This window comes from Scyliorhinus torazame, chromosome 4, assembly GCF_047496885.1.
Source record: "Scyliorhinus torazame isolate Kashiwa2021f chromosome 4, sScyTor2.1, whole genome shotgun sequence".
NCBI lineage: Eukaryota > Metazoa > Chordata > Chondrichthyes > Carcharhiniformes > Scyliorhinidae > Scyliorhinus > Scyliorhinus torazame.
In genome coordinates this window covers 28,918,338-28,990,426 of record NC_092710.1, presented here as the reverse complement: position 1 = coordinate 28,990,426, position 72,089 = coordinate 28,918,338, and the positions used below count along the sequence as shown (strand labels likewise).

Genomic DNA, 72,089 nt, shown 5'->3' with positions numbered 1-72,089 from the left:
GTTAATCTGATCAGATATTTGCTGCTTTCTGCAACAGTATGGTTTATTGCATGAAGATTTTGGAGAAACTGGCATGACACACTGTGGAGCCCCTGCGTCACCTTTCTGGGCCCGCAATGACATCACACTTGACCCAATGACGCCAATCAGACTTGATATGGGCCAGGGTTTAGAGAACCCCAAAGTGCATCATGGAGTTCACCTGATCCACAACTTTTAATAGATTGTGGTATGGGAGCGCACAGCCCACTCTACAGGTGTGGTAGAGCAGAAGTGGAAATGTTTTAAAGCAAAATAACGTTTATTCTATGAACTCAAGTTAACCATTTTAAAACGTACAGTGGACATGTTCGCAAACATTAATTCAAATACAACCCCAAACACTACAACACTAAGTAAACCTTTAAGCTTTCCTTTTTAACATCCATACGACTTAAAATCAAAATCTTTATCAGAAGCACATCAGGTTAAAGTCACGACTGAAAACATTTATTATTCTGCATTCACCAAATGATCAAGAGATCGTCTTTTGATGGCACAGAGAACAGCAGTACACCTGGTTGGCCTGGCTTCAGCTCCAACGCTGAAAAGGAAACCCTGCAGACTGCTCAAAAACGAAAATAAAAAGCTGACAGACGGCCCAGCTCCACCCACTCTCTGACATCACTGCAGTAGCATATACCCATTTCCTAAAGGCACTCTCACGACAGATATTTATATACACACCGATTTATAAACACCCATTTCTTACAGGTACTCTCACATGACAGGTTCCCTCAATGACGCAACACACCTTCTGACACTGCAATGCCGCGATCATCAAAAAAGTAACATTTGAACACTGCTTAATTGCTTTTTGCGGATTTTACCACTTTCTGGTATTTATCAGTGCCCTCTTTCAGGGGTTTATCAGTGCCCTCCTTCTGGGGTTTATCAGTGCCCTCTTTCAGGGGTTTATCAGTGCCCTCCTTCTGGGATTTATCAGTGCCCTCCTTCTGGGGTTTATCAGTGCCCTCCTTCTGGGGTTTATCAGTGCCTCCTCGTGGGATTTATCAGTGCCTCATTCAGAGATTTATCAGTGCCCTCCTCCTGCGATTCATCAGTGCCTCCTTCTGGGATTTATCAGTGCCCAATTCTGGGTTTTATCAGTGCCCTCCTCTTGGGAATTATCAGTGCCCTCCTCCTGGGATTTATCAGTGCCTCATTCTGAGATTTATCAGTGCCTCCTTCTGGGACTTATCGGTGCCTCGTTCTGGGATTTGTCAGTGCCTCCTTCTGGGATCTATCAGTGCCCTCCTCCTGGGATTTCTGAGTGCCCACCTCCTGGGATTTATCAGTGCATCCTTCTGGGATTTATCAGTGCCCCATTCTGAGATTTATTACTGCCTTCCTCCTGCGATTTTTCAGTGCCTCATTCTGAGATGGATCAGTGCCCTCCTCCTGCGATTTATCAGTGCCTCCTTCTGGGATTTATCAGTGCCCTCCTCCTGGGGTTTATCAGTGCCCTCCTTCTGGGATTTATCAGTGCCCTCCTCTTGGGGTTTATCAGTGCCCTCCTTGTGGGAGTTATCAGTGCCTCTTTCAAGGGATTTATCAATGCCCTCCTCCTGGGAATGATCAGTGCCTCCTTCTGGGATTTATCAGTGCCCTACTCCTGGGATTCATCAGTGCCTCCTCCTGCGATTTATCAGTGCCTCCTTCTGGGATTTATCAGTGGCCTCCTCCTGGGGTTCATCAGTTCCGTCCTCTTGGGGTTTATCAGTGCCCTCCTTCTAGGAGTTATCAGTGCCTCTTTCTGGGATTTTTCAATGCCCTCCTCCTGGGAATGACCAGTGCCTCCTTCTGGGGTTTATCAGTGCCTTCTTCTGGGATTTACCAGTGCCCTCCTTCTGGGAGTTATCAGTGACTCCTTCTGGGATTTATCAATGCCCTCCTCCTGGGAATCATCAGTGCCTCCTTCTGGGGTCTATCAGTGCCCACCAACTGGAAGTTATCAGTGCCCTTCTCCTCGGATTTATCAGTGCCTCATTTTGAGATTTATCAGTGCCTCCGTCTGGGATTTATCAGTGCCACCTCCTTGGATTCTTCACTGCCCTCCTTCTGGGATTTATCAGTGCCTTCTTCTGTGATTTATTAGTGCCCTCCTCCTGGGCTTTATCAGTGCCCTCCTTCTGGGAGTTATCAGTGCCTCTTTCTGGGATTTATCAATGCCCTCCTCCTGGGAATCATCAGTGACTCCTTCTGGGATTTATCAGTGCCCTCCTCCTGGGATTTATCAGTGCCTCATTCTGAGATGGATCAGTGCCCTCCTCCTGCGATTCATCAGTGCCTCCTTCTGGGATTTATCAGTGCCCTCCTCCTGGGGTTTATCAGTGCCCTCCTTCTGGGATTGATCAGTGCCCTCCTCTTGGGGTTTATCAGTGCCCTCCTTGTTGGAGTTATCAGTGCCTCTTTCAAGGGATTTATCAATGCCCTCCTCCTGGGAATGATCAGTGCCTCCTTCTGGGATTTATCAGTGCCCTACTCCTGGGATTCATCAGTGCCTTACTCCTGGGATTCATCAGTGCCTCCTCCTGCGATTTATCAGTGCCCCCTTCTGGGATTTATAAGTGGCCTCCTCCTGGGGTTTATCATTGCCCTCCTCTTGGGGTTTATCAGTGCCCTCCTTCTAGGAGTTATCAGTGCCTCTTTCTGGGATTTTTTAATGCCCTCCTCCTGGGAATGACCAGTGACCCCTTCTGGGGTTTATCAGTGCCTCCTTCTGGGATTTATCAGTGCCTCCTTCTGGGATTTATCAGTTCCCTCCTCCTGGGGTTTATCAGAGCCTCCTTCTGGGATTTATCAGTGCCCTCCTCCTGGGCTTTATCAGTGCCCTCCTTCTGGGAGTTATCAGTGCCTCTTTCTGGGATTTATCAATGCCATCCTCCTGGGAATCATCAGTGCCTCCTTCTGGGGTCTATCAGTGCCCTCCTCCTGGAATTGATCAGTGCCCTTCTCCTCGGATTCATCAGGGCCTCATTCTGAGATTGATCAGTGCCTCCGTCTGGGATTCATCAGGGACTCCTCCTTGGATTTATCACTGCCCTCCTTCTGGGATTTATCAATGCCCTCCTTCTGGGATTTATCAATGCCCTCCTTCTGGGGTTTATCAATGCCCTCCTTCTGGGATTTTTCGGTGCCTCCTTCTTGGATTTATCAGTTCCTCCTTCTGGGAGTTATCAGTGCCCTCCTCCTGGGATTCATCAGTGCTCTCCTCCAGGGATTTATCAGTGCCTCATTATGAGATTTATCAGTGCCTCCTCCTGGGATTTATCAGTGCCTCCTCCTGGGATTTATCAGTGCCCTCCTGGGATAGATCAGTCCCCTCCTTCTGGGGTTTATCAGTGCCCTCCTTCTGGGATTGATCACTGCCATCATTCTGGAATGGATCAATGCCTCCTTCTGGGGTGTATCAGTGCCCTCCTGGGATAGATTAGTCCCCTCCTTCTGGGGTTTATCAGTGAGCTCCTTCTGATGTTTATCAGTGCCCTCCTTCTGGGATTGATCAGTGCACTCCTTCTGGAGTTTATTAGTGCCCTCCTTCTGGGATTGATCAGTGCCCTCCTTCTGGGATTGATCAGTGCCCTCCTTCTCGGGTTGATCAATGCCTCCTTCTGGGGTTGATCAATGCCTCCTTCTGGGGTTGTTCAGTGCCCTCCTTCTGGGATTGATCAGTGTCCTCCTTCTCGGGTTGATCAATGCCTCCTTCTGTGATTATCAGTGCCCTCCTTCTGGAGTTTATCAGTGCTCTCCTTCTGGGATTTATCAGTGCCCTCCTGGGATTTATCAGTGCCCCTCTGAAATTTATCAGTGACCTTTTTCTGGGGTTTATCAGTGGCTCCTTCTGAAATTTATCAGTGCCCTTTTTCTGTGGTTTATCAGTGCCTTCATTCTGAGATTTATCAGTGCCTCCTTCTGGGGTTTATCAGTGCCCTTCTTCTGGGTTTATCAGTGGCTCCTTCTTTGATTTATCAGTGCCCTCCTTCAGGGATTTATCAGTGCCCTACATCTGGGGTTTATCAGTGGCTCCTTCTCAAATTTATCAGTGCCCTTTTTCTGCGGTTTATCAGTGCCCTCGTTCTGGCCTTTATCAGTGACCTCCTTCTGGCATTCATAAGTGACCTCCTTCTGAGCTTTATCAGTGCCCTTCCGGAATTTATCAGTGCCCTTCTGGGGATTATCAGTGTCCTACTTCAGTGATTTAGCAGTGCCCTACTTCAGAGATTTAGCAGAGCCCTCCATCTGGGATTTATCAGTGCCCTCCTGCTGGGATTTGTCAGTGCCCAATTTCAGGGGTTTATCAGTGCCTTCCTTCTAATATTGATTAGTGCCCTCGTTCTTTGATTTATCAGTGCGCGCTTTCTGGGTTTTATCAGTGGGCTCCTACAGCGATTTAACAGTGCCTTCCTTCTGGGATTTACCAGTGCCTCCTTCTGGGGTTTATCAGTGCCCACCTTGTGGGGTTTATCTGTTCCCTCGTTCTTGGATTTAGCAGTGCCCTCCTTATGTGTTTGATAAGTGCATTCCTTCTTGGATTCATCAGTGCACCTCCTGGGGATTATCACTGAACTCCTGGGGATTCTCAGTGCCCTGCTTCTGGGGACTATTAGTGCCGTCCTACTGGGGATTATCAGTACCCTTCCACTGGGAATGATCAGTTCCCTCCTACTGGGATTTCTCAGTGCCCTCTTTTTGGTTTTTCTCAGTGCCCTACTTCTGGAGTTGATCAGTACCCTCCTTCTGGGATTTGTCAGTGCCCCTCCTTGCCTCCAATGTCTATCAAGAGTGGATAGTCAGAGACTTTTTCCCGGGGTAGAGGGGTCCATTTTTTCCCGGTCTTGGTGCAAGGTGAGAGGGCAAGGTTTAACGGAGATGTAGCAGGCAAATCTTTTACACAGAGGGTCGTGGGTGCCTGAAACTCGTTGCCGGGGGAGGTGGTGGAAGCAGGGACGATAGTGATAATTAAGGGGCATCTTGATAAATACCTGAATAGGATGGGGATAGAGGGTTACGGACCCGGGAAGTGTAGAAGATTTTAGTTTAGACTGGCATCATGGTCGGCGCAGGCTTGGAGGGTCGAAGGGCCTGTTCCTGTGCTGTACTTTTCTTTGTTCCTCGTTCCTTGAAACATGTCTTCCGCATTTGCCACGCTCAGCGTTGCCCACTCGCCAGCATTACCCTTCTCTCCGGCATTGTCCATTCGAAATTTGCTCCCTCTCTCCCAATTTTATCCCGTCCTCTCCCAGATTTATATCAATCCTAGCTTTTCTCACTCTTCCAGACTTTTCCCATCTCTCAACTTTACCCGCTCTCGTCATACCTTCTCACTGCCAGTTTTACTTCCTAACTGTCAGTTTTCCCCTCCAACAGTTTCATCCCCGTTGCAAATTTTCCCGAGGCGAGCTTTGCCCTATCAGTTACATCCCCGTTTTTCGATCCCTCTCGCAGTCTTACCCGTCCAGTTTAACCTCCTCCAAGGTTTGCCCCTCCCAGTTTTGCCCCAGCTCCAGTTTTGTACCGCCTTGCACCTCATCTCGACTTCCTTGCCATTATGTTGACTGTCTGTCTATGGCCTTCCCAGCCCTGGCCTGGTGTTAGAATGGAATCTGCTCCCTCGACGGCCTCAGACCGATGCTGTCACAGGCTGCCAGATTCTGGCGTCATCTGTGCACCATCGTCAGTGCTGACCTGCAGGTAGAGTTGCCCTGCTGTCTCCCCTTGACGAGCAGTGCGTCGCACATCCCCTTGCTCAACGTCGTCGCCTCGCTTCTGCCTGATGGCTATGGCCTGTCGTCCTCAGCTCATCTGAATGCTTATTCCTTTATGAGAGAAGAGAAAATTAACTTTGCACACAGCGGACGATTCGGTTCTCGAAATGCACTGCCAGAAAGCATGGTGCAGATCAGTTCAATCGAGGCATTTAAAAGGACATTAGATGATGACTTGAATATAAACAATGTGCGCAGGCTACGGGGAAAAGGCACTCAGGCATAATGCTCCTTTGGAAAGACTGTGCCGGCAGGATGGGTCGAATGACCTGCTTCTGTACCGTAACGATTCTGTGAATCATATGAAAGATTCATTGACCACATTCTGATACCAGTTTGCTCTAGCTTCCGCCATCACAAACTGGGCCATTAAGGCCCTTACAATTGCAATTCAGTCTTTCTAGTGCATGGAGGCCCAGGTGCGGAATGTTAAGTGCGGGTTTATTGAGTTATTTTGAGTTGTTGTGAATTTCTTTTCGTTAAGATGTCTAAAAGCGAACTCTGCTTGAATTGCTGCTCCTAACACCTTTGGCAAACACGTTTGAATGCAGAACGGTGCATTAATGCGTCGCCAAGAGGCACACTAATGATGTTCAACGTCCAAATATGCGATTGATATAATTAACTTGTTTCTTCCTGCAACACGTTATGTTTCAAAATTTGGTTTATTCGGATTAAGTCAATAGTATTCACACAATGTTAGGAATTTCCCCCGTGAATTCCCATAGTGCCACTTTGTTATTACTGATGATATCTTCAAGTACACTATCATTAGCATACTGAAGGATCAATGTGTGATCCCGCTTTGATGGACAGTCAATGCTTCATAGAATTTACAGTGCAGAAGGCGGCCATTCGGCCCATCGAGTCTGCACCGGACCTTGGAAAGGGCACACTCCTGAAGACCACGCCTCTACCCTATCCCAGTGACTCAGGAACCCCACCTAAATTTTGGGCACTATGGGACAATTTGCATTGGCCAATGCACCGAAATTTGGACTGTGGGAGGAAATCAGAGAACGCGGGAGAAACCCTCGCAGTCATGGGGAGAAACTACAAATTCCAATCAGTTACCCCAGGCCGGAATTGAATCCAGGTCCCGGGAGCTGTAGGGCAGCAGTGTTAGCCACTGTGCTGCCGTGACGCCGTTAGAATATGGGGAATGAAGGAACAGTATGCACGGAAAAGGGGCTTCCGAAAGGTTAATGAGAAAGGAGCTGCCAACTAAAGAGCACACTGCTTTAAAGAACTGCCAAGTATTTGAACTGTGCCGTCTGTTTTCCGTGTAGTCACTCGGCTGAATTGTTTTGTTCAGTGTCCGTTTATAACAGGACACGAGATTCTTCAAACTAACAATGTGAAGTCTATTGCAAGATCAAATTTTCCGTGAATTTATCGTGATCGAACCATCTTGAAAATTCCTTGAATCCTTTCACAACATAACCGGGATTCCCAGGAAACAAATGAGCGTCATTGCTTACGTCCTGCGTAAAACACTGCCATTTTCTGCATACCTTCCCATTACCTTCTGGGTTAATTTGTTCTACTACCAGTGTACAGCTTGCTCCTGTTCACATCTTTCCCAATCTGAATTTCCGTTTCCACTGTGACTTTAGATCCAGTTTGTCCTCGTCTCCAACACTGCTGTGTGGGGAGTTGTGGTGCTTTTCTCCGTTGGGGCTTTCCCTGCGCACATGTTCCCTGAACATATCTCTGCGCTGTTTCTTGTAACTCTTCCCAATCAGGGCCGTCTTCCTGGACTAACTTTTCCCCAAAGGTTTCCTGAAATCCTTTCTGAACAGAAAGCAGCGATTGCAGCTCTGCAATCTGCTTCCGGCACTTTGCATGATCTATGGTGCTCTGTCTTTGTTCTGTGGTGGCAGCGTGGAGTGCTCTTAAGGCTGCCTTGAGATCACTACACTGTTTCTGTAGCCTCTCTACCTGTTTTTCTGTCTCTTTTCTTCCCAGGACTGCACGTTGCGTGTCCTGATAGGCCTTTACAAACTGTGACTGGAAACTGCTTAAATGCGCCAGACAAGACTGGTGACCCCGTTTGGCGTCAGCCACCTCTTCATCCTTTGCTGCCAATTTCCTCCTTAATTCTAAATTCTCTTTCTCAACTTCGCTTACATCGACTTTACTCATCCAATGTATGCCCTCAACTTCTTTGCGGAGCGTCTTGACGACCTCCTCTGTGCCTCGCAATTGTGCCAAACAGGACACGAATGCCATTGGCTTGCGAGCTTTTCCCAAGCTCTTTTTGTGTATCTCGCTCAGGTTCTCCCACAAAGTATGCCCTATACCTCCGGGACCTGATTCCTCATTATCGCAGAAATCATTCCACAGGGGCCATCCTTTGCCCTTGAGATATTTCCGGATTTCCTCCTCCCAAATGGGACACTGTTCCACTCTACTACTGCTGGTCGCTGCGACCGCAAATTCCTCATTGTTCATGAGGTGCTGCATTGCCTGCATGGCCATCGTTCCTATCCGACTGCTTCTTCTAAATTTGGAGCAGCGGGCTAAGGCGGTGTTGTAGATGCGGGTACGGCTTTCGCTATTTTCCAAAAATACAGACTTCTGACAGTTTTAACGCAACAAAAATCTATAAGTTTTACCTTATAGCCCTGTTAGTTATGCATGCATACACACACTTCCGAATTATGACTATTGATCGGAACCGCTTGAACACTTGTGGTTTTCTGTTTCCAATTGGGTTTCTAATTCGAATTTCTTGGATTCTCCTGGAGGGGTTTTCCACTTCTAGATCGGGTCCCGTCAGGATGTCGCCAAAATGTTGCTCGTTTTAGCCTTAGTTTAATTGCTCTTATTCTGCCACCTTTGCTCTTGAGTCGCCAGGTATCTTTCTGATATCGCCACGTGGTTCAAGTCCGAGTAATGATTAATAATCCAACACACTGCTTAGTAAGAGTTAAATCAACGCTCATTTATTATATACAGCAATTAATACTTATACATTAATTCTACTTCTAAGCTACTTCCTACAACTAACAGGCCAATACTTAACTTTGTAAATGGCCCACCAGGTCAGGGAAACGAATGGACTTTCGAGTGGCTTCTGAGCCTGCGGGATTCAAAAGCTGGTACAGGTCGTTAGTCAGGAGTGCCTATCCCGTAGCGACCGTTGGAGTAAAACTTACGTTCTCTTGCGGCTGTTGTAGAGGGTCTCGAAGGGTGCAGCCGGGAGAAGAAGGGAAGAAGGGTCGATTTGAACTTGGCCCCTATTCTTATAGTCCCCAGGGGCTTTCCGCCTCTCGGGGCGGACCTTGCACCTGGTTCAAAGTGATTGGACATGGTCCCAATCCCTTGGTTCGATATTCTCCAATGCTGGAGCGATTCCTTGATCGAGGGGTGGTCGTTTACCTCTCTTTGTGTCAGCTCCTGCTGGCGCCGAAAGGTCTGGGTCGGCTTTGTGTTACTAATTTGTAGCATATTGTTCCCGGGATTGCTACTTTATACGCAGATGGCTGGGGTGTTGTTATGTTGATGGCTACAGGTATTGATTCGTTCTGGCTTCCCCAGATGCGAATACACTGTTTTACCTGCAGCTGTCTGTTTGAGTCCTGTTGGCTGATTTTCCCATCAGCCTCTTCCGTTCACCATTTTAAATCGGGGTTTGGCCATACGAATCGGGAGTTAGCCATTTTAAGCGGCTACACAATGGCTTGTCAGAACGTAGTGTGTTGCAGTATGACGAAAACAAGGGATCACGTCGTTGTCATTGTGCTACTTCCGGGTATTTTTTTCGTGCAACATTATGGAACTGCATGCCTGAACTATGAAAGCAGCATACGGGCTGTCGATAAACAAAAACCTGGATACAGAGGTCGTTTCATTGGAGGAAACTAGTTTGATATGTTCAGGTATCAATTCCAAGATAATTGAGACGAAGAGGTAATGACACTGCCAGCAGAGTGATGTAATTTAACACATTCAGATCTGAGTCGTGAAATGTGCAAATGTCTATTTTGTTATCCTGGAAACTATGTAATTACAGCACATTTAGCTCCTCCCTGCTCCCAAGTGAAACGGGATTTATCCATGTTTTCTGTCCATGGCCCATGCCATATATATCGAACCACACCACACCATTTGGAAGATGGTCTCGTGTCTTTGATATATCTTTATATGACGTAAAGCAGATTATCAGACCATTATCGCTATTTGTGTGAGCTTGCTGTGTGCAAATTGACAGCTGCGATGTCGACATCATTACAGGAGGTTCATTTCAAAATCATGCACTTACTTGCAAAGCACTTGGGATATGGTAAATTGTGAAACGGGCTTTACAAATGCAAGTCTTCAGTTGTTCTTTAAAGGATTATTGGGGGAAGATGAAGTAAATCTTGTACAATGATGTAGAATTGAATGCATGTTTGAAAGGACGGTGGCGATGTGGATAGATCTTTGGGAGGTAATTGCTGAGATTTCGTCCTCACCCGTGTTGGAGTGAATGAAATCAGTGAGGCTCATGATGTCATAACAAAATAAACGTAGACATATTCGTGTGTGGTAATGTTGGTGATGCCTTGGGACATCATGGATTTCTGCATATGATGGATTTAAATAACTAGTTGTTACAAACATTTTTAATGCCCAGGCATTGCGTCAGGAGAGTCAATGTTAGCGTCGAGAACACTGGCGTTGTCCCAAGTCCAGTAAAGCCAACTGACATTGACGTTTTCACTCAATGTGCACTTTAAAGCCAAGTCATCATAGCTACTGTTTCAAAACATCAGATTACCCGCAACCTTGGAAGATAAATAATTAAAATGTTATGCAATAGATTTGGGATGAAAGTACTTGCCATGGAGGTGTTAAATAGAATTAAACGAGTTTTAATCAGTCCTCTCACATTTGCTTTACATAATGTAAATTTTGCGTTCGAACCCACTCCAGTAAACATTATCTTTGGTCAAATAATTGACAAAATAAATGTACAGGTTTAAATTTGAAGTACATCTTGCCCTGGTGTGGGATTTTTCTTATACTCCGAAATAAAAAGTTCTAGATTAAAATCCTATGCCTCAAAGGGATATTATGATTTGTAGTATGTTTATCAGGCGTAAATTTGTAGTTGAGAAATTTTCCTTTTTATGCCTTGAACCTAAATATGCAACAATCATATTTTCAACGTACGAAGTATTAATAACTATCTAAATATTTTTCACTTACAAATACTTTCCTCTGGACGCCCCACTCCCCATCCCCGTCTGATTATGGATCTGGACACCCCCAGCACTATTCGGCGCCCGCTCTGCATTCTGTTAGGATAGTGTCTGTCTCTCGTATATTCCCTTTTTAATCAATCTTTGTCCTGCTGCCTGTTTGGATGGATAATCAAGTTTAAATTGGAGTCTTTGGACACTGCGACCAACCTCCTTTCAGATGGGCTGGTCCGAAACATACCCTTCAGGTTCTGTGCCAGATCCGGTGATGCTGTTTAATAGACATGGCAAGTAGCCACTCAGTGCATACAAAATATTAAACTTTCTCCTCCTGCGGCCAATGGTTGCTGAAGCCAGTAAGTCACTGTCAGGGACGATATCGGGTCTTGTGGAGAGTGCCATCTTTTGTTCACTTTTGTTAATCAGCCAGCGAAGCAAGGACACAGAAGTCTCACTCTCGCTTTCTGCCTCTCTCTATCTCTGCACTGGACGATTTTAAGGAGCTTTGTATCCAAATCTGGAAGACATTTCTGTGTTAAACGAGCACAAACAACAACAGGTCTGGGAACGAGATCTTCAGTGTGAGAGTACATTTTTTCCCCAACAAGCAGTAACCTTTGTATTGTGTGTGTCAGGGGCTGGGAAGAACTGAAGAATTGAAGGTTAAGATGGAGCCTTTATGATAAATCCATCAGTGTTGTACAGTAATCTGGCTCGTTAAATCAGCAAAAGTCCAGGTTCAGAGTTTCTTGTTCTCACATGAAAGGAAAAGCTCCATCAGGTGGTAGAAAGGCAGAAGTGCTCCGATCTGAGGAGATTGTGCCTCGCACCATCTGGTGGCCATCAACCGGAACTGCAATACAGTGAAATTCTTCGGTGAAATCCCATCTGGTCGCCAAGGGAAGCAATTGTGCGTACCTGAACCTGTCGTGTAAAAATCTTTCGCAGAGACTCAATCACAGAGTGAAGAATCATCTCATGCCTACCCCTTAAATCCCTGTTCATATTGATGCTCGCCGAACTTTACCTGGTGTGTGTCTGGCCAGAGGAAGGGATAGAGTGTTCAGATTAGGTAATCTGGCAGACGGTCATCCTGTTTTCCTTATATATTCATCTGTTTTTCGTTTTTATAAATACATAGTCTGTTAATGTTCGCCTTACAAATCTGGTGTCTGTAACCCATTGGAACCGACAGGCGTCAAGATGCTCAGAAAATACGAATTGTTAGTTACTTCACTTATTTTGGGACTCTGTGGTCTGTGGGGCTGGAATTGACCGCGCACTCGCCCAGGCTGTTGTAACAATTTGTTTCCGAGGTCCTCTCTTCCCATTAGTCTTATGTCCACACGATGTTTCAAATTATATGCATTGTCTTACCAATTTTACACTGGGAGACAACGGGGCAGAGGAAGACTAGGAAGGCAGTGCAGGGGTCCCCCGCGGTCATCTCCCTCCAAAACAGGTATACAATTTTGAATACTGTTGCTTGACATGGCTCACCATGGGAAGCCAGTAGTTGCCAGGTTTATGGCAGCGTGGCAGGCTCTGCTGCGCATGGGGCAGGAAAAAGAGTGGTAGAGCTATAGTCATAGGCGACTCGATTGTAAGGGGAGTAGACAGGCGTTTCTCTGGACTTGAATAAGATTCCGTGAAGGTACGTTGCCTCCTTGGTGCAAGGGTCTAGAATACCTCAGGGTGGCTGCAGTGCATTCCAACGGCGGGAGGGTGAACAGCCAGCTGCCGTGGTGCATACAGGAAACACCGATACAGGTGAAAAACGGGATGAGGTCCTATATGCTGTTTTTAGGGAGTTGGACACTAACCTAAATGTAGGAACTCAACGATAGAAATCTCTGGATTGCTCCCAGTACCACGTGTTAGTCAGAGGAGGAATGCGAGGAAAGACAGGGTGAATCTGTGGCTTGAGAGATGGTGCAGGAGGAAGGGATTCAGATTTTTGGGATAATGGAACCGGTTAGGGGAGAGGAGTGACCATTACAAATCGGACGGTCCACACCTGGGCAGAAGTGGAACCAATATCTTAGGGGGCTGTTTTCTAGCACTATTTGGGAGGGTTTAACCTGAAATGCCAGAGGGTGGGGGGACTTGGGACTATGTAAGGAGTCACAGAAAGAGGGAGCAAGGACAAAAACAAAAGGTTGAAAAGGAAACAAGGAAAGTGACAGGCGGAGAAACCAAGGCAACATTCAAAAAGGTGAAAATAGAAAAATATTGGAGCAAGATAGACATTGTGAAAAAGACAAATTAAAGTTTATGTGCCTTAATGCATGGAGCATTTGCAACAAAGTGGATGAGCTAATTACGCAGATAGATATAAATGACTATGATATAATTGAGATTACGGAGACATGACTGCAGAGTGACTAGGGGAGGAATTGAATGTTCAAGGGTATTCAGTATTTAGGAAGGACAGACATAAAAGGAATGGTGGTGGGGTGGATAAAGAGGAAATTACACCAGAGAGAAAGGATATTAGCTCTGACAATGTGGATTCTGTATGGGTAGAGTTGGGGCAACAAATATTAGTGGGGGTCATGTACAGAGGTCCAAACTGCAGTGATGATGTTGGGAATGGCATTAAACACGCAATTGGAGATGCATGTTATAAGGGAAGATTGGTGATCATGTGTGATTTTAACCTGCACATATTTGGCAATCAAATTACCACAATACCGTAGAGGAAGAGATCCTGGAGTGTATACATAAGAACATAAGAACTAGGAGCAGGAGTAGGCCATCTGGCCCCTCGAGCCTTCTCCAACATTCAATGAGACCAGGGCTGATCTTTTGTAGACTCAGCTCCACTTTCCGGCACGAACACCATAAACCTTAATCCCTTAATTCTTCAAAAAACTATCTATCTTTATCTTAAAAACATTTAATGAAGGAGCCTCTACTGCTTCACTGGGCAAGGAATTCCATCGAGTCACAACCCTTTGGGTGAAGAAGTTCCTCCTAAACTCAGCCCTAAATTTACTTCCCGTTATTTTGAGGCTATGCCCCCCTAGTTCTGCTTTCACTCGCCAGTGCACACAACCGGCTCGCATCTCTCCTATCTATTCCCTTAATAATCTGACATATTTCTATAAGATCCCCCCCCTCATCCTTCTAAATTCCAACGAGTACAGTCCCAGTCTACTCAACCACTCCTCGAAATCCAACCCCTTCAGCTCTAGGATTAACCTAATGTATCTGCTCTGCACACCCTCCAGTGCCACTACGTCATTTCTCAAGTAAGGAGACCAAAACTGAACACAATACTCCAGGTGTGGCCTCACTAACACCTTATACAATTGCAGCAAATCCTCCCTAGTCGTAAACCCCATCCCACTCGCAATGAAGGACAAAATTCCATTTGCCTTCTTAATCACCTGTTGCACCTGTAAACCAACTTTTTGCGACTCATGCACTAGCAGACCCAGGTCTCTCTGCACAGCAGCATGTTTTAATATTTTATCATTTAAATAATAATCCCTTTTGCTGTTATTCCTACCAAAATGGATAACCTCACATTTGTCAACATTGTATTCCATCTGCCAGACCCTAGCCCATTCACTTAGCCTATCTAAATCCCTCTGCAGACTTCCAGTATCCTCTGCACTTTTTGCTTTACCACTTATCTTAGTGCCGTCTGCAAACCTGGATACATTGCCCTTGGTCCCCAACTCCAAATCTTCTATGTAAATTGTGAACAGTTGTGGGCCCAACACTGATCCCTGAGGGACACCACTAGCTACTGATTGCCAACCAGAGAAACACCCATTTATCCCCACTCTTTGCTTTTTATTAATTAACCAATCCTCTATCCATGCTACTACTTTACCCTTAATGCCATGCATCTTTATCTTATGCAGCAACCTTTTGTGTGGCACCTTGTCAAAGGCTTTCTGGAAATCCAGATATACCACATCCATTGGCTCCCCGTTATCTACCGCACTGTTAATGTCCTCAAAAAATTCTACTAATTTAGTTAGGCACGACGTGCCCTTTATGAACCCATGCTGCGTCTGCCCAATCGGACAATTTCCATCCAGATGCCTCGCTATTTCTTCCTTGATGATAGATTCCAGCATCTTCCCGACTACCGAAGTTAAGCTCACTGGTCTATAATTACCCGCTTTCTGCCTACCTCCTTTTTTAAACAGTGGTGTCACGTTTGCTAATTTCCAATCCGCCGGGACCACCCCAGAGTCTAGTGAATTTTGGTAAATTATCACTAGTGCATTTGCAATTTCCCTAGCCATCTCTTTAACACTCTGGGATGCATTCCATGAGGTCCAGGAGACTTGTCTACCTTTAGCCCCATTAGCTTGCCAATCACTACCTCCTTGGTGATCACAATATACGGGATGGTTTTCTTCACCAAAATGTGGAGGAAGCAATCAGACAGCAGGTCATCTTAGAGTGGGTGCTGGGTGATAAGAAGCAAGTCATTGTCAATCTGGCTGTGCGATCCCCCCTTGGGGGATGAGCGACCATACCATGATAGAATTGTTTACCAAGAATGAATGTGAATTAGTTGATCAGCATCACTAGCGTGCTGAATTGCAATAAAGGCAATTATGAAGACTTGATGCGTGAGTTGGCCTTATAGATTGGGGAGAGTCCGTTTAGGGACTATAGTGCATAGGCAATGGAAAACATTAAAGGAACGCAAGGGGAACTGCAGCAACTGTTCAGTCCTGTCTGGCGCAAAGACAAAATGGGTAATAGGGCCAATTTATGGCTTACAAATAAAATTAGAAATAGTATCCGATCAAAGGACGTCGCATCCACATTGGCCAAGAAAAATAATAGGTCTGAGGATTGGGAGCAGTTTTGAATTCAGCAATGAAGGGAGAAGGGATTGATTAAGAGGGGGAAAATGCAGTACGAAAACGTAAGCTTGCAGTGAAGATAAAGATTGACACTAAGAGTTTCTCGAGATATGTGAAGAGAAAGAAATTGTAAAGACAAATGTAGGCCTCTTATAGACAGAAACAAGGGAATATATAATAAGGGACAAATAAATGTTTGAGTAATTGAATACATACTTTGGTTCCTTCTTCACAAAATAATACACAAATAAGATACCTCAAATGTTGGAGAATGAATGATTTCGTGAGAGGGATAAACACAGGGAGATCAATATTAGTCGAGACAAGGTGCTCGGAAAATTTATTGGATTGAAGGCGGATAAATCTCCAATGCATGACAATCTGCATCCCAGAGTGCTCAAGGTTGTGGATCTGGAAATAATGCAAGCATTGGTGGACATCTTCCGGGATTCTACAGACGCTGGAACAGACCCCCAGATTGGAAGGTAGTTAATCTCACTCAAGTGTTCAAAATGGGAGACAGAGAGAAAACAGGGAATGAAACACCAATGAAACAAACATCGGTAGTGAGGAAAATTCCTGAATTTATTATCAAGGACTTTATCACGGAACAGTTAGAAAAAATTGGCAGAATCAGTCAGAGGCAGAATTGTTTTCTGAAGGGAAAATTATGCTTGATAAATCTATTTGAATTATTTGAAGATGTAACTACGACAGATGACCAGGCAGAGCCTGGACTTTCAGAAGGCGTTTGACGAAGTCCGACATAAGAGATTGTTGTGCATGTTTAAAGCGCGTGGGATTGGGGGAAATGTATTGAGGTTAATAGAAAACTAGTTGGTAGAGAGGAAACAGAGTAGGAATTAATTTCTCCTTTTCTAATTGCCAGGCAGTAACTACTGGGATGCCACACGGCCCGGTGCTGGAACCCCAGCTATTCACAATATATATTAACGATTTGGGTGAGGGAACAAAATATAGCATCTCAAAGTCTGCAGATGATACCAATTTTGGTGGAAGGGTGAACTGTGACGAGGATGCTGAGATCCTACAGCATGATCTGGACAGGGTGGGCGAGAGGGCAAATCAATGGCAGATGCATTTGGATTAGCGTGAGGTCATTCACTTTGGAAGCAATAACGGGAAGGCAGATTACCAGCTGAACAGTTGTAAATTGGGAGAGGGAAGTGTGCAGCGAGACCTGGGTGTCCTTGTGCACAAGTGGCTGGAGGTTTGCAGGCAGTAAAGACGCCTAATGGTATGTTGGCCTTCATTACGAGAGGTTTCTCGTACAGGAGCAGGGATTATGTCGTCGCAATTATACAGTAAGAAGCCTTACAACACCTGGTTAAAGTCCAACAGGTTTGTTTCGAATCGCTGGCTTCGGAGCACAGCTCCTTCATCAGGTGAATGAAGAGGTGGGTTCCACAAAGACATACATAGACAAAATCAATGATGAAAGGTCAGACTTTGAATGTGAATCTTTGCAGGTAATTCAGTCTTTAAAGGTCCAGACGGTGCGACTGGAGAGAGGATTAATTACAGATTAAAGAAGAGTGAGTTGTCACAAGCTTGCACAGTGATAGAAGATATTGACATCTGATAACTCGACCATCGTCTGCAATTCCTATTCCAAGAGACACACACTATCTTCTCTTGGAACGATATTTACGATTTCTTACTGTTGTTGGTTGGAAGTACTGGAACTACCTTAGTTTGCTTATAAATTTAGTGTACGCAATTATTATTTTCATTCCAATTAAGGGGCAATATAGCACAGCTAATCCACCAAACCTGTACAACTTTGGGTTGTGGGGGTGAGACCCACGGGGAGAATGTGCAAGCTCAACACGGACAGTGACCCAGGGCCGGGACTCGAACCCGAGTTCTCAGCGCTGTAGTCACAGTGCAAACCACTGCGCCACGTGCCATGCTTTGGGACCTCCTTCCTAATAACACCATCGGGACACCTACATCACATCGACTGCAGAGATCCATCATCCGACACCATGCCGCCTTGCCAAGGGAATTCGACGAGAGCTTATGTTTCGTGCTGGTTTGTTGCTGCTGCTGGATATTACGGATTCACGGGCATATGATACATTTAATTAACGAAACATGAATACACATTCTCAAATTCCAGGCAGCGCTTAAAGGAGAAAACGTTTGTCGAATTAATCTGATGGAATGTTTCGAGGAGGTGACTAGGTGTGTAGATGCGGGCAATGAGTTGATACAGTCCACATGGACTTGAATGAGGCTTTGACAATGTTCGGCATTGCAGACTGATCAAGAAAGTAAGAACCCGCGGGATCACTGTTAGTTTGGCAAATTGGATCCAAAATGAGCTTCGTGACAGCAGTTAGAATGTAAAGCTTGAAGGTGTTTTTTGTGACTGGAAGCCTGTGTCCAGTCGTGTAGCACAAGATCCGGGATGGTAAAATGCGCAGAAGTGACAAATGGAATACCACCCTGCAAAGTGGGAGGTGAAGCATTTTCGGAGGACTAAGAAGACAAGGGGAAACACAATGCACGGTTGGACACTTGGAAATACAGACGACAAGTCAGAACTGAGGTTCGTGCCTAATGATCCCTGAAGGCAGAAAGACAGGTCGATAAAGCAGTTAAGAAGGCATATGGGATAATGGACTTTCTTAGCCGATGGATAGATTTTAAGAGCAGGGAAATTGGGCTGAAGATGTGTAAAACCATCCGTCGGTCACAACTAGACAAAATGGCAGAATTTGTTCGCCACGCTACCGGAACGATTTCACTAGAAAGGGTGCAAGACACGAGTCACCAGAATGTCGCCCGGGGTGGAGCTTTTCAACTATGAAGAGCTACTTGTCGGCTGGGGCTGGTTTCCTTTCAGTTTTTCTTTCTCCTTAGTGTTGGAGTCAATGACCGATGAGAAGGGAATTAAAGAGGTGTGAATTAAAGGAAGGGGCGGAAGCTGCAGAGAGGATTTGAGCAAAACCTTATCAGCAAGTGGATGATTGGAACTCATTGCTGGAAATTGTGAGAGACCACTCAGAACTTTTAAGAGGTAGTTCGATGAGCAGATGAAACGACATAAAATGCATGGTAATGAACAAAATGCTGGGTAATGGGTTTAGAGTGGATTATTTTTGTTTCATGAACGACGCAGAGACGAAGACCGAAGGGCCTCTTACTGTGCTACAAAACGCTATGACTCTCCAACAGCCGCGTAAATCCCCGTCAAGGTGGGAGATTATTTTATGGAATATGTGTAGCTGGTGTCAAGTTCATAGATGGCATAGGCAGCACGGCGGCGCAGTGGTTACCATTGCTGCCTCACGGGTCTGCGTCACTGTCCGTGTGGAGTTTGCACATTCTCCCCGCGTTTGCATGGGTTTCGCCCACACAACTCATAGGATGTGCAGGGCAGATGGATTTGCCACGCTAATGTGCCTCTTCATTGGAAAACATTAATTGGATACTAAAAATGTTTTTAAGTTCAGAGACGGCAGAGTACATAGTTGTGCGAGAAGTGCATTTGAACAGTAAAGTCTCGATGTAAGACAATTATTTATGTGTCCTCAAGGAGCTGATGGGTGAGGTAAATGGGATATAGAGTCGTGCATTGGAGGTGGAGATATGCGGTCTTAGTGATGGTGCAGATATAGGGTGCAACAACCCTAGAAACGGGGTTATGTTTAGCATTATTTTACGGGATGTGGGCGACGTTCGCTAGTCTATGATCTACTGGGCATCCTTGATTGTCCTTGAGACGGTTGTGGTGAGACTCCTTCTTGTCCATCTCTTTCCCATGTGTAGCACATAGTGATTTTAGGGAGGGTATTCCAGTATTAAGCCCAGAGACAATGAAGGAAAGGCAATCTAGTTCCACGTAATGATTGGGAGTGACTTGGAGAGGATCATTGAGGTGGTACTATTCGGAGGATGCTTCTGCCCTTGTACTTCTGGGCGGAGTCTGCATTTGTTGAGGAAGGTGTATTTGCCTTAGCCAGTTCCTATAGCGAATCCTGTAGATCCTGCACTGGACTACCAATTCCCCTCGGAAGTGGAGGGAGTGAAGCTTGAAGATGGGGTATCACTCAAATGGATGCATTTTCCAGGATTGCTTCGAGTTTCTTGAATGTTGTTGCAGCTGGATCCACGGTTTATTCATCACCACTTCCCCTCTGCAAGCAGACAGCCGCGGGGTCAAGCGTCATTGGAATCCCTGTCATTTTTTGTCAAATTATTGCCAATTTAAAACAAATCCAGATGTCTATGAAGGGCAGGTAGCGATCGCAATGCACTCTGAATGAATGTTCCTACTAGCCAATTTATTGTATGTGTATCTTTCTCCTAACAGTAGACATTTAACAATGATACATTACTATCATTAGTAGATCACAAGTTCTCGTTTAAGGGTATTCTGGCGATATACGTCAGTAAGGAAAGATTAAATTTAAACTTAGATCATCGGATATATTGCATTATGTAGGAATGTTCATGTGATACATTGTCCTAAAAAGGAAATGGATGGGGGAGGGTCTGGGTTGTGGGAGGTGAGTGCGGGAAAGGGAGTGCCGACCAAGCGATACATTAAGGAAAATTAATCAAAAATAAATGTCAGCATCTTTAATTTACCAGTGGTCTCTATAGTACAGCCAATTAAAATAGAACGGCAAAAATAATTTAGGTTGACAAATACATTAAAAAGGACCTGTATGGAAAAATAGAATGGAACTTTGCTGGGAATCAACGGAAAATGATAAAAAGCAACATTCAAATCATCTGCGACTATCTATGTTTGATATATCTGCAACGTTTCCAGAAGTCACAAAACTGAAACTTGGAGTTATCAGTGACATCCTAAAGATATGGACACGTTGGAGAAATGGGCAGCCAGATGTCCTTTGTAACAACATGAGTAATAACACATTTATGAGAGATGCATTGTGAACAGAACAATAGAGAAATAGGCAATTTTCAGAGGGTTGGAAGGATGTGGAGGCCAATCATTTGCATGCACACAAATCAATGAATCTGGCAGGATAGGTCAAGACCCACATTATCAAAGCATACACATACAGAAGGAATATAAGAAAGTTATTCCCGGGCAAACGTCTAACATTATGTCAAATAATTGCTTCTTACAAAATTTAGGGTGACTTTGAAGGACTTCAAATTGGCACATTTCTGGCACGACTTCAAAATACAAGTTGGTGGAGTGGGCCGGTAGGCGGAAGATGAGCTTCAATGTGTTGAAGAGGTAATGTATTTTGAAAGAAAGATCGTGCAGATGTAATTGTAACATAAGAGGTAAGTTCATAAGTGGGGTGCAGTAACAGAGTTACCTGGATATATATCTGTGCAGATCTATCGTGGCAGGACAGGCGAAGAGGGCAGTTAATCAACTATCTAAGATCCTATGAGTCCAAAGACGTGCAGGTTTGGTGGATTGCTCATGCTAAGTTGTCCTTACAGACCAAAAAGGTTAGGAGGGGTTATTGGGTTACGGGGATAGGGTGGAAATGAGGGCTTAAGTGCGTCGGTGCAGATTCGATTGGCCAAATGTCCTCCTTCTGCACTGTATGTTCTATGTTCTATGCTTTGTTTACAGAAATATAGAATACCAGAGAAAGGGGGCGTTGCTGAACTTATACAGGAATTGTTGAACATTAGCAGGATTATTGCGTATAATTCTGGGATTTGCACTATGGGAAGAAAGTGAACACATTGGAAGGAGTGAAGGATGAGCTGACAATAATGGTTCTCGTAATGGGAAGCTTCAATTATGACGATATATCGCAGAGGTTAGGACGATTCACCTTGGAGAGAATGGCATTTGATGGCATTTGTAGAGGAGCTCAAGCTCATGAGGGGGCTGGACAACCTAGATATGGAGAAACTGTTTCTGATCGTATAATGGCCGACAACGGGCGGACTTAGGTCTAGAGTGATTTGCCAAAGAAGCAAATCTGACATGAGAAAATAAAATATTTTCACATACCGAATGGTTCGAGTCTGAAATGAAATGGCTTGATGTGTAGTGGAGGTAGATTTGTTAGGAATAAAAGGGGGCATTAGATCGTAACTTGAATACAAACAATATGCATCTGCAGGAGACAAGGCATGGGGAATGGATCTAAGTCACAATGTGAGTTTGGCATGCTGCCACATACACGATGGGTCGTAAAAATACTATGATGCAATTGGAACAGTTGGCACATCCCGGTCAGTGCATTGAGGCGAGACTTTAAGTAAAGTTCGAGCCATCCGTCGTAAACTGATAAGTCAAAAGCAATGTACCTTATTTCTCCATTCTCGAACCCACCCACCCTCCCACCAACCTTCCGCATATTATTCGCCATCATGGCAGGTTTTAATTCCCAGAGGCAGAAGAGCTGGAATAAATACGATGGGGCGAATATCATTCAGGGTTTCACTGAGTTACACGCCGAAGGACATTTTGGGGTTCGAAATTATGCTTAGGAATCATCGAGAAATTATGTCTTAATCTTGACGAGTTGTGGAAACGCCATTCTAATCTTATCTATGACGTAAGACGTGAAAATTGGGTTACATTTCCTCACTTCGACTGCACGGAGAACGACGACTTATTATGGTGGAACAAAGAACAAAGAAAAGTACAGCACAGGAACAGGCCCTTCGGACCTCCAAGCCCGTGCCACCATGCTGCCCGACTAAACTACAATCTTCTACACTTCTTGGGTCCGTATCCCTCTATTCCCATCCTACTCATGTATTTGTCAAGATGCCCCTTAAATGTCACTATCGTCCCTGCTTCCAGCACCCCCTCCGGTATCGAGTTCCAGTCACCCACTACCCTCTGTGTAAAAAAACTTGCCTCGTACATCTACTCTAAATCTTGCCCCACGCACATTAAAGCTATGCCCCCTAGCAATTGACACATCGACCCTGGGGAAACGCCTCTGAATATCCACTCTGTCTATGCCCCTCATAATTATGTAGACCTCTATCAGGTCGCCCCTCAACCTCTGTCGTTCCAGTGATAACAAACCGAGTTTATTCAACCGCTCCTCATAGCTAATGCCCTCCATACCCAGGCAACATCCTGGTAAATCTCTTCTGCACCCTCTCGAAAGCCTTGACATACTTCTGGTAGTGTGGCGACAATAATTGAACACTGTACTCCAAGTGTGGCCTAACTAAGGTTCTATACAGCTGCAACATGACTTGCCAATTCTTATACTCAATGCCCAGGCCAATGAAGGTATGCCTTCTTGACTACTTTATCCACCTGTGTTGCCCTTTCAGTGACCTGTGGATCTGTACACCTAGATCTCTCTGACTTTCAATCCTCTTGAGGGTTCTACCATTCACTTTATATTCCCTACCTGCATTAGACCTTCCAAAATGCATTACCTCACATTTGTCCGGATTAAACTCCATCTGCCATCTCTCCGCCCAAGGCTCCAAACAATCTAAATCCTGCTGTATCCTCTGACAGTCTTCATCGCTATCCGCAATTCCACCAACGTTTGTGTCGTCTGCAAACTTACTAATCAGACCAATGACATTTTCCTCCAAATCATTTATATATGCTACAAACAGCAAAGGTCCCAGCACTGATCCCTGCGGAACACCACTAGTCACAGCCCTGCAATTCGAAAAGCATCCTTCCATTGCTACTCTCTGGCGTCTATGACCTAGCCAGGTCTGTATTCACCTTGCCAGCTCACCCCTGATCCCGTGTGGCTTCACCTTTTGTACTGGTCTTCCATGAGGGACCTTATCAAAGGACTTACTGAAGTCCATATAGACAACATACACTGCCCTACCTGCATTAATCATCTTTGTGACCTCTTCGAAAAACTCTATCAAGTTAGTGAGACACGACCTCTCCTTTACAAAACCATGCTGCCTCTCACTAATACGCCCATTTGCTTCCAAATGGAAGTAGATCCTGTGTTGAAGAATTCTCTCCAGTAATTTCCCGACCACTGACGTAAGGTTCACCGGTCTGTAGTTCCCTGAATTATCTTTGCTACCCTTCTTAAACAGAGGAACAACATTGGCTATTCTCCAGTCCTCCGGGACATCACCTGAAGACAGTGAGGAACCAAAGATTTCTGTCAAGGCCTCAGCAATTTTCTCTCTAGCCTCCTTCAGTATTCTGGGGTAGACCCCATCAGGCCTTGGCGACTTATCTACCTTCATATTTTTCAAGACGCCCAACACCTCGTCTTTTTGGATCTCAATGTGACCCAGGCTATCTACACACCCTTCTCCAGACTCAACATCTATCAATTCCTTCTCTTTGGTGAATACTGATGCAAAGTATTCATTTAGTACCTGGCACATTCCCTCTGGCTTCACACATAGATTCCCTTGGCTATCCTTCAGTGGGCCAACCCTTTCCCTAGCTACCCTCTTGCTTTTTATGTACGTGTAAAAAGCCTTGGGATTTTCCTTAACCCTATTTGCCAATGACTTTTCGTGACCCCTTCTAGCCCTCCTGACTCCTTGCTTAAGTTCCTTCCTACTTTCCTTATATACCACACTGGCTTCGGCTGTTGCCAGCCTTTTAGCCCTGACAAATGCCTACTTTTTCTTTTTTGACGAGGCCTACAATATCTCTCATTATCCAAGGTTCCCGAAAATTGCCGTATTTATCCTTCTTCCTCACAGGAACATGCCGGTCCTGAATTCCTTTCAACTGACACAGTTGAAATGACTCCCCCATGTCAGATGTTGATTTACCCTCAAACATCCGCCCCCAATCCAGGTTCTTCAGTTCCCGCATAATATTGTTATAATTAGCCTTCCCCAATTTAGCACATTCACCCTAGGACCACTCTTATCCTTGTCCATCAGCACTTTAAAACTTACTGAATTGTGGTCACTCTTCCCGAAATGCTCTCCCACTGAAACTTCTACCACCTGGCTGGGCTCATTCCCCAATATCAGGTCCAGTACAGCCTCTTCCCTAGTTGGTCTGTCTACATATTGTTTTAAGAAGCCCTCCTGGATGCTCCTTGCAAACTCTGCCCCGTCTAAGCCCCTGGCACTAAGTGAGTCCCAGTAAATATTGGGGAAGTTGAAGTCTCCCATCACAACAACACTATTGTTTTTACTCTTTTCCAAAATCTGTCTACCTATCTGCTCCTCTATCTCCCGCTGGCTGTTGGGAGGCGTGTAGTAAATCCCCAACATTGTGATTGCACCCTTCTTATTCCCGATCTCTACCCATATAGCCTCACTGCCCTCTGAGGTGTCCTCCCGTAGTACAGCTGTAATATTCTCCCTGACCAGTAGCGCAACTCCCCGACCCCTTTTACATCCCCCTCTATCCCGCCTGAAACATCGAAATCCTTGAACGTTTAGCTGTCAATCCTGCCCTTCCCTCAACCAGGTCTCTGTAATGGCAACAACATAATAGTTCCAAGTACTAATCCACGCTCTAAGTTCATCTGCCTTACCCGTAATATTTCTTGCATTAAAACATATGCACTTCAGGCCACCAGACCCGCTGTATTCAGCAACTTCGCTCTGTGTGCTCTGCCTCAGAGCCATACTGGACTTATTCCCTAGTTCTCCCTCAATGCTCTCGCCTTCTGACTTATTGCCCACGCCCTGCCATACTAGTTTAAACCCTCCCGTGTGACAGTAGCAAACCTCGCGGCCAAGATATTTATGCCTCTCCAGTTTAGATGCAACCCGTCCTTCTTATATAGGTCACACCTGCCCCGGAAGAGCTCCAAGTGGTCCAGATTACGGAAACTCCCCCTCCTTCACCAGCAGTTTAGCCACGTGTTTAGCTGCTCTATCTTCCTATTTCTAGTCTCACTGGCACGTGGCACAGGGAGTAATCCTGAGATTACAACCCGAGAGGTCCTGTCTTTTAATTTTCTGCCTAGCTCCCTGAACTCCTGCTGCAAGACCTCATGCCCCTTCCTGCCTATGTCGTTAGTGCTAATATGTACACCGACTTCTGCCTGTTTTCCCTCCCCCTTCAGGATGCCCTCTACCCGTTCGGAGACATCCTGGACCATGGCACCAGCGAGGCAACATACCATCCTGAAGTCTCTTTCACGCCGAAAGAAGCGCCTTTCTGTGCCCCTGACTATAGAGTCCCCTATGACTATTGCTCTTCTGCGCTTTGACCCTCACTTCTGAACATCAGAGCCAGCCGTGGTGCCACTGCTCTGGCTGCTGCTGGTTTCCCCTGATAGGCTAACACCCCCCCCCCCCCCCGACAGTATCAAAAGGGGTATACCTGTTCGAGAGGGGGACATCCACAGGGGATTCCTGCACTGGCTGCCAGCCCTTTCTGGTGGTCACGCATTTCTCTGCCTGCACCTTGGGTGTGACCACATTTATATAACTGCTATCGATGATGCTTTCCGCCACCTGTATGTTCGTAAGTGCATCCAACTGCCAGTCTAACCGAACGATGCGGTCTGTGAGGAGCTCCAGTTGGGTGCACGTTCAGCAGATGAAGCCATCCGGGAGGTCGAAGCCTCCCGGAGCTGCCACAACTCACAGTCAGAGCACTGCACCCCTCTAATTGACATTGCGTCAATTAATTAGTAAATTAAATTTAAAAGTTAAAAAAGAAGTTACTGTTAACTATATGTTTCCGAGCACTAGATTTCTGCTATAAATGTGAAAGCTAAATACAGTACACTCCGATCTCTGACTTAGAAACCCCTCTAAATTCTAATTCAGTAATAATGTTTAATTAGTTAAACAATGCTTAATTTTTAAATTTAGCGTAGATTCCGAACCAGCCAATCATGTCACAGCTTTTCTGAGATATCACTTCAGTTCCCCCCCCCTTCCCCCCCCCCCCCTTCCTCCCCCCCCCACACACACACACACAATTTGAAAAGGTAATATAAGTTAAAATGAGTAAAAATCACTTACTTACCTTCCGAGGGTCTCAGATGCTCTTAGGTTCTCTCCCTGCTGATTAAAAGTTACAGGCCAGAAGAAATAGGGAGAACAAAACAGTAGGGGAAAGCACCTTCTCCCACTCTGCACCGAATTACCTCACTGCACCAAATTACCAAGTTCCAAATTCCCACTCTGGATGAGTGTCACTCAGGCTGTGTCTCTTTGACCTGCGCAACACTTACTGAGTGCGCTTTTTGTCTGTCTTTTATACAGACTTCGGCTGACCAGGATGACTCACACTACTTAAGCTTCAAAGAGAAGAATACAATGTGTACCTTTGTGCCCCTAAACAGGCCTCAGGTGACTGACGGATAGTGAGGTATTCTGGGGTGTAGGGACGATTGTAGATAAAGTTCCTGTTATTAAGATTATTTACTTTCTCTTTTTTTTAATTTTAGATTATACAATTCATTTTTTCCAAATAAGGGTCAATTTGGCGTGGCCAATCCACCAATAATGCAAATATTTTGGGTTGTGGGGGCGGAACCCATGCAGACATGGAGAGAATGTGCACATTGCACATGGATAGTGACCCAGAGCCGGGATCGAACCTGGGACCTCAGCCCGTGAGACAACAATGCAACCCCAGTTTGTAATATTATAATGGTGGCACACAAAGTGATCGTCCGCCTGGTATCACATACAGCATTGCAAGAGCACAAGAGAAAGGGGGGGGGGCGGCGTGATCCATTTGGCCTTTGAGTATGCTTTGCCAGTGAAAAAGTATCATTACTGATAATCTATATAGTATACATTTTGGTATTTTGTTCCAATATCATTGGGTATCTTTTTCTCCCAATTGGCAATCAATTTTGTTCTTGAATTAACTTAACCGTCCAAAATCTTTAGTTTTTTGAAGTAAGTCGTTCTGCTCTGGTCGCCCGGAAATGACCGATACATTTTCCTGACCCAAAGATCCCAAGGGCCTGGCTTTCTTGCCTGGGCGAAGAGGTTTTCATCAATTGCCCTATTGAAAATGTAAAGAATTTCATGCAGTTGGTTTAACTCACTTTACACAATCTCGCCCAGGATAAAACTCTTATTCTGGAATCAATCAAGTTATCAGTTTCTGGCAGCTTCTCTGAATAAAGTATATCTCTCCTTATATATGGAAATTAAAACAGCACACATTTCCTCAAGGTAGGGCCACAGACCGGAAATGTATTTCCTAAAAAATCAAAGAGTAACTAAGATTGGAGTTGGAGAACCGTCTGAGTATAACACTTTCAGGGCTGGGGCACAAAGTTCCTCTAGGTGTAACTGCACTTTGACATTTTTGAAGCTTTAGGGTGGGGAAAAATAATCAGTCAGAGGAAATCCGTCAATGACAAGCACTCGAAAAGGACTGAGCAGGAAATCTAGGAATGCTGAAAGAGAGGACTGGAATGAAATAGAAATTATGCAGGCACGACAAAAGCAAGTTACTTCCAACTCAGTTAGTCCTACAACATAAATGACCCCATTGTCGAAATTGGTGCGAAGAAATTATTCCAATTGTCACCAGAAGAGTTTGCTTCCTGAAGTATAGGTCGAATACAATGGTAGAGCATGCAGTGACTTTCGAGACACATAGCACAGGTATTGTGCTCCAACTGACCTGCTGTGCTATAATGTAGCCAGCTGGGATGGCCACGTCCCGAGATGGGCACTTGCAAAGAATGCAGGGAAAATTGGACAATGCCAAAAAAGCAAGCAGATGCAAGGTCTATCTGTTGATTAGAGCCTGATCTCTCAGACATGACTGGGACTGCTAAGCCATCGACATACTAATGAGCCATCCCCGGGAACAAAAGTTAACATTCAGGTAAACAATGCCAGACACTCGGCGCCCGTGGAGACTAAAACAAAGCATACCAACGGCCACCTAGGACACGCCCAGCAACCAGTGAACCCACCCCTCTATTGGAGGAAAATCGATAAGGACAATTGGGAAACGGCCCAATTAATTGGGGCCAAGGTCAGGACCCGCCCAAAAGAACGCGAAGCCTTTTGGGGTATAAACAGGATTCCCCAAGAGAGAATCTCTCTCCTGGCCTTGGCTCTCAGCGAGGTGAGACCTGCCTAGCAGCTATGCCAGGCCAAGTAAGTTCCAAGTCAACGCATGATACGAGATAGGCGCTCCAAGTTGCTATACTGTGTGTAAATAAATGAGCATTGCTTTTGAACTTACTAACTGGTGTATCGAGTCTTTGATCAATATTCGGGTTTGAAACTTGTGGCGGTGTCGAAAGATACCTGGCGACCCGAGAGCAAACGTAATTAAACAGAGCCAAATTAAGAGACAACAGCAAGTTAGCAACAATAAGGCTATTGAACTATTCGTTTTACGTGTCCATGAACTATTGCTTGGAACTCAGAATTATATGAGGACAACTTTACTTATGAAACACTGAGTGAAAATGGGAAAAATCAACTTACATGTCAACATAGCAAAAGGTTGCTTTTTATGAGGACATTTAACACAGAGGGGGCAATTCAAGGTGGGACTTGAGAGACCATGTTGGTAGAAACAGTTTTCGGTGGAATTAGCGGAGAAAATTAATTAAAGGTTTTTGTTGAAATGGACGTAGAGTTGTGGAGAGATTTTTTAATGCAGCTATCTGTTATCGACAGGAATGGTCATTCATAGAAACATAGAAGATAGCAGCGAAAGGGGGTCATTCGGCCCTTCAAGCCTGCTCCGCCATTCGTCACGATCATGGCTCATTGTCCAACTCAATAGCCTCATCCTGCTATCCCCCAATAACCCTTGATCCCATTCGCCTCAAGTGCTATATCTAACTGCCTCTTGTAATTATTCAATGTGTTAGCCTCAACTGCTTCCTCTGGTAATGAATTCCACAGACTCACAACCCTGTTGGTGAAGAAATGTCTCCAAATCTCTGTCCTAAATGGTCGACTGCGAATCCTCATACTGTGGCCCCTGGTTCTTAACACACCCACTATCGAGAATATCTTCCCTGCATCCATCCCATCTAGTCTGAACTTCATCCCATTTCGGCTGGCTCCCTTTTGTCAATTCTACGAGTTAAATCTTCAAAGAACTCCAATAGATTTGTCAAGCATGATTTCCCCTTCTAAATCCATGCTGATTCTGTCTGATCCTGCCAATGTCTTCTAAATGCTCCGCTATCAGGTCCTTGATAATGGATTCGAGAATTTTAACGACTACAGACGTCTGGCCTCCTGGTCCATAGTTCCCTTTTTTCTTCTCTCTGCCTCCCTTTTTGAATATTGTGTGATATGAGCTACCCTTCAATCAACAAGGACTGCTCCAGAGTCTATAACATTCTGAAAGATGACCACCAGTGCATCCACCATATCTAGCGCCACTTTCTTAAGTGCTCTGGGATGCAGATTATCACTCCCTGGGGATTGATCAGCCTTCCAGCCCATCAAATTTCCCCAACACGATTGCTCCACTCATATTAATCTCCCTCAATTCTTCTCTCTCACTAAATTTTACATTTTCCAACATTTCTGGCATGTAATTTGTGTCCTCTTTTATGAAGACAGAACCAAAGTATGCATTCAGTTGCTCAGACATTTCTTTATCCCCTATTGTACAATTCCCCGTTTCTGACTGTAAGGGACCTACATATGTCTTCACCGATCTATTTCTCTTCACATTTCCATCGAAACTCTCAGTGTCAGTCTTTATGTTTCCTGTAAGCTTACTTTCCGACTGTATTTCCCCTTCTTAATGACTCGCCTCGTCCTTTTTGGCTGAATTCTAAACTGCTCCCACTCATCAGATCTATTACTTTTCTTGGCCAATTTGTATGCTTCTTCCTTGGACCGGATATTATCTCTACTTTCCTTTGTATGCCATGGATTGGCCCTCTTACCTATTTTGCTTTCGTGCCAGACAGGAATAAACAGTTGTTGCAGTCCCTCCGTGCGTTCGTTGAATGTTTGCCATTGCCTATCCACTGTAATCCCTTTAAGTAACTCTCCCCAATCTATCAAGCACAACTCACGCCTCATATCTTCATAGTTCCCTTTATTAAGACTCAGAACCCTAGTCTCCGAATCAATTACTTCACTATCCATCTTGATTAAAACAGCTTTCATGTTATATTCGTCATCCCCAAAGGGTCTCGCACAGCTTGATTGGTAATGTTTTCTAATTTCCTCTTAATCCCACTCCCAAACTCGCCACTTCAGTTTGGCAATCTATTCATGAAGCCCATTAGTGATTCTTGCCCCTTGGTATTTCTTAACTCTATCCATACATACTCCATATTTTCAGAGCCAATATCCTTTCTCACGATTGTGTTAATTTCCTCTTTAATCAGCAATGGCTCTCACCACGTTTTAGCCCGTCCTTCGTAAATATTGAAGAGCTTGAGACATTCAGTTACATGACTGGTCATCCTGCATCCATCTCACCGTAATCCCAATTATATTGTACCCGTTTACATCCATACGATTATTTCATTACTTTATTGCAAATGGTCCACGAATTAAGACACAAAGCCTTTAAGCTTGGGTTTGTAACAAGGTTTGTTTTGCTCACAACATTTTCCGTTTCTGTTTGAGTTTTGCCCTTGATTACTCTGCCTATCTCTTTTCTTATTCCCCTTTCTACCTTTCGTTGTCTTGCTTCCTCCTTCTCTGATTCCATACATAGGTTCCCATCCCCCTGTCATATTAGTTCAAACCGCATCCAATCTTTCTAGCAAACACTCCCCCGAGGACATCAGTTCAAGTCCTGTCCAGGTATAACCCCTCCAATGTGTACGGGTCCCACCTCCACCAGAACCGGTCCCAATGCCGCAGGAATTGGAACCTCCCCTGCTGACACCATCTCTTCAGCCACATATTCATCAGATAGTTCCTGTAATTTCTTGATAAAAGCAAATTACTGCGGATGCTGGAACCTGAAACGAAAAAGAAAATGCTGGAAAATCTCAGCAGGTCTGGCAGCATCTGTAGGCAGACCACGAGCGAACGTTTCGAGTCCAATGACTCTTTGTCAAAGCGAACAGACAGACAATGTGGGATATATTTTTACTGTGAAGTGAGAATGAAAGATGAGTCAACGCAAACTGGAGGAACAACTGGAGGGACACAGCGAGAGCGAGGGACACAGAGAGCGAGGGACGCAGAGAGAGCGAGGGACACAGAGAGAGCGAGAGCCACAGAGAGAGCGAGGGACACAGCGAGAGCGAGGGACACAGAGAGCGAGGGACGCAGAGAGAGCGAGGGACACAGAGAGAGCGAGAGACACAGAGAGAGCGAGTGACACAGCGAGAAGGAGGGACACAGAGAGAGCGAGGGACACAGAGAGAGCGAGAGACACAGAGAGAGCGAGGGACACTGCGAGAGTGAGGGGCACAGCGAGAGGGAGGGACACAGAGAGCGAGGGATGCAGAGAGAGCGAGGGACACAGAGAGAGCGAGGGACACAGTGAGGGCGAGGGCCACAGAGAGAGAGGGACGCAGAGAGAGCAAGGGACACAGAGAGAGCGATGGACACAGCGAGAGCGAGGGGCACAGAGAGCGACGGACGCTGAGACAGCGAGGGACACTGAGAGAGCGAGAGACACAGTGAGGGCGAGGGCCACAGAGAGCGAGGGACGCAGAGAGAGCGAGGGACACAGCGAGAGCGAGGGACACAGAGAGCGAGGGACGCAGAGACAGCGAGGGACACAGAGAGAGCGAGAGACACAGAGAGAGCGAGGGACACAGAGAGAGCGAGGGTCACAGACAGAACGAGGACACAGCGGGAGCGAGAGACATATCGAGAGCGAGGGATACAGTGAGAGCGAGGGAGACAGCGAGAGCGAGGGACTCAGCGAGAGCGAGGGACAGAGAGAGGGGGACAGGGAGAGAGAGTGGGACAGAGAGGGACACAGCGAGAGAGTGGGACAGAGAGCGAGAAGGACACAGCGAGAGAGACAGAGAGAGGGGGACACATAGAGGGAGAGGGACACAGAGCGAGCGAGGGATACAGAGAGAGCGAGGGACACAGGGAGAGTGAGGGACGCACAGGGAGCAAGGGACGCACAGAGAGCGAGGGACGCAGAGCGAGGGACACACTGAGAGCGAGGGACGCAGAGAGAGCGAGGGGCACAGAGAGAGAGGGACGCACAGAGAACGCGGGACACACTGAGAGCGAGGGACACACTGAGAGCGAGGGACACACAGAGAGCGAGGGACGCAGAAAGAGCGAGGGGCACAGAGAGAGGGGGACACACAGAGCGCAGGAGACACGGAGAGGGAAAGGGACACAGAGCGAGCGAGGGACACAGAGGGAGCGAGGGACACAGAGAGAGCGAGGGACACAGAGAGAGCGAGGGACACACAGAGAGCGAGGGACACACAGAGAGCGAGGGACACCGCGAGAGCGAGGGACACAGCGAGGGAGAAAGGGACACAGCAAGAGAGAGGGACACAGCGAGAGAGAGAGGGACACACTGCGAGAGCGAGGGACCCAGCGAGAGTGAGGGACACAGCGAGAGCGAGGGACACAGCGAGAGAAAGAGGGACACAGCGAGAGAGAGAGGGACACAGTGAGAGCGAGGGACACAGCGAGAGCGAGGGACACAGCGAGAGAGGGAAGGACACAGCGAGAGAGAGACGTACACAGTGAGAGAGAGAGGGACACAGCGCAAGAGAGAGGGACACAGCGAGAGAGAGACGGACACAGCGAGAGAGAGGGACAAAGCGAGAGAGAGCGAGGGACACAGCGAGAGAGAGGGACACAGCGAGAGACAGACGGACACAGCGAGAGAGAGAGGGACACAGCGAGAGACAGCGGGACACAGCAAGAGAGAGAGGGACACAGTGAGAGAGAGGGTCATAGCGAGAGAGTGAGGGACACAGCGAGAGAGCGGGACACAGCAAGAGAGAGGGACACAGCGAGAGAGAAGGACGCAGCGAGAGAGGAGGACACAGCCAAAGAGAGGGACACAGCGAGAGAGAGGGACACAGCGAGAGCGAAGGACACAGCGAGAGAGAGCGAGGGGCACAGCGAGAGAGAGGGACACAGCGAGAGAGAGGGACACAGCGAGAGACAGAGGGACACAGCGAGAGAGCGAGGGACACAGCGAGAGACAGGGGGACACAGCAAGAGAGAGAGGGACACAGTGAGAGAGAGGGACACAGCGAGAGAGTGAGCGACACAGCGAGAGAGCGGGACACAGCAAGAGAGAGGGACACAGCGAGAGAGAAGGGCGCAGCGAGAGAGAAGGACACAGACAAAGAGAGGGACACAGCGAGAGAGAGGGTCACAGCGAGAGTGAAAGACACAGCGAGAGCGAGGGACACAGCGAAAGCGAGGGACACAGAGCGAGGGACACGGAGAGCGAGGGACACGGAGAGCGAGGGACACAGCGAGAGCGAGGCAACCAGCGAGAGCGAGGGACCCAGCGAGAGCGGGGGACACAGCGAGAGCGAGGGACACAGAGAGAGCGAGGGACACAGCGAGGGCGAGGGACACAGCGAGAGCGAGGGACCCAGCGAGAGAGAGGGACACAGCGAGAGCGAGAGACACAGAGAGAGCGAGGGACACAGAGAGAGCGAGAGGGACTCAGTGAGAGAGAGGGGGACACAGCGAGAGGGAGAGGTAAACAGCGAGAGTGAGGGGGACACAGCGAGAGAGCGGGGACACAGCGAGAGAGAGAGGGACACAGCGAGAGAGAGAGAGTGGCACAGCGAGAGAGAGGGACACAGCGAGAGAAAGTGGGACACAGCGAGAGAGATGGACACAGCGAGAGAGTGAGGGACACACCGAGAGTGTGGGGGACATAGAGAGAGAGGGACACAGCGAGAGAGAGAGAGGGACACAGCGAGGGGGAGAGGGACACAGCGAGGGAGAGAGGGACACAGGGAGAGAGAGAGGGACACAGCGAGAGAGATGGACACAGCGAGAGAGTGAGGGACACAGCGAGAGTGTGGGGGACAGAGAGAGAGAGGGGGACAGAGAGGGACACAGCAAGAGAGAGGGGGACACAGCGAGAGAGGGACACAGCGAGAGAGACCGAGAGAGGGGGACGCATAGAGGGAGAGGGACAGAGAGAGAGTGTCACAGATAGAAAGAGTTACGCAGTGAAAGAGAGGGATAGAGTGAGATAGGAGGACACAGAGAGAGACAGGGACACAGAGGAGAGAGGGATACAGAGAGGGACAGAGAGAAGTGGGCACACAGATTGAGTGAGGGACACACACAGAGAAAGAGGTACACAGCGGGTCAGGATGTGAGGTTTCGGGGACGTGAGTGTGTCAGGATGTGAGTGTTAGGGGACATGAGGGTGAGATGGTGTGAGAGTGCCAGGGCGTGAGGCAGTCAGGACATTGAGGTTATCAAACTCACCGTTTTCATTGAATCCAAATTGTTTCATTAAAAAATTCTAATCTCAGGAATTGATAGCAGAGGATTTCAGTGAAAAATCCCATTGAACCCCCTTGTCTAATAAAATCAATAAAATCAATAAAAAATCAAATTGAATCCATATTTATAGAGCAGCTCATTGAAGAAATCTGTCTGTGAACAACAAGTAAAATATGAAGTGAAACTTTGCAATGAGCTTTGTTTTTGTGGCCAGGAATCTTCTCTCAAAACGGAAGCAGAAATGAAGTTGTGTTTAAGTCACATTCTGTGATTTCTTGCTGGTTTTTACTCATTCTATGGAAAGCCTCCCTTAGGCGACAGACGAATGGTCATTCCAAACATGTCAGAAATTCAGAGGGAAACAAATGTCAAACAAAGACAGAAATAATGACAGGACATTGCTGAATCTGTTGTTGACTGCTGAATTAACATAACCATAGACAGGACAAGTGTCTTCCTTAGAAGACACAGGAACCACACCGAGGGGGAGATTCCTGACAGAACGTCGGGGGTGGTGTCTGTACACAGGTCACTGAGGAGATCTCAGTCCAAACTGTTTCCAATCATTTCCCAAATGTTTGACAACATTTGTGGCTCTTCCAACATTTAAGATACTTTGCTGTCTCTATTCTGTGAATCCAGCTGTGAAATATCTTCGCTTCAACGTCTTTTCTCCAACACTATCCCCATATCCCTTTGTGTCAATGGGATTTAGAAATCAGTCAATTTCTGCTATAAACGTGGTCAATATCCTTCCATCTTTGAGAGTGGAGAAATCACCAGAAATGTGGTACTTGATCTCCAGGGTTAGGTTGGAGAAACAGGGCTTGTTCAGTTCCTATTGAACCAATCTCTCCTCTAGGACAGTCCGGCAATCTCGCTATCAGCCAATTGACCCTCCGCTGCACTCCCTCTCTGGCAACTATATCCTTTCTATGTTAGGGAGACCAAAAGCTGTACACAGTGCTCCAGGTGTGGTCTCACCAAGGCCCAGTATAACTGCAGTAAGACATCTCCCCTTCTGAACTCAAATCCCTCTTGCAATGAAGGCCAACATATCATTGGTCTTCGTAACTGCTTGCTGCACAACCCTCTCCACTTTCATTGACTGGTGTACAAGCACCATTTGTACATCCACATTGCCCAACATATCACCGTTTAAATACGACTCTTTCCTTTAGTTTTTGTTTGACACTAACTTGGACAAATGTCCGAATTCTCTCAGTGCTGTGCTCACATACAATGGCCACCCAGAGTGAGAGATAGAGAGTTGCAGAGACAGAGAAGATGGGGAGACTAACAGAATACATTCTTCAAGATTCAGAATCTCCATCAAACACTGTGAGCAAAAGTACATCATGGGGATAGACACAGGTTATACATCCCTCCAAACCGTCCCCATCAAACATTCCCAGGGCAGCTACAGTACGATGATGTATACAGAGTAAAGCTCCCTCTACACTGCCCCCATCAAACACTCCCAGGACATGTACAGCACGGGGTTAGATACAGAGTAAAGCTCCCTCTACACTTTCCCCATCAAACACTCCCAGGACAGGTACAGCACGGGGTTAGATACAGAGCAAGCTCCATCTGCACTGTCCCCCATCAAACACTCACAGGACAGGTGATGCACTAAGCGTCAAGAACCACAAAGACATGTGAGACTTGAACCAAGGCTTTAATACACTACAGTTATAATGGAGGCTGCTGTGAAACCCGACAAGCTCTCGCTCGACCCCCACGCTCCACGCGCGGGTACAATACTAGGGAAGTACAGTGGTGTATCACCACAACAGGTACAACACGGAGTGAGATGCAGAGTAAAGCTACCTCGACACTGTCCCCATCAAACACTCCCAGGACATGTACAGCACGGGGTTAGATACAGAGTAAAGCTCCCTCTACACGTTCCCCATCAAACACCCCCAGGACAGGTACAGCATGGGGTTAGATACAGAGTAAAGCTGCCTCCACACTGTCCCCATCAAACACTCCCAGGACAGGTACAGCACGGTGTTAGATACAGAGTAAAGCTCCCTCTACAATGTCCCCATCAAACACTCCCAGGACAGGTACAGCATGGGGTTAGATACAGAGTAAAGCTCCATCTACACTGTCCCCGTCAAACACTCCCAGGACAGGTACAGCACAGGGTTCGATACAGAGTAAAGCTCCCTCTACACTGTCCCCATCAAACACTCCCAGGACAGGTACAGCACGGGGTTAGATAGAGGCTAAGGTTTCCTCTACACTGTCCCCATCAAACACTCCCAGGACAGGTACAGCACGGGGTTATATACAGAGTAAGCTTTCCTCAACACTGTCTCCATGATCACTCCCAAGAATGGTCGAGGCAGTACAACGTGGAAATCCCCATCCCTGTGTCTAGTCTGAACAGCGCTGTTGGAACGTAATACATTTCAATCAGAGCTCACAGAATCATAGAATATACATTGCAGGAATATGCCATTTGGCCCATCGAGTCGGCACTGGCCCTCGGAGAGAGCACCCTACCCAAGCCCACGCCTCCACCCTCTCCAAATAACCCCAGTAACACCAGCTAACCTTTGGGCCACTAAGGGGCAATTTAGCACGGCCAACATCTCCTCTCATCCTTCCTGGCTCTAGTGAATACAGGCACAATCACAGAATCGGTACAATGCAGAAGGAGGCTATTCTGCCAATCGAATCTACACCTACCCTCTGACACAGCACTCTATGTAAGCTCAGTCACCCGCCCTATTCTAATAACTCCTTAACCTAATCTAAACAATCTTTCTTGGACACTAAGGGGTAATTTAACAGGACCATTCCACCTAGCCTGCACATCTTTGGATTGTGGAAGGAATCCGGAGCACCCGTAGGAAACCCACACACACACGGGGAGAAACTGCCAACTCCACATAATCAGTCACACAAGGCCCGAATTTAACCGGGGTCACTGGCACTGTGAGGCAGCAGAGCTAACCACAGTGCCACAGTCAAACCAATCTCTCCATGTAGGACAGTCCGGCAGCCTATCCGCTGCACTCGCTCTCTGGCAACGGTATCCTTTCTTAGTTAGGGAGACCGAAACTGTACGCAATACTCCAGGTGTGGTCTCACCAAGGCCTTGTGGAACTGCAGTAAGACATCTCCACTTCTGAACTCAAATCCCTCTTGCAATAAGGGCCAACATATCATTGGCTTTCTTAACTGCTTGCTGCACCACCCCCCTCCACTTTCAGTGACTGGTGTACAAGCTCCCTTTGTACATCCACATTCCCCAACATATCGGCGTTTCAATACGACTCTTTCCATCAGTTTCTATTTTACACCAACGAGTACAAATGTCAGAAATGACTGTGCTGATCTAAAATGGCGACCGTTAAGTAACTTAAAATGGCTGACTGCTGATCATGGATTTTGCTTTGACAATATTCCCAACAGACAGAGAGAGAAACAGAACCAGAGCGATGGAGAAACTAAAAGAAGACATTTATTTGAGATTTTGAAACTGCGTCAAACGCTAGCAGCAAAGGTACATCATGGGATTAGACACAGATTCCTCTACACTGTCCCTGGCAAACATTCTCAGGACAGGTACAGTACGGGGCTAGATATAGAGTGAATCTCCCTCTACACTGTCCCCATCAAACACTTCCAGGACAGCTACAGCATGGGGTTAGATGCAGAGTAAAGCTCCTTTTACACTGTCCCCATCAAACACTCCTAGGACAGTTACAGCACGAGATTAGATACAGAGTAAAGCTCCCTCTACACTGTCCCCATCAAACACTCCCAGTACAGGTACAGCACGGGGTTAGATATCTAGCAGGGCTCTCTCTACACTGTCCCCATCAAACACACCCAGGACAGGTACAGCACGAGGTTAGATACAGACTAAAGCACCCTCTACCCTGTCCACAGCAAACACTCTCAGGTCAGGTACATCATGGTGTTAGATACAGAGTAAAGCTCCTTCTACATTGTCCCCATCAAACACTCCCAGTACAGGTACAGCACGGGGTTACATATCGAGCAGGGCTCTCTCTACACTGTCCCCATCAAACGCTCCCAGGACAGGTACAGCACGAGGTTAGACACAGAGTAAAGCACCCTCTACACTGTACCCATCAAACACTCCCAGGACCTGTGCAGCACGGGTTTAGATACAGAGTAAATCTCCCTCTACACTGTCCCCATCAAACACTCCCAGGACAGGTACGTCACGGGGTTGGATACAGAGTAAAACTCTCTCTACACTGTCCCCATCAAACACTCCCAGGACAGGCACAGCACGTGGTCAGATATCGAGCAGTGCTCTCTCTACACTGTCCCCATCAAACACTCCCAGACCAGGTACTTCACAGGGTTAGATACAGTGTAAAACTCCATCTACATTGTCCCCATCAAACACTCCCAGGACAGGTACATCACGGGGTTAGATACAGCGTAAAGCTCCCTCTACACTGTCCACATCAAACACTCCCAGGACAGGTACATCACGGGGTTAGATACAGCGTAAAGCTCCCTCTCCACTGTCCACATCAAACACTCCCAGGACAGGTACAGCATGTGGTGAGTAACAGAGTAAAGCTCCCTCTACACTGTCCCCATCAAACACTCCCAGGACAGGTACAGCACGGGGTTAGATAGAGAGTAAAGCTCCCTCTACACTGTCCCTCTCAAACACTCCCAGGACAGGTACAGCACGGTGTCAGATATCGAGCAGGACTCTCTCTACACTATACTGTTTCCATTTTATCACATCATATTTGCTTCTTTTCTAATTCACTTTAGTTCTGTGCCATCTCGTTCTTTAGCTTCTTAATAGTGGGAACCGTTTCTCCCTGTCTACTCTGTCCGGCACCCCCTAGAATTTGAACACCTCTATCAAATCTCCTCTTGGAGATTGGTCTCTGCGTGGAGAACAGACGCAACCTCTCCAATCTAACCTCATCACTGAAGTTTCTCATTCCTGAACCATTCTTGTGAACCTTCTCTGCACTTGCTCCAGTGTGTTCACATCCTTCCTATAGTGTGGCACCCAGAACTGTCCACAATATTCCAGCTGAGGTCTATTTAGTGACTTTTATAAGTTCAACCTTACCTCCTCGCTCTTGTACCAATGCGGGAAAATACTGAGCAGGTCAGGCAGCATCTGTGGAGAGAGAAATAGAATCATGTACCAGGGCTACTAGCAGATAGACAGATAGAGAAAAGTCCACACACACAGTAACACACTTACCCTCACACAGACACCCTGCTCTAAAGAGATAGAAAATGCGGCAGATTACTTCTCCATCAGTAAATGGAAGGAGATTAATTGAATTGCTCTTCAAAAATACCAGCTCATATTTAAAAAGAATGGGTGGGTCGGAGGGTTGGTGCTTCCCAATTTTTTGTATTATTATTGGGCGGTGAATTTGGAGAGGTTTGGGCAATGGTGGGGAGAGGAAGAAGCGGAATGGTTACAGGTGGTGGAAGCATCGTGTAAGGGGCTAGTTTGCAGACTTTCACTGCGGCCCCACTCCCATTTCCCCCAGGGAGGTTTACACAAAGCCCGGTGCTGACATCTTCCTTCAACATATGGAGCAAGCGGAGACGCCATTTTGCTTTGGTAAACTTGACGGTGCGATCCCCTATTTATGGAAAGGGTAGGGTGCTCTTCTCCAAGAGCCGGTGCAGACTCGATGGTCCGAATGGCCTCCTTCTGCACTGTAAATTCCATGAAAGCACCGATTCACCCCGGCGGCAAGACTGGATACAATATATAAACCGTGGCATAAAGCTGGGCTGAGATAGGTAACAGACTTGTTGTTGGAAAGTAAATTTGAAGAATTGAGGGAGAAACATAAAATGCAGAGGGAGGTGAAGTTTAATTATCTTCAAAGATGAAACTTGGTGAAAAAGGAGTTATCCTCTTTCGTTTGCCTACCGGAGAGCAAGCTACTGGATAAATTGCTCCTCCCAGCTGAGTTGGTGATGGGAGAATTACTGACATTTACAGGTGGCTGATGGACAGAAAGAAAGCAGCGATTGAAGAGATGAAACAAAAGTGGAAGGAAGAGTTGGATGTCGAGTTGGAATGGGGACTATGGAGTTAAATTATACACATGGTCAATGCGACATCTTCATGTGCTCGGATGGGCTTGATACAATGCAAGGATGTACACAGGGGCCACATGACACAGGAACGAATGAGCAGATTCCTCACAGAGGGAGAAGATGAATGTGAGAGTGTAAAGGAGGACCAGTTAACCATGTCCACATCGTCTGGTCTCGTCCACGATTAGTGGGCTTCTGGCTCTCGCTATTTAAAACACGAACAAAAGTTGTGGAGGTGGAAATGTTACTGGGACCACATGAGGCAATTACTGGGGTGTCGGAAGTACCGGGACTAATAGATGGGGACGGGGCCGATGTGGTGGACTTTGCCACATTGATCGCCCGGAGGCTAATTTTATTGGAAGGGAAGTCAAAAGATCCGCCAAAAATATCGACATGGTTGAGGGATACTGCGGAATTCCTTAAACTTGAGAAACTAAAGTTAGCCCTTTGTGGCTCAGATGGGGGTTTCTGGACGAGATGGAAGCTGTTCTTGTCTCGATTTACAGATCTGTTTGTTGCCAGTGGGTAAGGGGAGGGAAAGGATTAATGGAAATCAAGGAATAAATCTCAAATGAGGAGAATAGTATTTTGTTTGTGTTGTGACTGACTGATTGTTTGTATGTTGTTATGTCCGTCCTCATCGGAATGAAAATATTTTCAAAAAACACAGCAACAGTAACCACACTTATTAAAAAGTAGCTCACGGGCTGCAAAATGGGTTTGAAGGTCATGAGTTAAAAGTCTTAAACTTAAACGTGGGAATGAGGGAGTTAATTCATCCTTTCCACAGGGGACGTAGGGGAATTTTCCACCATGATCACATTTCTGATTGTGGAATCTTGCTGTGCAATCAATATGCCTGCTGTCAGTTTGTACATGTTCAAGTAGAAAGAGATAAATAAATCCATCTTCAGAGACCCTGAACTTAATTATGAAAGTGCCACATTTTTGGGCTCTTCATGTGCACAAGCTGCCTGCAGAATTCCCCAAATTGAAAACAAGCTGAGGAGAGTGAGGGGCGAGTTAACAGAAAGCAGTTGGGGTTACGAAACTGACCGTTTTCATTGAATCCAAATTGTTTCATTATAAATTCTAATCTCATGAACTGATATCAGAGGATTTCAGTGAAAAATCCCATTGAACCTCCTTGTCTAATAAAAAGATGTTGTTGCCGATGACCCTGTATTAATTGAGGAATAAGCTTCAAGGAATAACATCTCACAGTGAGAAAATATCAAATTGAATCCAAATTTATAGAGCAGCTCATTGAAGAAATCTGTCTGTGATCAGCATGTAAAATATGAAGTGAAACTTTAAAATGTGCTTTGTTTTGAGGTCAGGAATTTCTCTTCAACACCCATCAAACACTCACAGGCCAGGTACAGCACGGGATTAGATAAAGAGTAATGCTCCCTCTACACTGTCCCCATCAAACATTTCCAGGACAGGTACAGCACGGGGTTAGATACAGAGTAAAGCTCCCTCTACACTGCCCCAACAAACATTCCCAGGACAGGCACAGCACGGGTTCGATACAGAGTAAAGCTCCCTCTGCACTGTTCCCATGAAAATCTCCCAGGGCAGGCACAGCACGGTGTTAGGTACAGAGTAAAGATCCCTCCACATTGTCCCCATCAAACAGTACTATGACAGGTACAACACGGGGTGAGATACAGATTAAAGCTCTCTCTACGCTGACCCCATTAAACACAACAGGACAGGTACAGCACGTGTTTATATAAAGAGTAAAGCTCCCCCTGCACTGTCCACATCAACCACTCCCAGGGACAGGCACAGCACGGGGTTAGATAAAGAAAAAAGTTCCTTCCACGCTGCCCCATCAAACACACCCAGCAAAAGGTACAACACGGGGTTAGATACAGAGTAAAGCACCCTCTACACTGTCCCCATCAAACCTTCCCAGGACAGGTACAGCATGAGGTTAGATAAACAGTAAAGCTCCCTCTACACTGTCCCCATCAAATACTCCCAGGAGAAGTACATAGGAACAGTAATGGGCCATTCAGCTGATCTAGCCTGCCTGAGCGACTAGACCACCTTAATCAACAACTTATTTTAATAATCCGATACAAAGCCCTGGATAAATTTATTTCCCAGCAGCATCAGTAGCTGTAAATGCTGCTCTACACTGTGTCAGAAATATTACTGCATTAGAGAATGTCATTGTGAATATTATCTTGTAATATTTTACCGTTCTCATCCATATCTCTATTGAGAACACATTAGCTCCTTTCCCAGTGATCACTGCAGTTGACCCCGTCACTGTTTATACTATAAGCTCTTGTCCCAGTTAATACTACATTACACCATACTGCAGTGGGCACTACAATTAACCCTTTTTGAGTGCTGACCACCATGTACCCAGGGTAAGAGCCTGTGGGACTACCATGTATAACAATCTTTATTGTCACAAGTAGGCTTACATTAACACTGCAATTCAGTTACTGTTAAAACCCCCTAGTCGCCACATTCCGGCGCCTGTTCGGGTACACAGAGGGAGAATTCAGAATGTCCAAATTACCCAACAGCACGTCTTTCAGACTTGTGGGAGGAAACCGGAGCTCCCGGAGGAAACCCATGCAGACACAGGGAGAACATGCCGGGAATCGAACTCGGTACCCTGGAGCTGTAAAGCCACAGTGCTACCCACTGTGCCACCGTGCCGCGTAAAATGCCGCACACACAACATCCCCCCCCCACCCCCACCCCCCCCCCACCCCCCCACCCCCACCACCCCCCCAAACCCCCCACCCCCACCCCCCCCCCCCCAACCCCCACCCCCACCCCCCCCCACCCCAGATACACAAACACGTGTACAGACAAACACAAACTCACACACAGACACAAACTCAGACAGGCTGCGTCAATACAGCTTTCAAATGGAGCGAGATCCATTCTCCACCTTTAACTTGGAGAGGTGTATCTGGCCTCTGTGTGACCCAAGTTACACACTGACTCTGAACATCCTCACAACAGCTTGGGGACAGACTTTTCTAAAGCACTTTTCATAACCTTTGGGTATCACAAACTGCTTCACAGACAATGGAGCCCTTTTGAAATCTAGTCAGTGGTTATTTAGGAAATGGACCAGCTAATTTCAGAGAGAGAGACACACACAGAAACAGGATGTGATTGTGCTGTGCATGTTTCACAGCTGACACTGAGACACACACGAGATGTACAATATCAATTATTATTCTGAAGCATGTGATTAAATCACCCCTCAAACTAAATTCCAATGTTTCAGAGTAAAGCTTTATCTGCACTGTCCAACATACTCTCACAACCCAAATACAGTCTGGGCTTAAATACAGAGTCAAAATCCCTCTCTCCTGTCCAAGGAATTTTTCATTGCAGATAGTTATTTTTATTTTTTGGAAAAGCAGAACTCAAATTACACGGAATCCCAGGGTGGAATCATGTTTATTTCAGCCCTTCACATTTAAACATGAAGTTTAAGTTCCGATTACAGATATCTGCTTGTCTCTGTTTGTATATTGTCTGTTACTGTTGTTTTGTCACTTGTCTGAAGTATTTGAAAAATAGGCCTTGGTTAATCAATCCTTTCTCTCAGCACATGGAAGTTGTGAATCTTCAAGGCTGTCAGTCTAATGTAGACAACAAAAAACTACATCCTTTGAACATCAATCCATTCCCCAACCCTAAATAGATCTCACACATTTCCATAATGCAGGATTATCTCCATCAAAACTCCTAATCAGTTCCCAATACTCTTGTTAACACTTGCCTGGATAACCTAAATTCCACTGACAGATTCCGAAAGCTGCACAGATAAATGACAGGTTACTTTAAACTTTGAAACAAAACTATTTGAACTTGTGCTTCAATCCTATTATACAGAAATGCTGTCCCTGTGGGCTGACAGTTTCTCAGTAAGATTGAAACATTGAGGTACACCTCGCACTGCACTTGACAACATTTGTGGCACTTCCAAAATCGACGCTACATTGCTGTCTGTATTGTGTGAATCCAGCTGTGGAATATCTGTACAGTTTAAACTTCCACTGTTTCTGTCTTCTCATCATTTATAAAGATCACGGTTCTATTCTTTGTAAGTCTAAATTACATCATCTTACATTTCCCTAAACTGAAACACGTCCACAGTTCAGTCTACTGCCAAAACGATAATATCTCCCTGCAATTTGATGTTCCCAGCTATGCTGTTTACAACGCTGTCTAATGTTTGGTGTCATTGGCAAACTAGGATGTGTAGCATTCTATCAAATTGTCTTAAATGGCTAATATATGTGTGTGTGTGCACGCATGTGTAATGCACGCATGTGTGTGTGTGTGTATGTATCTGTTGCCGTGTATGTATCAATCAGTGTGTGCACGTGCATGTGTGTGTATATCTGTGAACTTGTGTGTGTATACACATTTAAGTCTCAAAGGAAAATATGAGCAGGTAGGTCATTTGACCCATCGAGCCGGCTCCACCATTCAAACAGATCCTGCCACACTCAGACGCACGCACACTCACACACACATTCCTATTTTATTATACACAGTCGATTTGTTTCTGGAACATGCTCAATGATTAAGCTTCCACAACCCACTGGATCAGAGAATTCCAAAGATTCGCCACGCCTCAATGAAGAAATTCCCCCTCATCTCAGTCTGCAATGGTCTACTCCTGATTCTGAGCATTCGTGACAAGAAGGCTTGAATACAAGACCAGGGATGTACTTCTGAGTCTGTATAAGGCTCTGGTCAGGCCCCATTTGGAGTATTGTGAGCAGGTTTGGGCCCGGTATCTAAGGAAGGATGTGCTGGCCTTGGAAAGGGTTCAGAGGAGGTTCACAAGAATGATCCCTGGAATGAAGAACCTGTCGAATGAGGAATGGTTGAGGACACTGCGTCTGTACTCGTTGGAGTTTAGAAGGATGAGGTGGGATCTTATTGAAACTTACAGGATACTGCGAGGCCTGGATAGAGTGGACGTGGAGAGGATGTTTCACCTTGACGGAAAAACTAGAAGCCGAAGACACCATCTCAGACTAAAGGGACGATCCTTTAAAACAGAGATGAGGAGGAATTTCTCCAGCCAGAGGGTGGTGAATCTGTGGAACTCTTTGCCGCAGAAGGCTGTGGAGGCCAAATCACTGAGTATCTCGAAGACAGAGATAGATAGGTTCTTGATCAATAAGGGGATCAGGGGTTATGGAGAGACTGGAGGAGAATGGCAATTAGAAAAATATCAGTCATGATTGAATGGCGGAGCAGACTCAATGGGCCAAGTGGCCTAATTCTGCTTCTATGTCTTACGGTCTTATGGTTTGAGGCTGCGCCCCCTCCCCCTGGTTCTAATCTCACCAGTCAGAGATCATCCAACCTACATCTATCTTGTGATGCCCCGTATGAATTGTGTATGTTTCAAGATCACCTCTCATTTTTCGGCACTCTCGGGAACACAGGTACATGTTCCTCAATCTCTCCTCATCAGACAACTTCACCATCCCAGGGATTCGTCTGGTGAATCTCCATTGCACTCGTTCCACTGCAAGTATATCCTTCCTTAGATATGGAGAACAAAACTCAACACAATAGTCCAGGTGTGTTGTGACCAAGGCTCTGTACAATTGCAGCAAGTCATCTTAACCCCTGCACTAATAACCCCGAGCGATTAAAGTTAACGTACCATTGGCCTTCCTGATTGCTTAATGTACCCGCACGCTAGCGTTTAGTGACCCATGAATAAGGAGTTAGATACAGAGTAAGGTTTCCTCTACACTGTCCACATCAAACACTCCCAGGGCAGGTACAGCACGGGGTGAGATACAGAGTAAAGCTCCCTCCACACTGTCCCCAGCAAACACTCCCAGGTCAGGTTCAGCCTGGGGTTACAAACGGAATAAATGTTCCTCTACAATTTCCACAACAGAAGCGGCCAGGATATTTACAGCAAGTAGTGGGAATGAGGCAATGTTTCCAAAGGAAGGGTTTTATTTTTAAAGAAGATAGGGAATTGTCAACATAACAGAACTTACCCCAAATGGTGATTACTCCAATATCCAAATCAAAAACGATGCCGAATTCATTTCGATCCCACTTTTCCAGATAATCTTAAACAGATAAACATCGAAATAATTAGCAATAACAGGCCACAAGGAGTAGGAGCAGGACTGAATCATTTAGCCCTTCGAGCTCGCTCCACCAGTCAATATGATCATGGAGATTCTTCCATTTCAACACCGTGCTCCTGCCCTATCCCCGTGCCTCTTGTTGATCCATCAATCGCAGTCTAGAACCGGCTCAGTGACGGAGTCTCCAGATCCCTCTGGGATAGAGAATTCCCAGGATTCACCACCATCTGAGTGAAGAAATTCCTCCTCATCTCAGTCCGGCATATCATTGGTTAATACAGAGAACAAATGATATCTGGGAATGAATTACAGACTGCAATCTAATGTAGGGGTTCAGGATGGTTTATATATAGAATAACAGATACCCGGGAGTGAATTACAGACTGGAATCTAATCGAGGGGTTCACAATGGTTTATATATAAAATAACAGATACCCGGGAGTGAGTTACAGACTGGAATCTAATCGAGGGGTTCACAATGGTTTATATATAGAATAACAGATACCCGGGAGTGAGTTACAGACTGGAATCTAATCGAGGGGTTCACAATGGTTTATATATAAAATAACAGGTACCTGGGTGTGAGTTACAGACTGGAATATAATCGAGGGGTTCACAATGGTTTATATATAGAATAACAGATACCCGGGAGTGAGTTACAGACTGGAATTAATCGAGAGGTTCAGGATACTTTATATATAGAATAACAGATACCCGGGAGTGGGTTGCAGACTGGAATTAATCGAGGGGTTCAGGATAGGTTATATATAGAACAACAGATACCCGGGAGTGAGATGCAGAGTGGAATGTAATCGAGGGGTTAGATTTAACTCACTCATACACACTCACTCACACTCTTACAAATATACTCTTACGCACTCAGTCACTCTTACACAATCACTCACTCACACACACTCACTCTTACACACCCCGATTCACTCTTACACGCTCACTCACTCTTACACACACACCTGTACATGGAAACTCACTGATTCCTACACATTCCCTCAGTCTTCCACACTCTCTCACACACTCTTCCACACTCAATCACACTTAAACACTCACTCACTCGCATACTCGCTCATTCTTACACATTCACTCACACACACTCACTCTTACATACTCTTACTCACCTTCACACTCACTCACACATAGTCACTCACACACTCATTCACTAACTCTGACACACTCACCCCCACACGCTAACACACACTCACTCTCAGATATACACTCACTCACTTACTCATTCAGTTACCCACACTCACATACCCACTCTCACACGAACTCGCTCAGTCTTACACACTCACTCAGGCTCACTCACGGATTCAAACTCACTCTTACACACACACTTACACTCTCTCACTAACACATACTAACTATCATTCACACTCACTCTTACACACAGTCACACTTCCACACTCAGTCACTCTTAAAATCACTCTTACACACACATTTTCACACATTCACTCTCACTCTCACACTCACCTACATCACTTTTGGACATGCATTCTCACTCGCACACTCGTACTCACTAAATCTCACTCTTACACTCACTGAATTACACACTGTCGCTGTCACACACACACATCCTTACACACACTCTAACTCGCATTCACTCACACTCATGCACTAACTCGAACACTCACTACCTCATGCTCACTCAATCACACACTCACTCGCACACACTCATTCACGCACACCGACTCACTCTTACACACTCACTCTCTTACCCACTCACATACTCAACCACACACTAAATCACTTACTCTTCCACACTCACTCCTACACTCACACAGACTTAATCACTCATTCACACTCTTGCACAATCACTCACTAACACACTCTCACTCACTTACTAACTACTGACTCTTACACACCCTGACTCACACTCGCTCACTATTACACAGTTACTCACTCATACACACTCATTTACACACTGAAACTCACGTATTCCTACACATTCACTCTTTATTACACACTCACTCTCACATCGCTCACTCAGTCTTAAACACACTCACACTCTCACACTTAAACACTCACACGCACACTCACTCACACTCCTACACTCACTCTTACACATTCAATCACACACACACTCGCCCTCTTACACACTCACTCACTTACACACTTACTCTTACACATTCGCTCACACACACTCCTACACTTACACTCACACTCCCTCACACATTCACTCACTCTTACAAAATCACTCACCCTCACTCACACCCACTATTACATACACTTGCACCCTCACTCACCTACTCACTCATTCTTACACACTAACTCGCTCACACACTCAAACTCACTTACACAGTCACTCACATTGACATACTCACACACTGACTCGCTCACTCTTAGACACACTCACCCTTACACACACTCACCATTTACAGATACACTGCAGTGCGATACAATGTGCAATCTAATCGAGGGGTTAGCTTTATCTAATTCTTACACACTCACTTACACACACTCTTATGCACACTTTTACACACTTACTAACAACCTTACACAATCACTCACTAACACACGCTCACTCACTAACTCACTCTTACACACAGACTCATTATTACATACTGATTCAGACACACTTACTGACTTTCACACACTCACTGACTCTCACACTCACTGACTCTCACACACTCACTGACTCTCACACTCACTGACTCTCACACACTCACTGACTCTCACACACTCACTGACTCTCACACACTCACTGACTCTCACACACTCACTCTCACACTCTCTTACACACTATCACTCTGACACACTCACTCCCACATGCTAACACATACTCACTCTGCAATCTGGTAGAGAGAGCGAGAAATCTCAGATCAGAAACTCTGAACTCAATTTTGAAAGTGGTCATCATTTGTTGGGCTCTCCCTGTGCACAGGTTGCCTGCAGAATTCACAAAATTAACGAGAGTGGGGTCACTTTTAAAATGAATCCATTGAATGTAAAGTAATCTGGGTTGCCCAGAATTAAAGTCCCTTAACTTGAAGCGGGTATAATTCTGGAATGAAGCCTGTGTTTTTGGCCGACACATAAGTATGGAGGGTGAAATTAAATTCGCAGGAGGTCATTTAATTCAGTTGGAATTCACTCACACACAGACTGACTCATTCATTCACACTAACTTACGCACAATTACTCACTCACTCTTTCACACTCTCTCACTCACACTCACTCATACTCACTCACTCATACTTACTCAGGCACTCACATCCTCACTCATACACTCACACACTCATTCACTCTCACACATTCACACAAACACTCACTCTAGCACACTCTCTCACTCATACTTACTCATACTCACTCACTCATACATGCTCAGACACTCACTCATACACATGAGGGACGCACAGAGAGCGTGGCACACAGAGAGCGAGGGACGCACAGAGAGCGAGGGACGCACAGAGAGTGTGGGACACAGAGAGTGAGGGACGCACAGAGAGCGAGGGACGCACAGAGAGTGAGGGACGCACAGAGAGCGAGGGACGCACAGAGAGCGAGGGACGCACAGAGTGCGAGGGACGCACAGAGAGTGAGGGACACACAGAGAGCGAGGGACACACAGAGAGCGAGGGCCAAACAGAGAGCGAGGGACACACAGAGAACGAGGGACACAGAGAGAGCGAGGGACACAGAGAGCGTGGGACACAGCGAGAGCGAGGGACACTGCGAGAGCGAGGGACACAGAGAGCAAGGGACACAGAGAGCGCGAGGGACACAGAGAGAGCGAGGGACACAGAGAGCGCGAAGGACACAGAGAGAGCGAGGGACACAGAGAGCGAGGGACACAGCGAGAGCGAGGGACACAGCGAGAGCGAGGGACACAGACAGAGCGAGGGACACAACGAGAGCGAGGGACACAGCGAGAGCGTGGGACACAGCGAGAGCGAGGGACACAGAGTGAGCGAGGGACACAGCGACAGCGAGGGACACAGCGAGAACGAGGGACACAGACAGAGCGAGTGACGCACAGAGAGCACGAGAGGCACTGAAAGCGAGGGACACAGAGAATACGAGGGACACAGACAGAGCGAGGGACACAGCGAGGGAGAGAGGAACACAGTGAGAGAGAGAGGGACACAGCGAGTGAGAGAGGTACACAGCGAGAGAGAGAGGGACACAGCGAGAGAGAGAGGGACACAGCGAGAGTGCGCGGGACACAGCGAGAGCGAGGGACACAGAGCGAGCGTGGGACACAGAGAGAGCGAGGGACACAGAGAGAGCGAGGGACACAGCGAGAGCGCGGGACACAGCGAGAGCGAGGGACACAGAGAGCGAGGGGCACAGTGAGCGAGGGACACAGAGAGCGAGGGACACAGAGAGCGAGGGACACAGAGAGCGAGGGACACAGAGAGCGAGGGACACAGTGAGAGCGAGGGACACAGAGAGCGAGGGACACAGAGAGCGAGGGACGCAGCAAGAGCGATTGACACACTGAGAGCGAGGACCACAGACAGAGAGAGGTACACAGAGAGCGAGGGACACACAGAGAGAGCGAGGACCACAGAGAGAGCGAGGGACACAGAGACAGCGAGGGACACAGAGAGAGCGAGGGACACAGAGAGAGCGAGGGACACAGAGAGAGCGAAGGACACAGAGAGAGCGAGAGACACAGTGACAGCGAGGGACACAGCGAGAGCGAGGGACACAGAGAGCGAGGGACACAAAGAGCGAGGGACACAGTGAGAGCGAGGGACACTGAGAGCGAGGGACACAGCAAGAGCGAGGGACACACAGAGAGCGAGGACCACAGAGAGAGAGAGGTACACAGAGAGCGAGGGACACACAGAGAGAGCGAGGACCACAGAGAGAGCGAGGTGCACAGAGACAGCGAAGGACACAGAGAGAGCGAGTGACACAGAGAGAGCGAGGGACACAGAGAGAGCGAAGGACACAGAGTGAGCGAGGGACACAGTGACAGCGAGGGACACAGCGAGAGCGAGGGACACTGCGAGAGCGAGGGACACAGGGAGCGAGGGACACATAGAGCGAGGGACACAGTGAGAGCGAGGGACACAGAGAGCGAGGGACACAGAGAGCGAGGGACACAGCGAGAGCGAGGGACACAAAGAGAGCGAGGACCACGGAGAGAGAGAGGTACACAGAGAGCGCGAGGGACACAGAGAGAGCGAGAGACACAGGGAGAGCGAGGGACACAGAGAGAGCGAGGGACACAGAGAGCGCGAGAGACACAGAGAGAACAGGGACACAGCGAGAACGAGGGACACAGAGAGCGAGGGACACAGAGAGCGAGGGACACAGCGAGAGCGAGGGACACAGCGAGAGCGAGGGACACAGAGAGCGAGGGACACAGCGAGAGCGAGGGACACAGAGAGCGAGGGTCACAGAGAGAGCGTGGGAGACAGCGAGCGCGTGGGACACAGAGAGCGAGGGACACAGAGAGCGAGCGACACAGAGTGCGAGGGACACAGAGAGAGCGAGGGACACAGCGAGAGCGAGGGACACAGCGAGAGCGAGGGACACAGAGAGAGCAATGGACACAGAGAGAACGAGGGACACAGCGAGAGCGAGGGACACAGCAAGAGCGAGGGACACAGCGAGAGCGTCGGACACAGAGAGCGAGGGACACAGAGAGCGATGGACACAGCGAGAGCGAGGGACAGAGAGAGAGCGAGGGACACAGAGAGAACGAGCGACACAGAGAGAGGGGGGACACAGAGAGAGCGGGGGACACAGGGAGAGCGAGGGACACAGCGAGAGCGTGGTACACAGCGAGAGCGAGGGACACAGCGAGTGTGAGGGACACAGCGTGAGCGAGGGATACAGCAAGAGCTTGGGACAAAGAGAGCGAGGGACACAGCGAGAGCGAGGGACACAGCGAGGGAATGAGGGACACACCGAGAGTGTGGGGGACAGAGAGAGAGAGGGGGACAGATAGGGACACAGCGAGAGAGAGGGGGTCACAGCGAGAGAGGGACACAGCGAGAGAGAGACAGAGAGAGGGGGACACATCGAGGGAGAAGGACGCAGAGAGAGTGGCACAGATAGAAAGAGGTACGCAGTGAAAGAGAGGGAAAGAGTGAGATAGCAGGACACAGAGAGAGACAGGGACACAGAGGGAGAGAGGGATACAGAGAGGGGCAGGGAGAGGTGGGCACACAGAGAGAGTGAGGGACACACACAGAGAAAGAGGTACACAGCAAGTCAGGATGTGAGGTTTTGGGGACGTGAGTGGGTCAGGATCTGAGGGTTAGGGGACATGACGGCGTGATGGTGTGAGGGTGCCAGGACGTGAGGCAGTCGGGCCATTGGGGTTATCAAAATGACCGTTTTCATTGAATCCAAATTGTTTCATTATAAATTCCAATCTCAGGAATTGACATCAGAGGATTTCAGTGAAAAAATCCCATTGAACCCCCTTGTCTAATAAAATGATGTTGTTGTTGTCGATGACCGTGTAATGATTCAGGACTAAACTTTACATCTCACAGTGTGAAAAAGTCAAATTGAATCCAAATTTACAGAGCAGGTCATTGAAGAAATCTGTCTGTGAACAACAAGTAAAATATGAAGTGAAACTTTGCAATGAGCTTTGTTTTTGTGGCCAGGAATCTTCTCTTAAGATGGAGGCAGAATTGAAGTTGTGATTAACTCACATTCTGTGATTTCTTGCTGGTTTTTACTCATTCTATGGAAATCCTTCCTAAGGCGACAGACGAATGGTCATTCCAAGCATGTCAGAAATTCAGAGGGAAACAAATGTCAAACAAAGACAGAAATAATGACAGGACATTGCTGAATCTCTTGTTGACTGCTGAATTAACATAACCATAGATAAACAAGTGTCTTCCTTGGCAGACACAGAAACCACACCGAGGGGGACATTCCTGACAGAACGGCAGGGGTAGGGTCTGTACACAGGTCACTGAGGAGATCTCAGTCCAAACTGTTTCCAATCATTTCCCAAATGTTTGACAACATTTGTGGCAAAATTTAAGATACTTTGCTGTCTGTATTCTGTGAATCCAGCTGTGAAATATCTTCTCTACAATGTTTTTTCCCCAACACTATCCCCATATCCCTTTATGTCAATGGCATTTAGAAATCAGTCAATTTCTGCATTAAACTTAGTCAATATCTTTCCATCTTTGAGAGTGGAGAAATCACCAGGAATGTGTGATTTGATCTCGAGGTGTTAGGTTGGAGAAACAGGGCTTGTTCAGTTCCTATTGAACCAATCTTTCCTCCTAGGACAGTCCGGCAATTTCACTATCAGCCAATTGACCCTCCGCTGCACTCCCTCTCTGGCAACTATATCCTTCCTTGCTAGGGAGACCAGAAACTGCACACAGTACTCCAGGTGTGGTCTCACAAAGGCCCAGTATAACTGCAGAATGACATCTCCACTTCTGAACTCAAATCCCTCTTGCAATGAAGGCCAACATATCATTCGTCTCCTTAACTGCTGCTACACCCACCTCTCCACTTTCAGTGACTGGTGTACAAGCTCCATTTGTACATCCACATTGCCCAACATATCACCGTTTAAATACGACTCTTTCCTTCAGTTTTTGTTTGACACTAACTTGGACAACTGACCGAATTGTCTCAGTGTTGTGCTCACATAAAATGGCCACCATTAAGTAACTTAAAATGGCTGACTGCTGATCGTGGATTTGTTTAGACAGATTCCCAGAGAGAGAGATAGAGAGTTGCAGAGACAGAGAAGATGGGGAGACTAACAGAATACATTAATTCAAGATTTAGAATCTTATCAAAAACTGTTAGCAAAAGTACATCATGGGGTGAGATACAGATTACACATCCCTCTAAACTGTCCCCATCAAACACTCCCATGGCAGCTATAGTACGATGGTATATACAGAGTGAAGCTTCCTCTAAGCTGTCCCATCAAACACTCCCAGGAAAGAGACAGCACGGGATTAAATACAGAGTAAAGCACCCTCTACACTCTCCCCATCAAACACTCCCAGGAGAGGTACAGGCCAGGGTTAGCTACAGACTAAAGCTCCCTCTACACTGTCCCCATGAAACACTCCCAGTACAGGTACAGCACGGGGTTAGATACAGAGTAAAGCTCCTTCTACACTGTCCCCATCAAACACTCCCAGGACAGGTACAACACAGGGTTAGATACAGAGTAAAGCTCCCTCTACACTGTCCCCATCAAACACTCCCAGGACAGGTGCAGCACGGGGCTAGACACAGAGTAAAGCTCCCTCTACACTGTCCCCAGCAAACACTCCCAGGACAGCTACAGCACGGGGTTAGATACAGAGTAAAGCTCCCTCTACACTGTCCCCATCAAACACTCCCAGGACAGGTACAGCACGGGGTTAGATACAGAGTAACGCTCCCTCTGCACTGTCACCATCAAACACTCCCAGGACAGGTACAGCACGGGGTTAGATACAGGGTAAGGTTTCCTCTACACTGTCCCCATCAAACACTCCCAGGACAGGTACAGCACGGGGTTAGATACAGAGTAAAGTTTCTTCTACACTGTCTCCATCATCACTCCCAAGACATGGCAGAGGCAGTACAACGTGGAAATGACCATCCCTGTGTATAGTCTGAACAGCGCTGTTGGAACGTTATACATTTCAATCAGAGCTCACAGAATCATACAATATACATTGCAGGAGTAGGCCATTTGGCCCATCGAGTCTGCACTGGCCCTCGGAGAGAGCAACCTACCCAAACCCACGCCTCCACCGTCTGACAAATAACCCCAGTAACACCAGCTAACCTTTGGGCCACTAAGGGGCAATTTAGCAAGGCCAACATCTCCTCTGATCCTTCTCGGCTCTAGTGAATACAGGCACAATCATAGAATCCCAACAATGCAGAAGGAGGCCATTCTGCCAATCAAATCTACATCAACCGGACAAATGTGAGGTAATGCATTTTGGAAGGGCTAATGCAGGTAGGGAATATACAGTAAATGGTAGAACCCTCAAGAGTATTGAAAGTCAAAGAGATCTAGGAGTACAGGTCCACAGGTCATTGAAAGGGGCAACACAGGTGGAGAAGGTAGTCAAGAAGGCATACGGCATGCTTGCCTTCATTGGACGGGGCATTGAGTATAAGAATTGGCAAGTCATGTTGCAGCTGTATAGGACCTTAGTTAGGCCACACTTGGAGTATAGTGTTCAATTCTGGTCGCCACACTACCAGAAGGATGTGGAGGCTTTAGAGAGGGTGCAGAAGAGATTTACCAGAATGTTGCCTGGTATGGAGGGCATAAGCTATGAGGAGCGATTGAATAAACTCGGTTTGTTCTCTCTGGAACGAAGGAGGTTGAGGGGCGACCTGATAGAGGTCTACAAAATTATGAGGGGCATAGACAGAGTGGATAGTCAGAGGCTTTTCCCCAGGGTAGAGGGGTCAATTACTAGGGGGCATAGGTTTAAGGTGAGAGGGGCAAGGTTTAGAGTAGATGTACGAGGCAAGTTTTTTACGCAGAGGGTAGTGGGTGCCTGGAACTCGCTACCGGAGGAGGTAGTGGAAGCAGGGACGATAGGGACATTTAAGGGGCATCTTGACAAATATATGAATAGGATGGGAATAGAAGGATACGGACCCAGGAAGTGTAGAAGATTGTAGTTTAGTCGGGCAGTATGGTCGGCGCGGGCTTGGAGGGCCGAAGGGCCTGTTCCTGTGCTGTACATTTCTTTGTTCTTTGTTCTTTGTTCTAACCCTCTGACACAGCACTCTATGTAAGCTCAGTCACCCGCCCTATTCCAATAACTCCTTAACCTAATCTAAACAATCTTTCTTGGACACTAGGGGGTAATTTAGCAGCACCATTCCACCTAGCCTGCACTTCTTTGGACTGTGGAAGGAAACCGGAGCACCAGGTGGAAACCCACGAACACACGGGGAGAAACTGCCAACTCCACATAATTAGTCACACAAGGCCGGAATTTAACCCGGGTCACTGGCACTGTGAGGCAGCAGTGCTAACCACTGTGCCACAGTCAAACCAATCTTTCCTTGTAGGACAGTCCGGTAAACTACCTATCAGCCGATTGACCCTCCGCTGCACTGCCTCTCTGTCAACTATATCCTTTCTTAGTTAGGGAGACCGAAACTATACGCAATACTCCAGGTGTGGTCTCACCAAGGCCTTGTGAAACTGCAGTAAGACATCTCCACTTCTGAACTCAAATCCCTCTTTCAATGAAGGCCAACATATCATTGGTCTTTTTAACTGCTTGCTGCAACCCCCTCTCCACTTTCAGTGACTGGTGCACAAGCTCCATTTGTACATCCACATTGCCCAACATATCACCGTTTAGATACGACTCTCTCCATCATTGTTTGTTTGACACTAACTTGGACAAATTCCGAATTGTCTCAGTGTTGTGCTCACATAAAATGGCCACCGTTATGTAACTTAAAATAGCTGACTGCTGATCATCGATTTGTTTAGACAGATTCCCAGAGAGAGAGATAGAGAGTTGCAGAGTCAGAGAAGATGGGGAGACTAACAGAATATATTCATTCAAGATTCAGAATCTCCATCAAACACTGTTAGCAAAAGTACATCATGGGGTTAGATGCAGATTACACATCCCTCTAAACTGTCCCAATCAAACACTCCAAGCGCAGCTACAGTACGATGGTATATCCAGAGTAAAGCTTCCTCTAAGCTGTCACCATCAAACAATCCCAGGACAGGTACAGCACGGGGTTAGCTACAGAGTAAAGCTCCCTCTGCACTCTCCCCATGAAACAATCCCAGTACAGGTACAGCACAGAGTTAGATACAGAGTAATGCTCCCTCTACACTGACCCCCATCAAAGACTCCCACGACAGGTACAACACGGGGTGAGATACAGAGTAAAGCACCCTCCACACTGTCCCCATCAAACACTCCCAGGACAGATACAGCACGGGGTTGGATACAGAGTAAACCTCCCTCTGCACTGTTCCCATCAAACTCTCCCAGTACAGGTAAGGCACAGGTTTAGATACAGAGTAAAGCTCGCTCTACAGTGTCCCCCATCAAAGACTCCCAGGACAGGTGCAAAACGGGGTGAGATACAGAGTAAAGCTCCCTCTACACTGTCCCCATCAAACACTCCCAGGACAGGTACAACACGGGGTGAGATACAGTGTAAAGCTCCCTCGACACTGTCCCCATCAAACAGTCACAGGACAGGTACAACACGGGGTTAGTAACAGAGTAAAGCACCCTATAAACTGTCCCGCATCAAACACTCCCAGGACAGGTACAACACGGGGTTAGATATAGAGTAAAGCTCCCTCTACACTCTCCCCATCAAACACTCCCAGGACAGGTACAGCACGGGGTTAGATACAGAGTAAAGCTCCCTCTAAAATGTCCCCGTTTAACACTCCCAGGTGAGCTACAGCATGGGGTTAGATACAGAGTAAAGCTCCCTCTAGACTGTCCCCAACAACCACTCCTAGGACAGGTCCAGCACGGGTTAGAATCAGAGTAAATCTCCCTCGACACTGTCACCATCAAACACTCCCAGGACAATTACAGCACGGGGTGAGATACATCGTAAATCTCCCTCGACACTGTCACCATCAAACACTCCCAGGACAGGTACAGGACGGGGTTAGATACAGAGTAAAGCTCCCTCTACAATGTCCCCATCAAACACTCCCAGAACAGGTACAGCACAAGGTTAGATAAAGAGTAAAACTCCCTCTGCACTGTCCCCATCAATCACTCCCAGGGACAGGCACAGCACAAGGTTAGATAAAGAGTAAAGCTCCCTCCACACTGCCCCATGACACACACCCAGGACAGGTACAGCACGGGGTTAGATGCAGAGTAAAGCACCCTCTACACTGTCCCCATCAAACATTCCCAGGACAGGTACAGCATGAGGGAAAATAAAGAGTAAAGCTCCCTCTGCACTGTCCCCATCAAACACTCCTAGGACGGGTACAGCACGCGGTTAGATACAGAGTAAATCTCCCTCGAGACTGTCCCCATCAAACACTCCCAAGACAGGTACAGCACAGGGTCAGATACAGAGTAAAGCTCCCTCTCCACTGTCTCCATCAAGAACTTCCAGGACAGGTACAGCACAGCGTTAGATACACAGTACAGCTCCCTCGACACTGTCCCCATCAAATACTCCCAGGAGAGGTACATAGGAACACGAGTGGGCCATTCAGCTGATCGAGCCTGCCTTAGCGACTTGACCACCTTAATCAATCACATATTTTAATAATCCGATACAAAGTCCTGGATCAATTTATTTCCTATCAGCATCAGAAGCTGTAAATGCTGCTCTGCACTATGTCAGAAATATTACTGCATTAGAGAATGTCATTGTGAATATTACCTTGTAATATATAACCGTTCTTATTCATATCTCTATTGAGAACACATTAGCTCCTTTCCCAGTGATCACTGCAGTTGACCCCGCCACTGTTTATACTATAAGCACTTGTCGCAGTTAATACTACATTGCACCATACTGCTGTGGACGCTACAATTAACCCTTTTGGAGTGCTGACTACCATGTACGCAGGGTAAGGCCTGTGGGACTACCATGTATAATAATCTTTATTGTCACAAGTAGGCTTACGTTAACACTGCAATGAAGTTACTGTGAAAAGCCCCTAGTCGCCACATTCCGGCGCCTATTCGGGTACACAGAGGGAGAATTCTGAATGTCCAAATTACCCAACAGCACGTCTTTCAGATTTGTGGGAGGAAACCGGAGCTCCCGGAGGAAACCCACGCAGAGACAGGGAGAACATGCTGGGAATCGAACTCGGGACCCTGGAGCTGTGAAGCCACAGTGGTACCCACTGTGCTACCGTGCCGCGTATTGAGTCACACACACAACCTCCCACCCCACCCTGGACACACAAACACGTGTACAGACAAAGACAAACTCACACACAGTCACAAACTCAGACAGGCTGCGTCAATACAGCTTTCAAATGGAGCGAGATCCATTCTCCACCTTTAACTTGGAGAGGTGTATTTGGCCTGTGTGTGACGCAAGTCACACACTGACTCTGAACATCCTCACAACAGCTTGCGGGCAGACTTTTCTAAAGCACTTATCATAACCTTTGGGTGTCACAAACTGCTACACAGGCAATGGAGCCCTTTTGAAATCTAGTCAGTGGTTATTTAGGAAATGGACCAGCTAATTTCAGAGAGAGAGAGACACACAGAAACAGGATGAGATTGTGCTGTACATGTATCACAGCTGACACTGAGACACACACGAGATGTACAATATCAATTATTATTCTGAAGCATGTGATTAAATCACCCCTCAAACTAAACTCCAATGTTTCAGAGTAAAGCTTGATCTGCACTGTCCATCAAACACTCACAACTTAAATACTGCCTGGGCTTAAATACAGAGTCAAAATCCCTCTGTCCTGTCCAAAGAATTTTTCATTGCAGATAGTTATTTTTATTTTTTGGAAAAGCAGAACGCAAATTGCACCGAATCCCAGGGTGGACTCATGTTTATTTCAGCCCTTCACAGTTAAACATGAAGTTTAAGCTCCGATTACAGGTGTCTGCTTGTCTCTCTTTGTATGTTCTCTGTTATTGTTATTTTGTCACTTGTCTGAAGTATTTGAATCATAGGCCGTGGTTAATCAATCCTTTCTCTCAGCACATGGAAGTTGTGAATCTTCAAAGCTGTCAGTCTGATATAGATAACAAAAAACTACACCCTTTGAACATCAATCCATTCCCCAACCCTAAATAGATCTCACACATTTCCATAATGTAGGAATATCTCCCTCAAAACTTCTAATCAGCTCCCAATACTCTTGTTAACACTTGCCTGGATAACCTAAATTCCACTGACAGATTCCGAAAGCTGCACATAAAAATTTTCGGTTATTTTAAACTTTGAAACAAAACTATTTGAACTTGTGCTTCAATCCTATTATACAGAAATGTTGTCCCTGTGGGCTGACAGTTTCTCAGTACGATTGAAACATTGAAGTACGCCTCGCACTGCACTTGACAACATTTGTGGCACTTACAAAATCTACGATACATTGCTGTCTGTATTGTGTGAATCTAGCTGTGAAATATCTGTACAGTTTAAACTTCCACTGTTTCTGTCTTCTAATCATTGAAAAAGATCACGGTTCGATCCTATTAAATCTAAAGCACATCATCTAAACATTTCCCAACACTGAAACACGTCCACAGTTCAGTCTACTGCCAAAACGATATCTCCCTCCAATTTGATGTTTCCAGCTATGTTGCTTACAATGCTGTCTAATGTTTGGTGTCATCGGCAAACTGGGATGTGTAGCTTTCTATCAAATGGTCTTACATGGCTAATATATATGTGTGTGTGTGCGCCAATGTGTGTGTACACGCATGTGTCTACGCACGCATGTGTGTGTGTGTGTATGTATCTGGTGCCGTGTATGTACCAGTCAGTGTGTGCACGCGCCTCTGTGTGTATATCTGTGAACTTGTGTGTGTATATACATTTAAGTCTGAAAGGAAAATATGAGCAGGTGTAGGCGATTTGGCCCATCGTGTCTGCTCCACCATTCAAACAGATCCTGGCACGCACAGACGCACGCACACTCTCACACACATTCCTATTGCATTATACACACTCGATTTGTGTCTGGAACATGCTCAATGATTGAGCTTCCACAACCCTCTGGATCAGAGAATTCCAAGATTCTCCACCCTCTGAATGAAGAAATTCCTCCTCATCTCAGTCTGCAATGGTCTACCCCTGATTCTGAGCATTCATGTTAAGAAGGCTGGAATACAAGACCAGGGATGTACTTCTGAGTCTGTAGAAGGCTCTCGTCAGATCCCATTTGGAGTATTGTGGGCAGTTTTGGGCCCGGTATCTAAGGAAGGTTGTGCTGGCCTTGGAAAGGGTCCAGAGGAGGTTCACAAGAATGATCCCTGGAATGAAGAACCTGTCATATGAGGAATGGTTGAGGACACTGGGTCTGTACTCGTTGGAGTTTAGAAGGATGAGGGGGGATCTTATTGAAACTTACAGGATACTGCGAGGCCTGGATAGAGTGGACGTGGAGAGGATGTTTCCACTTGACGGAAAAACTAGAAGCAGAGGAAACCATCTCAGACTACAGGGACGATCCTTTAAAACAGAGATGAGGAGGAATTTCTTCAGCCAGAGGGTGGTGAATCTGTGCAACTTTTTGCCGCAGAAGGGTGTGGAGGTATTTTCGACAGAGATAGATAAGTTGTTGATCAATAAGCGGATCAGGGGTTTATGGGGAGAAGGCAGGAGAATGGAGATGAGAAAATATCAGCCTTGATTGAATGGTGGAGCAGACTCGATGGGCCGCGTGGTCTAATTCTGCTTCTATGTCTTATGGTCTTATTGTTTGAGACTGTGCCCCCTTCCCCTGGTTCTAATATCACCAGCCAGAGAGAACATCTGACCTACATCTATCTTGTGATGCCCCGTATGAATTGTGTATGTTTCAAGATCACCTCTCATTTTTCGGCACTCTCGGGAACACAGGTAAATTTTACTCAATCTCTCCTCATCAGACAACTTCACCATCCCAGGGATTCGTCTGGTGAATCTCCATTACACTCCTTCTACAGCAAGTATATCCTTCCTTAGATATGGAGAATAAAACTCTGCACAATGGTCCAGGTGTGTTGTGACCAAGGCTCTGTACAATTGCAGCAAGTCATCTTAACCCTGTACTAATAACCCCGGGCGATGAAAGTTAACCTACCATTGGCCTTCCTGAATGCTTAATGTACCCGCACACTAGCGTTTAGTGAATCAGGAGTTAGATACAGAGTAAAGCTCCCACGACACTGTCCCCATCAACCACTCCCAGGACAGGTTCAGCACCAGGTTAGATACAGAGTAAAGCTGCCTCCACACTGTCACCATCAAACACTCCCAGGACAGGTACAGCACGGGGTTAGATACAGAGTAAAGCTCCCTCTACACTATCCCCATCAAACACTCCCAGGACAGGTACAGCACGGGGTTAGATACATGGTAAAGCTCCCTCTACACTGTCCCCTTCAAACACTCCCAGGACTGGTACAGCACGGGGTTAGATACAGAGTAAAGCTCCCTCCACGTTGTCCCCATCAAACAGCCAGGGCAGGGACAACACGGGGTTAGATACAGAGTAGTGAGGGACGCACAGAGGGCGAGGGACGCAGGGCGCAAGGGATGCTGGGCACGAGGGACGCAGGGCGTGAGGCACACATGTCGCGAGGGACACAGGGCGCGAGGGACACAGTGCGCGAGGGACACAGGGCGCGAGGGACACAGGGTGCGAGGGACACACAGCGCGAGGGACACACGGTGCGAGGGACACACAGCGCGAGGGGCACACAGTGCGAGGGGCACACAGCACGAGGGACACACAGCGCAAGGGACACACAGCGCGAGGGACACAGAGCGTGATGGACACACAGCACGAGGGACACACAGCGCGAGGGACACAGAGTGCGAGGCACAGAGAGAGCGAGGGACAGAGAGAGAGAGGGAGAAAAGTGAGGGACACACAGTGAGGGACACAGCTAGAGTGAGGGACACAGCGAAAGTGAGGGACACAGTGAAGGAGGGACACAGCGAGAGCGAGGGTTACAGCGAGAGCGAGGGACACACAGAGAGCGAGGGACACTGCGGGCGCGAGGGACACTGCGAGTGCGAGGGACACTGCGAGAGCGAGGGACACTGCGAGAGCGAGGGACACTGCGAGAGCGAGGGACACAGAGAGCGAGGGACACAATGAGCAACACAGCGAGAGTGAGGGACACAGCGAAAGTGAGGGACACAGTGAGAGGGAGGGACACAGCGAGAGCGAAAGCGAGGGTCGCAGTGAGAGTGAGGGACACAGCGAGAGCGAGGGACACTGCGAGATCGAGGGACACTGCGAGAGCGAGGGACACTGAGAGAGCGAGGGACACTGTGAGCACGTGGGACACAGCGAGAGCGAGGGACAGTGCGAGAGCGAGGGACACTGCGTACATAAACGTACAGTGGACATGTTCGCAATCATTAATTCAAATACAACCCCAAACACTACAACACTAAGTAAACCTTTAAGCTTTCCTTTTTAACATCCATACGAATTAAAATCAAAACCTTTATCAGAAGCACATCAGGTTAAAGTCACGACTGAAATCATTTATTATTCTGCATTCACCAAATGATTAATAGATAGTCTTTTCATGGCACCGAGAACAGCAGTACACCTGCTTGGCCTGGCTTCAGCTCCAACACTGAAAACGAAACAAAAACACACCCTGCAGCCAGCTCAAAAACGAAAGTAAAAAGCTGACAGATAGCCCAGCTCCACCCATTTTCTGACATCACTCCAGTAGTAAACACCCATTTATTAAAGGTACTCTCACTACAGATATTTAAATACACACCCATTTATAGACATCCATTTTTTAAACGTACTCTCACATGATACCTCCCCCAAGAAAAAAGATAAACCATCAACTTCAAGATGATTTCATTTGTTACCTTTTCACTATTCTTTAAGAAATGCACACAGTAAATATATGTTTTTGTTTAAAAAAATAACACACGCAAAAAGGTATAATAATATAGTCCATTTTTTTTCGTTTTTCTTCCTCCAACTGAAATTGCTTCCGTTCATCACATTCGTGACAAAGCATCGGCTAACACGTTTTCTCGTTCTGCTACATGCACTATTTTTAAATGAAATGACTGTAACAATAAACTCCAGCGAAACAGCTGTGCATTGTTATTCCGGAATCGCTCCAAAAACGTCAACGGATTATGATCAGTATATATAACGGTGTCAGACGGATTGCTGGACACATACATGTGAAAATGTTGCAAAGCCAGCACCAAACTCAAAGTCTCCTTCTCAATCGTGGAATACTCTTTCTGGTGAGAATTCAATTTGTTTGAAAAATAACCAAAAGGCCACTCTAGGCCTTTGTCGTCGTCATCTTGTAGAAGCACCGCACCTGCACCCACATCACTAGCATCATCCGCCACTTTGAATGGTTTCCTATAATTTGGGATGGCGAACACAGGAGCAGTGATGAACACAGCCTTCACGCCGTCAAGTGACTGTTGGCACTCCACTGTCCACTGGAATGTGTTACGCTTCTTGAGCAAGTCGGTCAGTGGAGCGACCACACTGCTAAAATTGGGTGCAAATTTCCGGTAAAATCCACTCATGCCAAGAAATCGCATTATTTTCCATCGTGTCGAGGGTATCGGAAACTCCTCAATAACTTTTGTTTTCACATCCCGTTGGACCATTCGACCCTGTCCGATTGTATGGCCAAGGAAAGTGACTTGGGCCTTTCCAAATTCACTTTTGGCTAGGTTTACCACCAAATCCGCCTCCTGAAGGCGTTCGAATAACTCCATCCGATGTTTAAAATGTTCTTTCCATGTCTGGCTGTAAATTAGCAGATCATCGACGTATACCGCACAATTACGTAATCCTGAAACGGCTTTGTTAGTTAACCTTTGAAATGCGGCTGGGGCGTTTTTCATGCCAAATGGCATAACTTTGAATTGGTATGTACCAACTGAAGTCACAAAAGCTGAAATCTCCTTCGCCCTTTCGGATAAAGGTACCTGCCAGTAACCTTTAAGTAAATCTAATTTGGAAATAATAGCTGATTGTCCACTTTCTCAACGCAACCCTCCAAACGTGGGATAGGATAAGAGACCGTTCTTGTAACTGCATTCACCTTTCTATAGTCCACACACAACTGTTGGGTACCGTCTGGTTTAGATACCACCACTATGGGTGATCTCCATTGGCTGCAATCCACTTCTGCCATTTTAAAGCATACTCTCAATCTCTTTGTTAACCTGAGCCAATTTCAAAGGGTTAAGCCTATATGGATGTTGTTTGATTGGAACAGCATTTCCCTCATCTGCATCATGTATAGCCATTTTTGTACTTCCCAATTTATCTCCACAAACTTGCCCACGTTATATCACCAACTCTTTCAGGTCAGTTCGTTTTTCCTCTGGAATGTAACTCAACAATGTATCTCATTTTTTAAGAACATTCTCGTTTTCCAATTTAATTTGAGATATGTCAAATTCACAGCCATCTGGATTCGGTTCGTCAGTTTGATTTCGAATCATTAAAACCTCCTTTTTCTCTCCTTCCCTTTCAAAGTATCTTTTAAGCATATTCACATGACACACTCGGTGAGTCTTCCTTCTATCTAGTTTTTTACCACGTAATTCACCTCACTTAATTTCCTTTCAATTTGACAAGGTCCACAAAATCTTGCTTTTAAAGCTTCAGCAACCACTGGTAAAAATACGAAAACTTTATCTCCACAGGCTAAACTACGAACTTTGGATTTCTTGTCCGCAATCCGTTTCATCACATTTTGTGCAACTTTTAAATGTTATCTAGCCAATTCACCTGCTCTACTTAATCGTTCCCTAAAATTTGACACGTAATTAAATAACGTAATTTCTGATTTCTCACTCACCAATTTTTCCTTAATCAATTAAAGAGGTCCTCTTACCTCATGGCCAAAAATTAGTTCAAAAGGCCTGCATTTGGTTGACTCATTAGATGCATCACTAATTGCAAACAGTATGAATGGAATTCCTTTATCCCAATCCTCTGGATAATCTTGACAATAAGCCCTCAACATTATCTTCTATGTCTGATGCCACCTTTCTAACGCTCCCTGCAATTCTGGATGGTACGCAGTAGAGTTAAATTGTTTTATTCTTAAGCTATCAATAACTTCTTTGAATAACCTTGAATAAAATTTGATAATTGATCCGATTGTATTTCTGTGGCTAGTTCATATCTAGTAAAGAATTTGAGTAACTCCTCCACAATCTTTTTAGCTGTAATATTACGGACTGGAATGGCCTCTGTAAAAGTAGTCGACACATCCATTATCGTTTTCGAAGCGGTCCTACGCAATCAATTAGCAGCCTCGTAAAAAGGTTCCTCAAATGCTGGAACAGGTATTAAGGGCGCTAGTTTTATCAGTGCTTTCAGGTCTCCCTATCACTTGACATGTGTAACATGTTCACAAAATTTGACTACATCTTTATGTCGTCCAGGCCAATAAAAATGTTTCTGGATTTTAGCTTGAGTTTTCCTCATTCCCAAATGAACTCCCACCGGTACCTCATGTGCAACTCGCAACACTTCCTTTCGAACCCTACCGGCAATTCGACTTGATGAACCTCTGCCCACTTTTCATCCGCCTGCATATGTAAAGGTCTCCATTTTCTCATCAAGACATCTCTTTTCCTGTAATAACTCTCTGGTATATACTCAGATTCCTCTCCCATGTATGCTTCCTGCTACATCCGTTTTATGTCTACATCTTCCTGTTGTAACTCCGCCAATTTCCCTGAACTAAAAATATCCACCTCATCCTCCACCTGTTCTTGTTCTTTTTCAACCATCTGTTCAAAAATCGTTTCAGATAATTGCACTTCAACTTCATCTTCACTCTTTGATTTATCCACTTGCCTTAACATGTGACTTTGCGACCTTGTTACTGCACAATCCGGAAAGATCCCAGGATATTCATCCTTCAACACTTCAATTGGCTGATTTTCCACTGGCTTATCAACCACAGTCGACATCACTCCCACCTGCGATCCAGCAATATCATTAGCCAAGATAAACTGTATTCCTGGACAAGATAGTTTCTCTATTGCTCCTACTACCACTTAACCACTCGTCACTGGACTTTCCAACCTTACCTGTTTAATTGAACACTACTCCTCTCACCTAGAATTCCACATATCACCACCTTTTCTGGCAACATTCTTCCCAAACTACGAAACTCCTCATCTCTTACCATTAAAGATTGTCTACCACCCGTATCTCTTAAAATTGTGATTTCTTTACCTGCTCCTCCTGATACATATGAGTAAACTATACCCACACAAGAAAATTCTTCAAAGAGATCCGGCACCTTCTTATCATTCTTGATCAGGCTGTACAATCTTTTGGCCTCCTTCGCTTCACTTGGGCTTCCCTTTACCACATTAATAAACCCTATTGTCGTGTCCTGTTTTACCACATCAGCCTTCCCAGTGCTTTTCTTCAACCACCAACACTGTGACTTTACGTGGCCGAGTTTATTACAGTGAAAACCTTTGAATTTTTTCATTTCTTTTCCAACTTCCAGGATTTCATTTTTAAACTGAGGTACACTCTCCTAATGATCTCCCATCAGATCACCTTTACCTTTACCACTTGAGTAGTTCTCATGTCTCCAGTTTCTATCCCTCACAGGCTGAAACTGATGTCGGAAACCAAGCTTTGATTTATGAACTACTTCATAATCATCTGCCATTTCTGCTGCTAATCTCGGAAGATTTAACCCTCTACTCTTCACATGAATTCTCTCTACATCAGGAATTGAATTTTTAAAATCCTCCAAAAGTATAATTTCTCTGAGAGCTTCATACGTTTGGTCTATTTTCAAAGCCCTTATCCACCGGTCAAAACACTCTGTTTGAGTCTTTCAAACTCCATGTATGTTTGACCAAATTCTTTCCTTGCATTTCTAAGCCTTTTTGTAGGTTTCCGGCACCAGTTCATTGCACCTAAGGTGGATTTTTTGACCTCCTCATACTTCCCAGATACCTCCTCCGGTAGTGATGCAAACACGTCACTAGCCCAACCGACCAATTTTGCTGAATCTGTAATACCCACAAATCCTGTGACCATTTCATTTGTTTAGCTCTCTTCTCAAATGTAATGAAGACGGTTTCTACCTTCTTCTCGTCAAACCTTGGCAATGCTTGGACATATGTAAATAGATTCCCACGAAGCCTTCGACTTTGACGCTCTTTCTCACTATCCTCATCACTATCCACCAACTGTACATATCCCTTTACGTCTGCCAATTTTGACGGACTGTCATGTTTCATGGCCATTTTCTGATGTTGAAACTCTCTCTCTTTATCTTTTTCCCTGATCTGTATCTCCCTATCTCTTTCTTTTTATTCTGCTTGGGCTATTCTTTCTGTTTTCCTTTCTTCTCTCTCTTTTTCCTCTCTCACTTTTTCTCTTTCTCTTTCATGTGTCTCTTTCTCTCTTTCTCTTTCTTTTTCCTCCCACTCTATTACGTATTCAAGCTGCTTTAATTCTTTCTCATGCACCAGTTGTTTAATTTGCAACTGGATTTTTGCTATTTCCAATTATTCAAACGGTATCTCTGGAACTTTTCAATGCTTAGCCACCGCCATAATTACCTCATCCTTTCGCATTTTGTCAGGTAATGTTAACGGCAATGATTTTGCCAAATCTAACAGTCTGCTTTTAGTCTCTGTCCGTAAGGTACTGCGTGGACCGTCTCCGCCCCCAAGACGTCTGAGCCTCTGAAAGAGCCATTGTCCACAACACACTCCCTACTTAAACTAGAATACCACACCTGAAAAGCACCCACAATATGCTCACCCCTCACTGTCTTTCAGTTCACTAAGCCAATCCAATAGACAGACTTTTATCCCGGATGAGCCACAAATGTGTTACGGGCCAGGGTTTAGAGAACACCAAAGTTATCATGGAGTTCACCTGACCCACAACTTTTGCTAGGGCTATTCTTTCTGTTTTCCTTTCTTCTCTCTCTTTTTCCTCTCTCACTTTTTCTCTTTCTCTTTCATGTGTCTCTTTCTCTCTTTCTCTTTCTTTTTCCTCCCACTACCTAGATTGTGGTATGGGGATCACACGACCAACTCTACAGATGTGGAAGAGCAGAAATGGAAATGTTTTTTTCAAAGCAAAACAATATTTATTCTATGAACTCAAGTTTACATTTTTAAAACATACAGTGAACGTCTCAGCAACCAGTAATTCAAATACACCCCCAAAGACAACAACACTAAATAAACCTTCAAGCTTTCCTTTTTAACGACTGAAACACAAAACCTTTATCAGAAACACATCAGATTAAAGTCACTACTAAAAACATTTATAATTCTGAATTTACCAAATGATCAAGTGATCGTCTTTTGATGGCACAGAGAACAGCAGTACACCTGCTTGGCCTGGCTTCAGCTCCAACACTGAAAAGGAAACCCTGCAGACTGCTCAAAAACGAAAGTAAAAAGCTGACAGACAGCCGAGCTCCACCCACTCTCTGACATCACTGCAATAGCATGTACCCATTTCCTAAAGGTACTCTCACTACAGATATTCATATACACACCCATTTATAAACTCCCATTTCTTACAGGTACTCTCACATGACAGGTTCCCTCAATGACGCAACGCACCTTCTGACACTGCAATGCCGCTATCATCAAAAAAGTAACATTTGAACACTGCTTAATTGCTTTTGCGGATTTTATCTCTTTCTGGTATTTATCAGTGTCCTCTTTCAGGGGTTTATCAGTGCCCTCCTTCTGGGGTTTATCAGTGCCCTCTTTCAGGGGTTTATCAGTGCCCTCCTTCTGGGGTTTATCAGTGCCTCCTCCTGGGATTTATCAGTGCCTCCTTCTGGGATTTATCAGTGCCTCCTTCTGTGATTTATCAGTGCCTCCTTCTGGGATTTATCAGTGCCTCCTTCTGGGATTGATCAGTGCCCTCCTTCTGGGGTTTATCAGTGCCTCATTCTGAGATTGATCAGTGCCCTCCTCCTGCAATTTATCAGTGCCTCCTTCTGGGATTTATCAATGCCTCCATTTGGGATTGATCAGTGCCCTCCTTCTGGGATTTATCAGTGCCTCATTCTGAGATTGATCAGTGCCCTCCTCCTGCGATTTATCAGTGCCTCCTTCTGGGATTTATCAGTGCCCTCCTCCTGGGGTTTATCAGTGGCCTCCTTCTGGGATTCATCAGTGCCCCCCTCCTGGGATTTATCAATGCCCTTCTCCTGGGAATTATCAGTGCCTCCTTCTGGGATTCATTAGTGCCTCCTTCTGGGGTTTATTGGATTGGATTGGATTTGTTTATTGTCATGTGTACCGAGGTACAGTGAAAAGTATTTTTCTGTGAGCAGCTCAACAGATCATTAAGTACATGAGAAGAAAAGGGAATAAAAGAAAATACATAATAGGGCAACACATCACATACAATGTAACTACATAAGCACTGGCATCGGATGAATCATACAGGGTGTAGTGTTAATGAAATCAGTCCATAAAAGGGTCATTTTGGAGTCTGGTGACAGTGGGGAAGAAGCTGTTTTTGAGTCTGTTCGTGCGTGTTCTCAGACTTCTGTATCTCCTGCCCGATGGAAGAAGTTGGAAGAGTAAGTAAGCCGGCTGGGAGGGATCTTTAATTATACTGCTCGCTTTGCCCAGGCAGCGGGAGGTGTAGATGGAGTCAATGGAAGGGAGGCAGGTTCGTGTGATGGACTCGGCGGTGTTCACTACTCTCTGAAGTTTCTTGCGTTCCTGGGCCGAGCAGTTGCCATACCAGGCTGTGATGCAGCCCGATAGGATGCTTTCTATGGTGCGTCTGTAAAAGTTGGTAAGAGTCAATGTGGACATGCCAAATTTCCTTAGTTTCCTGAGGAAGTATAGGCGCTGTTGTTCTTTCTTGGTAGTAGTGTCGACGTGGGTGGATCAGGACAGATTTTTGGAGATGTGCACCCCTCGGAATTTGAAACTGCTAACCATCTCCACCTCAGCACCGTTGATACTGACAGGGGTGTGTACAGTACTTTGCTTCCTGAAGTCAATTACCAGCTCTTTAGTTTTGCTGGCATTGAGGGAGAGATTGTTGTCGCTACACCACTCCACTAGGTTCTCTATCTCCCTCCTGTATTCGGACTCTTCGTTATTCGAGATCCGGCCCACTATGGTCGTATCGTC

The 72,089-nt window shown here is 46.3% G+C and overlaps 1 long non-coding RNA gene across 1 annotated transcript; it reads right to left on the bottom strand.

Moving 5' to 3' along the window:
- Window positions 1-35,347: 35,347 nt before the first annotated feature.
- On the bottom strand, window positions 35,348-53,989 carry LOC140411575 (uncharacterized). The gene is made up of 3 exons (XR_011940869.1): window positions 53,945-53,989; window positions 40,184-40,234; window positions 35,348-35,393 (listed from the first exon to the last, which is right to left on the bottom strand). It is a non-coding gene; the product is annotated as an uncharacterized lncRNA (long non-coding RNA).
- Window positions 53,990-72,089: the final 18,100 nt, after the last annotated feature.